This window comes from Bombus pyrosoma, linkage group LG18, assembly GCF_014825855.1.
Source record: "Bombus pyrosoma isolate SC7728 linkage group LG18, ASM1482585v1, whole genome shotgun sequence".
NCBI classification, from domain to species: Eukaryota; Metazoa; Arthropoda; class Insecta; order Hymenoptera; family Apidae; genus Bombus; species Bombus pyrosoma.
In genome coordinates this window covers 780,290-842,241 of record NC_057787.1, presented here as the reverse complement: position 1 = coordinate 842,241, position 61,952 = coordinate 780,290, and the positions used below count along the sequence as shown (strand labels likewise).

Genomic DNA, 61,952 nt, shown 5'->3' with positions numbered 1-61,952 from the left:
ATAGAAAAGAAGAAAAAAACGAGGAACAATGACTTGTGTTTTTGCGCAGAGAAAACAATAACGATCACAGTACATCGCGTGTCGAAGCATCGAACACTCGAAAGAGAAACTTTCGATATCAAAATCCCACTGTCATTGGCGACTCGAGAGTTAAAAAATGCGACATGTGCACAAACCCGGCTACGTGGCTCTTACTTCTCTAGCTACGTTTATTCTTCTCCCTCCGTTTATCCGCTCGTCTTCGACTTACTTTCTACGAATAACCATCACTCGCGTATATTATACTTAATTCTCGAAACAATAAACAATATTTAAGTAACCGTGTAACGGCGCAGGACAATATATATATAGCCGACGAGAATTATTTATAAGGACGAAGAACTTAACAAAACGGAAGTTCGAGAATCGCACGATCGTTTCACCGGGAAGAGATAAGGGGGAGAGGGAAAATTCGCGTTCTCGCGCGCAACGCGAAAACGCGCGAATAGTCGGTGAGACAGCTACCCCCGCCCCCTTGCTCTCTGTTCGAACGTGAAATTCTCGAGGCATCATCGACCCGCTAAGAAACTAACCGGCAGGATACACACGATGTTGTACACTCGCGAGCATACAACTGCGATAAAAAAAATTCCTCGTTAAAAGTAACAGTATTCGACGCACGCGCGAAAAATGGGACAGCTGCCAATAATAGAAACAACACTTAGAGCGTAGACCACCGACACGTTCGTCCAGCCTATCGACTTCCGGAACTAGTTGTAAGCAATGGAAGCCAAAGGAATTATTATGTTTGCGTGCACAACTACGATGTTTTACATTTTAATGAAAATTTTACTTCAGTCTGCGGAAAAAAGTGCTTACATCTAATTCCGAGTCTATGTGCGTAGCGGTGTTGCGTAACACACGCAAACCGATCGTAAGATTCTCTAACGAACACAGTAAAAAGAGAAACTTATACAGAGATAATATATTACAATTAGATGCATTCTTTTCGCTCCTGTCATTCTCGCTTCTTCTTTTCCTTTTGTTTTCGAAAGACGATCGAATCGTATCGTATCGACGGTCGCGCATTTCTATGGCACGCAGATCTCACTCTGATGGTCTATCGCGAAAGTGCTCCTCTGGTGGTTACGAGACGAAATCGACGTCTTTCGAAGTCGCAACGTTTTTATAAATATCTGTACATAATCTCGGAAACGTACAAAAAAAAAAAAAAAAAAAAAAAAAAAAAAAAAAAAAAAAAAAAAAAAAAAAAAAAAAAAAAAAAAAAAAAAAAAAAAAAAAAAGAAAAAAAGAAGAAAATAAAACTCGGCAGTAGTCTCGATCGCTCCTACATTTTCGCTTCGTATTTAACAAAAACAAAACTACGAAAGAACATGTAAACTAAACAGCTCATAAATAAACAATCAGATTTAGTACGTAATAAAGAAAATATAACAAATTCTCCCATCGTTTTATTCTCATCTTTTCGTATTTTCAACTCTATCTGCATCCCGTCGAACGGACTCCGACGTCGTATCCTTTTAAATAGTTCCATCCTTTTTTCATCATTTCTTTTTCATTACCAATCGATACGCGTACAATCGATAATAGTTGAAAATTTAGATTTCTGTCAAATCTGCCACGTTGCCCAACGCATACAGCACGTACATAGTTACAATTCACGCGAATATTCCCTTTCATTCTATTTCTTTCATTCACACGCTTCCGATTGATTATTCTCTCTTTCTCACATATGCAGACATAGGTCGTCCTCCGTCCTTCGAACGACACTCACATCCCCTTTTTCTCTTCCACTCTCTCTCTCTCTCTTCTGCACTTCAACACGCTGTGACATCGTTTCGACCAACGCTCGAGCCACACACCACAGTGTTTCCGTTTCGCACAATTTCCTTAATTCGGATTAGAGAAGTGTTCACACATACGCGCGTGCACGCATCAAATTTCCTTTTTTTACTGCTTTTTTTTTCTTTTTTTTGTTGATCTTCCAACACTCTCGAGAGCACCGCGCGACACGCACGTATTCCATTTCACATTTATCGAATCGTCAAGTCGATTCCAGAAGAGCGACGATGGATCGTGGTTGGTTCGTCATCTTAATAATTCCTGTTCCTTTTTTACGCGAGTTTGGCAAGTCGGGCAAAAGTTGTACTACTAAATAGCGATGCTTTTGTTGTCAACGTTGTTCGTGTTACTCCCTTATTTTTGTTTTACTTGTGTTTTTGTGAATCTACACGTATATATGTTATATATACACATATATAATACATATATAGCAATATAATATGTGTGTATATATGTACATAATATATATATACGCGTATGTATAGACCTAATCGATACAGTTTTAATTCAATATAATACATCTATAATAATGGTAAGAATAGAGCGAGTAATTCGATTAGATGTCAGGAGAGGATAGGGTAAATGATTAAGGAAGTAGGTTGGCGAGGGATGGATGAAAGGATGGAGGTGAGATTAGGGGAGGGTGCGAAAGAGAATAAGGAAGCGTTAGGAAAGTTATATGATATGATTACGCGTCAATTATTTGGAATAATATTCTATAACAATGTAGATGCCATTAGGTAGCTTAAAGATAAGCCGAGAGAAAGCTTCGTATGTGGACGGCGCCCGCACAGTTTTTCTTCTGTTACTCTAAAAATTCACGTCTGACGCGCTGATCCTCTTCGGTTTTTGCCCGAATGATTTGGGAACGCGGGGCCACGTTCTTCTCCGACGCGCTACCTTTCATTAATCTCATAAAATTAACGTCAATTTTCGTAACAAATTGGCGACACTGAGTATATCACCGGGAACATAAAGTACTCGTAACGAAACTTAAAACAGAAGAGGGGGAAAAATAGACAATAATGTAGACGATCAACATGAACGCTTATAAAAGAGAAAACAATGGAAACGATGTAACGTAAACAACTGGCAACACTCAACGAACGATCGGTTGTTTCAAACTGTTCGTCAATGGGAGATTACAATTAGAAACAACGAGAGGACGGCACGCAGTCGAGGCACGTCTCAGCGCGACTTATCCTTTCAGGATGAACGAGCAACACGGTTCAAGGAAAAACGTCAAATGAACGGAATTCGGTTACTAGGGTGCCGAATGGAGCGAGCCGAGCAGAGGAGCGAAAAGCGGAAACGCCTAGGTTCCCAAATCGTTCGTTCGTTCGTTCGTTTAGTCGAAACACTCGACGCTGCTTTCTCGGCGAGAGGCTCGTGTGAATGCGCGTCACACACACACACACACACACACACGCACGCACACGCACACAGCTAAATTTAATTTTTTTCTTCTTTTTTGTTTCTTTCGTTTCGAACCGCACTCACTAACGATTAAAGACTTAATACATACGTACGTATATAACATGGTCGCTACGAATCTCACCGTTGCGATTACTGTACAAACTTCTCAGCTAATTAATAATGATAATTAATTATACTTAGTACGCGTTACGTATATCCCTAATTTGTCGGACGTATCGGCGCCGCCACTTCCGCTAACCACGTTACCTGGCCAGCCGCGTCACTTTAAGTCGTTTTAAAAAACAGACTCTGTACACGCAAACGGTATTAACATTGAAAACAAAACGTAACTATGCTATGTAGTAATAAAAATAATAAAAATAGTGTCGTCGATAATATTATCAATAATAATAATATTAATATTAATAATTCGTAAATAGAGTTACGTGTAAAGCTTTTCTACAAATAGTTACACCGATTCTCGGGACTCGATCGCGTCACGTGCATCTTTTCCCTTCTTTAATGTCCTTTTTTCCTTTTCTTTTCTTTTGCCCCGTAGAAAATTTCTCTCCCCTTTCCGTTAAATTTCTTCAGTTCCCTTTTCCGTTCGTCTTTTCCTTTTTCACGTTCGTATTTCTTTTTACGTATACATTGAGCCGAAGAAGATTCAGGCGCGATCGCGCACCTTCCTTTTATTACTTTCCGTCCGAAAACTGTCGATATAGAACAGAAATGACCTTAAACCGGCATCACGAAATGCATCACGAACAACGTATCACGCCGCTCAAGGTCGCGCGGTTTATATCGCTACCCCATCAAATTCCGTAACTGAGATTACGTGGACCGGAACCGATATACGACTTGCGTGCGTCGACAATTTTTCTTACAGTTCTCTCCGCTTCTACATCGCCACGTGCGTCGATTCCGCTCGATCCTGCTCCGAAGAAGGTATAGTTGCGTCGCCAGAAATCGCAATAATACAACGTTACGCGGGCAGGCGAAATCTTAAGAAATCTAACCGCCGCGTGTCTAACACGGTCGCGCCAACGTCGCACGCGAACAGAAACGAGAATCGTGAGTAAACGGACTTTCCAAGCAACCAAGCGCACGATTCTTCGTTCAAATTTCTTCGAGCGAGCCATGAGCCATTCATCTTTCCGAAAATTCGTCGAAAGTGTTCAACGTATTGTTTGTCGTTGGAAGAAACAGAAAGCAAGAGAAAGAAAAAAAAAAAAGAAACAAAAATTATAGAAATAACATGTAGGAGAGCAAAATATACAACAAACAAGTTCACGATTCACCGAGCAAACTATTCGGTTCCATGAATTCGATTCTAGCATGATCGAATGCGCGTCTCGTCGATTCTCTTAACTATCAACGTCGTCGTCGTCGTCGTCGTCGTCGTCGTCGTCGTCGTCGTCGTCGTCGTCATCGTCGTCGTTGGCTGTGTTCATCGAACTGCGTCAGTATTAATTGGGACCCAGCGGCAACTATATATTTTTCCGAGTATCCCGTTCCCTGGGAACGTTCCATTCCTATCAACTGAACCGTATATCCTACCGTATCTTATTATACTTTATATTCTATGTCGTTCGCGTAAACGTAATATTCTTTTTTCTTCGCTTTTCGTTTATCTTGCTCGTTACACGTTTAAGACATCGTTACAATTACGGTATGCAGAGGTATATTCTCTATGCGGAGGTCTGAGGAAGAAGGTGGCGTGTGGAGGTTGAAGGAGCAAGAAGGGGGACGGGTGGGGATGAAGGTGGATGGAGATAGTTTACATGAGTACATCTCGTGCGTAAACTCGCATGCTCAGCTTAATCGTTACTTTACGTACGGCGATATTTATGTATAATAGTACTTTAGGTAATTAGCGGTATAGTATTAATATGAATACGGTTTTTATCCATTCACTCACCCTCTCTCTCTCTCTCTCTCTCTCTTACTTCCTTTCTCTCCCTCTCTCTTTCGGTCTCTCGCTCGCTCAATATTACTTTTCCTTAGATTTTCCCCCTAAAAACGATGCGATTTCACCTTGATTACGGACGTCTATTTATTCCTTACTTTTTTCACTATATAATAATAGTTGCTCTAGCTGATCTAAAAATTGTTCCTTTCCTCCCTTCGATTTAACAAAATCTTATTTTTTCCTGCTTCTTAATTCTTTTGTTGCGTAGAATTTTTTTTTTTTTTTTTTCATTTCTTCTTTTTCTATCAATCTTTTGCTTTGTATGTATTTTTTACGTACACGTCATACGTATTCTAAATTTCATTTTCGTTATCATACTGCTATCAAAATCTTTCTTTTTTCCTATTTGTTTGCTTGTCTTCCGAGCACGGTAGAACAAATTTTCTTCCCCTTTTGTTCATATACATATATATTTATGTATGTATATATATATATATATATAACGTACTCGTTATTTTTAACAATATATAATAAGGTATTGTGTACACTATGATTTTACATCGTAAATAGATAGTCATTGTGCGATTCGTACAACAGATCCTCCGCCTTACTGGAAAACAAATCTTACGGTTTCTCTTGGTTCCAGTTACGTATATGCGTTTTGTTTCGACGATTCGTCATACGTGTTTCTCAAACGGATTAAAGAAGAAATTCCGCAATTTCTGTCAAAACATTCACAATCAAACGAATCGCTGGAAATCGCGAGCAACGGAAAAAGTTAAACAAACGAAACATTCGACAGGAACATCGAATCGCGAACTTTTTCGAGAAATTTTCGACGCGCAAGTCGGAAAAATCGATAACTTACGGAAGACCAAACGACACCGACGATACGTTCCGCATTGTCTCGCGATAAATAACATTAAAAACCGGTCGGCATCCGAATCGATACTCGTGGAATACGGCGGATGAATATTTTGTACGGATCGACATTAACGGGGAGGAGAAAAAAATAATTAGGTAATAATTTATATAATCTGAAAGATGGGCGTTTCTTTCTCGGTTTCCCTTACTAGTCCTCTTCATCGTTACGAATTCTACGTAAGTAAATAGCAACAACGGCTTCTATATCTATGGAAAAATGTCTACCCTGACACCAAATTACGTATTTAATGTACTAAGAGTGAGATACTCGTCCGGTGATGTGTCTTTGTTTGCGTAAAAATCTCTTGCGTGTTTATTTAGAAGTTTGTCCTCTCTCTCTCTCTGTCTCTCTGTCTCTCTAGTGTACTCCCGTTTTTCTTCTCTCTTTCCCGATTTTCTCGCCCCTTTCCCTTTTCACTACGGCCAATCGTACGTTCGATTATCGTCCGCGGAAGCACGTTGCTGTGCCGTGATGCTGCACGCGAAAGTGTAACACAGAGATACTCGGACACGGAAATAACAAATCGATGTGCGATACAGAAAAGAATTGACCAAGAAAAAAAAAAAAAAAAGAAAAAAGAAGGAAAAAGACGGAAGGAACAGAAGCAAATAATCATCATCTGTTCGTTTTTAACGATTTCGATACTCGAATTAACACGGCTATATATAATATGATCGATATAACTATGATAACACTACGTAAAATTAACAGACAAAAATTAACATGTGTCAACGCGAAATGAGCGAATAACGTTATTAAGAAGGAAGAAGTATGATAAGAAGAAAGAAAAAAAAAACAATCGTAGTTGGAAAATAAATTTCTCTTAGAAGAACGTCGCGTTCGAAATGGTCGCGGGACCGGTCATGGATCGTGACCGCGTGACCCAATTAAACAATGATCCTCGCCAATAGCGTAACGATAAATTATCTTAGATAATATGGAAAACGTGCTGCTTTCATACAAGTTATCTTGTATTAGTAAAAGCGTTAGCGATACCTTGTACGATATCATCTGAGATCTAACTGAAGCGATAAATGAATGTGAATGCTCATCGACGAGTCAGCCCCTCCCGAAATCCACTACTACCTGAAACGTTTCAATTTTTCATTCGAAACACAGTCGTACTGGTCGGGTTTATCGGAATGAACGGGAATCTCGAACGTTTGAAACGTTCGTTCATCGAGATAGTTTAGAACATCGTTATTGACAGATGGGAAAAAATACGCGGAGAAGAATAATCTCGTTTCCTGTCTGATTAATCATCTTTCCCCCATATAGTTTCGTCAGACTTCCTAACATCTTCGTGCAACGCTTCGTCGCTCATCGTGATTTCGTCAAATTTCCTCGTAAAAAAATAAATTTCCGCGCCTCGGGGTTCCTCTGGACTAGTTACCTGGTACGCTAATCGAGAGGAACCGACGGACAATCAGTTTTAGAAAAGAGTGAATTTATCGTTGAAGGAATACCAATCGAAGCAACGACGCGTTCCAACGCCGATCTTTTTCAACGTTTCGCGGGAGAACATGGCCGATCCGGGTCAGAGAAACGTATGAAAAGAATGTATAGAAAGAAAAAAGAGAAACGAAAAACCGGGGGAAACAGCGATCCGCAACGGGTTCGGTTAGAACGGTTAAAGGATATTTGCGTCAGCGAGAGCAGATCTGGCGTAGTCGGCACGGACGTCAGAAATGGCAGAAATATTATCGGGAGCGACGTTAATTTACCTAATTACAACGCGAACTCTCGAAGAGGCAATCACGAGCGTAAACCACGGTTAATTAACTCTGGAAAAGGAGCTCAGCAAATGGCATCGATTTGTACCACTAAATTCCTCTCTCGTGGAAAGAAGTCGGCCAGCGGCACGAAATTGCTCGTGTGCATACAGTCGGTCGAATGCATGCGCCACTAGTTTCGTTATAATCGGTAAGAAGCGCGGTATCCGAAGAGGCTATCTGAGGTATTCAAAGTGCGCAATCGCGCGATAGGTATGTTATGTTTTAACGAGGGCGTCCAGAGTTCTCCGATACGATCCGTTTGCCATCCTTTCCGCCGCTCATTCGCTCGCGCGAGACTAATCGTAACGCGAGTTACCCCGCGTTATCCGTTCATCCCCGCGGAACGAGCTACATCGTCGAATCTGCGCGTATACCGTGAGATTCGATTTTCGCTCATCCTCTCGCCATATCCTTCTATCGGCAATGGAGAAACTCTCCACGGCCAACTAAACTTTGATCGGGATATTTCGGAGAAAGCTGGCAGACATACGTAGACGTTCCGATACGAGACGCGAAGAAAAGATATCGCGATGATCCACGTTGGTAACTGTCGTATGGCGAATGATGGGCAGGTAATTAGAATAATCGATCGAAGTTGAGATAGAGAAATTCGAAAGGTCAGGCCCGCGATCGTCCATGTTCCTTGGCATGGCGGAGTGCAACGAGTTTCGTGTCCCCCCCCCCTTTTTTTTTTCTCTCCGTTTTGATCGTTCAGCGGAATTAGACGAATTCTTCGACAGCCTCGTTTAATTACTCCCTACCACTCCTCCGTCGGTATTAATTGATCGTCTCGTCGGCGCTGCCGCACACGAGATCTTCTGTTATACGGCAGGGCGGCGTTAATCCTTCGGCCTCTCCTCGTTCAAGCTAATTCTAGTTCGTCGGTTTCCGACGCGCGATCGTTGGCTCCTCGTGTACGTCTGTGTGGCAGTTATCGCGCCAACTGATCATCCCCGCTGTTCATCACCCGGCAATCGCGATGACTCGTCGCGCCCGATTAACAATTATTACATTATACGCTCTAGGAATCAGTCGCAGGCTAGGTCCATCCTTTTGGCCCAGCCAAATAAGTACGTAGTGTATTTTTTTTTTTTTATTTAATTTCTTTTTGCTTTTTTTCTTTTTTTTCGAGGGTGTGCTTCTCGCTTCTTTTATACGCTTCGCTTTTCTACTACGCTCCTCTCTCTCTCTCTCTCTCTCTCTTTCTCTCTCTCTCTCTCTGTTTTCTAACGACTACGATTACTCCCTCCGCATCCTATTTCTCCTTCGTTCCTTTCTTCTTCCGTAAAAAACAAAAGAGACAGACAACTTCAAACATCGTTGCGCGCTTTTCTCTCTCGGCTCCCTCGTTTCCTCCGCAACCTTTGCAATCCCCGCGTCTCTGCCTCTTATCGACACCGAGTCTCATCGGAGAGGGGCAATGGCACAACACGGTGCGCTATTGTCGTTACTCCGAGTCGTAATCGTTCGCCTTCGTAAAACCGTCCTCTACTGCGTTTCCTCTCCGTTTCCCTTTCTTTCTCTTTAAACTCGATACGAAAACAAGAGAACAGAGATCACTTGATAAAGTCTTCGTAGTACGCGTACTACGTAAAGTACGCGAGAACACCTTCTTCTCGGTGAAGAGAGCGGGAGGAAAAAGAAGTCCCGAAGAGACAGGCCTTCGTCGTGTCCTAGTCGGTTCACGCCGGAACAGCAAGAAGAGGTGCATTTTTTTCGTGCTTGCCCGCGTTCGTTCGATTTTCTTTTCTCTTCTCTACACGTTTGGCCAACCTCTTATCAGCTGCTTCGCTTCGATGTATGCGTCTAGGCTGCGTCCAGTCTCTTGTTTCTTCTTTAAAAGAAAGACAACCGGCTTAGCAAAGTCTCCTATGTGGGCACCTTACTGACCGCCTTCAGAAGATCGCTCTGCGTCTTGTCCAGACCGCTCACGTGATGTTGCTGCTGATGCTGAAGCGCGGCGTTCTGCTGCTCCTGCTGTATCTTCGCTTGCTTCTCGGCCTGCTGCTTCTTCATCATGTCCTGTTCCTCCCGTTCCCGCCTGGCCTGCTCGTTGATCTCCTTCACCGCCCTCAGCTCCTTCTTCAGCTTCATCCGCCGGTTTTGGAACCAGATCTTGATCTGTCGTTCCGTGAGGCAAAGGGCGTGCGCAATTTCTATTCGTCGCCGTCGCGTCAGGTAATGGTTGAAATGAAATTCCTTTTCCAACTCCAGCGTCTGGAACCGCGTGTACGTCTGTCGACCCCTACGCCTCGGACAACCGTTCGGCCCTGGAAACGTCAAAAACGCAGATTTGCCTAGGTTAGTCTTTTTTATGCAGGAAAATTTGCCTTTTAACCCTTTGCACTACCACGGTCAACTCCTGCCGCGTCGATATGCTTACCCACGCTCGTTCTCCCCTTGGTCGAAGATAAATAAAATGTCGCGCAAGTTAAAAGTCAAATGATTGGCACATAGACAGTGAAAATTTGGAAGAATAAGTTGACCGTTGGCTCGGTACAATGAGCACGCAAGAAGTGCAAAGGGTTGGGTGATTATAAATTATATTCGATAGCTGTACGTTCGAAATTAAAAGCTCCCTTCGCTGACGCACAGAGATCGATCTTGAAGACGAGTTTCGTTTACGAAAGCTGTTACTCTTTTATGGTGCACTGACTCCATTTTCATCATCCGTTATTGATTTATTTATTTATTAAACTCGCTTACGTAATTGCTGAGCGATATGCATTAGCCGGTTATTACATTATTAGTCGATCCATCAACTTCGTAAATGTCATTAGCCGCGAACACCAACTACGTGCAACAAAACTGCTACTAATTTCGCGTTTTTCCGGCCATAGAAATTCGCAATTTTCTTCTTTCGTGACCGTCCGGCGATCGTAAGAAGGGAAAGAAGGCTACCCCGTTTACGAACGAGGCTTTTCGTTACGTAAAGTTCAATTTTTTCTTTCATGGAATGACCTGCGTCTCGCCTGTCGAGTCACAAATCTCAACTCTCTCCTCGCTTTCTCTTTCTGCGTGAAAAAAAAGCAACACGTTCGGATGGCCAGTTTATTGCAGGGGTTGAACGAGGTAAAAAGTAGAAAGTTTTGGGGAAAAAGTCTACGTGTTCATTGTAAATAGGCGGAAAGAAAGATTGAACCCTTTTCTGAAATATCTTCCCGTCCAACTTTCTCTGCACCCGCAGAGTCAAAGTCGTAAAATGGGATACGCTGAGCGCACTGAATTTTTTATGGTGTTTAGGTGGCCATCGAAGCACATGGCCGCGCTAACCAGGTAAAGACTGATGCTTGTCACCTGCCTTTACCTGGTTTCCTATCTGAAAACTTGGCTTACCTAGCCCTTTAAAAACCGATCCCAGACAACGCGCGATCCCAACATCTCCGACATTTCCATCCAAGTAATTGCGTAAACCTTACGTTTGTCTATACCAATTGATATCTGTTCACATTCCATCGCTAAATACTAATAAAGTACTAAGAAATTACGCGAATGGAGATTTAGAAGCTTCAAAGGCACACACCAGTTTGATCGTTCGCGATTTATACAGAAGAGAAGGCAGCATAAGATGGCCGCAAGTTGCACCATAGACGCGGGATAAACTTCTCACGGGCAATTTTCGCAATTGGCTCGAACGTAATTTTACTTTTGGCCGGCGGCGTAGAAGGGTGGGCTCGGCGTTTTCAGTTCGTCGCTGAGAAACCGGTTCTCCGGCGCAATGAACAGTCAGCCATAATACCATCATTCTCGGGAAGACGCTGAGTGGCTATATGATTGCCACGTGATGAAGCAAATACGCGCTACCGACTACTAAAAGATAGCGAGATTTTCTGTTCTTGATGAATTTTGTCGTTGATTCGTGCCGAAATCGTGTCGCAACCGATCACTTAAAAACGAACAATATTCCATGCTTATAAAATCTTTAACGCGATCTTCTCCCGTGTCCCTTTATCTATCTTCGTCTTTCAGAGGAAATTCATTTCACTGCGACTCTGCTCGCGGAGATAAAGAGATAGATGACCTTTGGCGAAATTTGCGCAAACTGTCGCAAATCCCGAGCAAGTATCCTCCCAGTAGCCTTTTAACCGGCGTATTTCTCCATTTTCTAGTTGGCGAACAATGCTTGGAGAACTGGAAGCTTCCGACACACTCTCGGGAAAGAGCAGCCAGTAACACGCGGCATGACCCATCCTGTCATCATCGTTCAAAGGCAGACAAGAAAGAGGAAAAAACGGAAAAGTGGCGAGGGAATGCAGAGAATGCTGATATTGAATTCAGCATGGCCGTTCACAGCAGTGCGGTCCAGGATTCACTGGGTGTGTATGTGCGCTTGTGCACAGCCTCCGGACGAGGTTACACGTATTCGCGAATACCTATCCATGTACTGTGTGGATGCGATAGTAGTGGTTGTGCGTACGGTGCGGCTATGGTAGTGAGATCGGTGTGCGAGGCAACAACAACCCAGCCAACGTGGTTTTTCGGCAAGCTTGTGTGCGTGAGTTTAGCTCACGTAGGAAGAGAGCCCGCGCGGCCGGTGCAGCCACAGCGACAGGGTGGTTGCCGAAGCTCGAAGGGTGGGCCATAGGTTACCTTGGCAACCGGAGGGAAAACCATTCCATCCTGCTGGCGGCATATCATGCCAGGGGCGAGTCAAGCAGCCAGAAAACCCTTCGTTGCATCCTCCCTGTCGGTCCCTCCTCGCCGAGCCCTCGCGTCTCTTCTCTCTCCTCTGTGCTCTACACGCGCCACACGGCTCTCAGAATTCGTTGCTTCCTCTCTTCTCTCGACCACCGGTGAACCCGATTGTCCCCACACACTTCAACCACCATAAATATCTACGGGACCATCGGCCGAGCGCTGGCGCGAGCATTATCAACAATTTCGCTGGATCAAGCTAATGTCCATGCAGAATTTATAGATAACCGTTCTTGCCGCCCCACCGGAGGGAGCTGTCTGGCCAGGATTTCGTCGGACGGGGTTAACAGCTGGGCGTGAAGCTCGTTTGCTCCCGGGAATGCTTAATTTATGTACCTTCTTGCTCCTCTCCTTCCAATATCTTTCAATTTCTCCTGCTCCCTTTGCTTTCGTTCGAGCAAGCGGAATACGCGGCGAGGAAGAGGTAAACGCGTCCGACGTTTCGAACGTAGAGAGCGGAACGAGGCGAGACAACGCTGCAAAGGAAATTGGCCGACGTTAGTTATTTTCAAACGGCGTGGCACCGATAACCCCTGATCGAAGATCGCCGATAACCTCGCACTATGCGATTAATAAAAAAAAGTGACGAAAGAAGCGTGTAATATGCGTCTGCCAGTCTGGCACGATAGATAATCCCCTCTTGCTTCCCCAACACATTACAACCAACATTTTCACTCGTTTTATGACCATTCATTCTCGCGTCCTCTGTTTGTTAATAGCGCGATAAGCCGGTTTACATTTGCAATTGATAATTGATTAATCATAAATCAACAGACTCACAACAAACCTACAGCCTGGCGATACAAACAGAATGAGACACGAAGAAACCAATTTTTTCGCATAATTTCATGCTCGTCGCGAGCTTTTTCCATAAAGAAACGAACTCGTGTGGTTCGTTCTACGTTCGTGTCGAAGCATCGAGACTTCCTGAATTCTATTACGTCGCAATCGCGTGACACGAAACGTGCACGGTGACGGTGATTGACGATGATACCTGTGATTTCTGCCTGTAAATTTCCGTTAATTAACAGCAAGTCTCGAGTGATTCAGGCACAACGGAGTTATAGCTGACAGGCGGTGGTCCATTTCGGCGGAGGGCAGCCGAGTGATACGGCGTGTGCGTGGTACTACAGGACGCAGCCTGTAAACGAGAAGGGCGAAGGCCTGCGCCTAATTGCGGCCATATATTAAGTTTAATACCTGCTTTAGGTCGCCGCACGCGGCTTCACCGTTCGTCGAGTAGACGAGGATATTGCGGAAGTTTGCCTGACTGTGTTCGCCTCACCCTACGATTGCCGCCCCCTCCCCTCTTGCTCGCGTTTCCTACTACCGAGATTCTATCAATGTTCCCCGATCGCACGGTTGTCCTCTTAAGTTCGCGAATTTATACGAAATCCATGGAATCGAACTTTAAACGCTTCGATTACACTCGATCGTTTCTCTCGGGAAAAACTTATCTCTCGTCCACTGAAGAGACGCGAGGTTAATTCGCTGGCTGAAATAGGGCGTTCGAGGGGCGGTGCATGAAACTTGGAACATGTAACCAAGTTTATACGTTCGAGATGGATTCACTAATGGAGGGTTGGTCATTTCGAAGCTTCGCCCCGTTTATTCGGTAGAAAAGTTCGCCCTTTCTCCTTTTTTCATCCTCTTTATCCGCCACTTTATTGTGTTTTGCAGCGTTCTAGAATTTCCAACGACGTTTACCTTCGAATGCCCCGATCGACCGGCGTATTCTTCGATAAAACATCGTCGAATCATTCGTCACGATATCTTCTGATTATCAGCCATTTCAGTAAATGGCAATTATTTTTCACACTCCGACGACGGTCAGACTACAAGGTTTAGTGAAATAAATTTAAAGCTACTTCTCGATATTTTCAAGATTCTCCGAATAGTCGCAGAACTATCAGGTTCGCGGTTCAACATGCGAATCGATAAGAAATACGCTTCGGGTGACATTCTTTCCCCTGGACACACCCCACGTTAACGTGTCATCGTATCCGGCAATCTTCGATTACTTTCCATACTCTTCTCGCCCTATACGATAACCAGAGACGCGATAAATCGTTTCCAGGACGGTTAATGTCAGTATCAGGTTGACCATCATGACCATCAAGGGCCGTATCCGCTGTGATATCGAAATCGCGGAAAATGATCCTCCTGTGCGCGTTCAGCCCGCGATACTTATCAGTCCTTCATATTTTTATTTTATTTCGTGGATGGCGGCAATCGTAGAAACGGTGGTTACGCAAGTCTGCTAAATACCCGTGGGGATACCTCGTCGAGTTTTTGCCGATGTCTTGGCGCAACGACCAAGGGAATTGCGCAACTCCGCGAAAAACGCATGGAAATCGCCACAAATTACGCCGTGCGCCAAGAATTCGCAATCACAAAGAGAAAGGTGCACGCCGCGTGGAAAAAATCATCCGCGTTGCGTTCCTCCGTTTCTGTGTTACTTCTGTGCTATTACCGCAATTCTAAAAGAAAAGAATCTACGGCTGCGTGGAGAACGTTTGTTAACGCGACAAGAACGAAGGGACGTGAATCGGAATCGATAAAAAACCATGCTTAACGCGATTACGATTTACAATCGTGAAACCGTACTGATAATAATGATGATAATAATTTCGAGGGTCTAGCAAAAAGGAGGAAAGCGGCGTCAAGTGGTGCGAACTGTGGTTCATAGCGGAACGAAACGGTGGGCTGCCGTACGTAGCACAATAGCGACGCCAATAGAGGCGCAGGTTATCGTAAATCACGACGAGCGATTAAACGTCAAGCGCGCGCCTCGTACGTTCTGTGTGGTTTTCGCTTCTTCCGAAACGCGGTCGAAAACAATGACGGCGTTGCTTTAACAGCCATTTTGAGTCTGGCCATTCGCCGGACGGCGTTATCGGGCGACGGTGCTTCGTGGTTATCGGTCAACAAGCGCTTTTTCACCGTCCGCCGAATATCACCGTGCAGCCTTTTATATTTCGTTGCGTAAATTACTGCGTACCGCCCCTCTTTCTTTATTCGGACGCCATCGCGGACGCCACTAACGAAACTCGAAATTAGGAATACGAAATGCGACTTGAGGTATTTAAAACACACGTTTCCCGTTTGTTCGACGTAAGCCACGCCGTGGTGCCAAGCAAGGTTCAACAACCATAGGTCCCGTTCGACTTTGACGAGTTTATACTAAGGCCGCACAAAAGTAAAGGTAAATCGATTAATAAATAACGTGGAATATATCGAGCACACTTTACGTCCGCTTCCTTCGAACGGGGATAGAAATAGAACGACGTTTCGTAGGACGGATGAAAGGAGCAATGGAGGAGTTAGGAGGCGTTAGGTGGAAAGAGCCGTGCAGTTTGAAATGGAAACGAGATACAGCCACTGACAGCCGGAATAGCGTCGATCGCCTGGTAAATTCGCGTCTCGAGTTTTATTCGTCGTACGTTTCACTTACCTTGTCGCTTTTATTCGGCATTATTTACGCGACCCTGAGTTATTATTTCACCGAAAACACCGACTGGCCGTGTTCACGGGCGGTAAACACGTCTCGTTCGCCGCAACACCTAACCGTTCCCATATATCTGCGTTCCGTGTGCTCGCTTTTTCCTACGCGCCAACCCCTTTCTTCCTCCTCGTGTGTCCGCTAAAAGCAACCCGCCTCGCGTTAGCCGAGTAAATTCAAGGATGAGTCATAAAGCGCGCATAACTCGCTACGACGCCGCAGAGACCCGATCAAGCCGACTCGGCTAACGAGATCGGGATTCGTTAAAATTTCTGTGGAATTCTTCGTGGCTCGTTCAAAGAAGTAAACGAAGTAAGAACGCGCGCTCGAGTAACCGGATAGCACGGAGATACAGTTGCCAACGAGTTTCAATCGTAATGTAGTTCCGTGTTCGTACGCGGTCGATTCGCGTTTAGAAAAATGTCTACGCCGAACTGCTATTTGCACGGTTAAGTCTTGGAATTTCCTATCGACGAAGGAAAAACAAACAGGGTTATACGTCATTCCAGACGATCGAAACGTATCGATTAGAAGAAATTACACAGACGATGGCCACCGCCGATACAAACGGCGGAATGTCACGCTTAAATTAAACGACCAGATTTAATCGGCCGTCCTTTCGTGTGCCGATTACAATAATCAGCCGCGATCAGCGGTGCGCATAAAATTACCATAAATGAATCCCGCTGGTAACGATCGGTATCTCCTATGTCTGTTCCGACTGTTCTCTCTCTTTCCCTCCTTTACATTCTCTTTCGAGCAGCTGCATAGAGAGAGTTTTTCCTACGCCCGTGTCGACACGGGGTGCTGGGTCGTGTTTTCCGCCAGAATCTGTCGTCACACCTGGATTCCTTTCCAGTTCCACGTACACTTCCAACGCTAGGCGATCTCTTGGCAAGAGTCGAATAAGGGCAACCACGAGGCTACGACCTCGCCGGTAAGGTAAGAAATTCCGGGAAGCTTTAATCGGTCCGTGGAAAGGGACAAGTCACCGCGACCAATCAACGCGAGGCTAACGTCTAGGTTCGCTAGATATTTGCGGGGGATGGCAAATCGGCCACGAAAAGTGCGAGGATTAGCCGGATAAATCGCTTGAGCACGGTGGAGCCTGGAATTGCCACTAAGCAAGAGAAAGAGAGAGAGAGAGAGAGAGAAGAAGATAGAAAGAGTGAGTAAATGGAGGAGTTATCGCGACCATTTTGCTCAGTCTCCGTCTCTCTTTGATACACGTACACGGGCGTCCTTCTCGTTCAGGGAACGACAGAGGAACGAAGCCTTCTGGCTCGTTCGGCCGTTCTCTAGCGGAGGCTGCAGTGACCCGAGAAGGCGATCAAGCGATTCGTGGGTCGTGGCTGGGCCGTATCTTCTCTCCCGTTCCCCCTTCGTTCGGCCTGTCTACATTTTTCACCGGCTCGAGATTTTATTTGCCCGCAGTGCCGCGAAATTAAGCCGTTTTGAGATATTTATGAATGGATCGGGCACCAGCGCTGGACCAGCCGCTCGAACAAAGAGGGACGCCAGCGCCCTCGTCCTCCGCCACCACGCGATTTGCGACTGTTGTCAAACTAGATGCTGCTGCCTTTTCGTTCGCGCGAACCTCCCTCTCCCCCTCTCTCTCTCTCTCTCTCTCTCTTCCTACATCCTTCCGCCCTCTCTTCAGTATTGTCTATGGAATTCCTCGAATGGAGCCGGATAGCAGGCATATCTGCTATATGATGTCACGTATCCGAATACATTAGTCGCTGGTCATACGGTGGCTTTTTTTAGACGGCGAACGAACGAAGACGTGATTAAAAGTTAAAGTCGTCGTGGGCCTCGTTAAAACTTTTGGCAGAGCGGGCCGAGTTTCATCTCGTAGAATGCGATTTTCACTTTCTATATTTTACGGTACGTGCGTCTCTTATCTCCGAATGTCTTCTTTCTTTCTTTATCGCTTTTAAATGTAGTCACTAGTGTTTTTTTTTTTTTTTTTTTATTCAAGGCGCTGCTATAAGAGGTACGAAGATAAGGTTATCAAAGTTCGATGCTCTATTTGTCGGCTGGAAATTTTACGATAACTGAGATCCGTTTCGAGAAAACGACCTCTGTCAACATGTCCAAAGAGAGTTCGCTCCGACCGTTCCAGTAATTCCATTCACTCGTTTGACAAACGATCGCAGCGTAATAATCTGGAAATCTCTGGCAGCGGGACCGTGGCAATAAGAACCGACGTTATTCCAATCGTGCGATCGCTTTACCTAACTACGAAACCCGTCGTCTACGTACCGGTTCCTAGCGTCTCGTGCCCAGGTCGCGATAGTATGAGTAATAGCGTACCAGCCGCGACAGCACACATCCGAGGACTTGGTATCGCGTAGGAGGCGGTAAGGCGATATAATTCTTTCGAGTTTCCTGTCGCGTCGATATTCTCGTCATCGACGGAAAGAAACTTGTGTGCACCAGTTCGATGGGTAGCTATTTATGGCGACAAAAGACAGCGAAGCGAATGCAATCCGAGGAGAAGGATAGACGCGAGGGATCATCCATCCGTCGTCAGCCTAAAAGCAGTCTCGGCTTCGCTGTTCACTTGTAAAAATTATCGATCTCATCGAAATACGTTACACGTACCGGTCGGTTGACTTACGATCTAGACATTCTCGAGGGGAACCAGAGCAAGAAGCGATAGAAACACGCGTTCGACCGCGAGCGGTTGCGACGTGGGTGTCTTTAATCTGTCGGGCAGAAACGAGAGGAAAGGAAAGAAAGAGCAAAAGGTAAATGGCGAAACGATCTCACGGGAGGCTATACGTACAGGTGCTCACGCACTCTTTCGTCACGCGTGAGTGTGCGTTGGTATAGCGTGGCTTCCATCAGGACTAGCAATAGGCTTAAATCCCGATTGGTTGGACAGCTCGTTTCGCTGTGGTGTGCGTGGCGAGCTATGCGTTCCAACACGCGCCTATGTACCGTGTCATGGAAGGGTGTAGAAGAAGAGGGGGGTGGATATATATATGAGGGTATGCCGTTCGTATATATATACAGGGTGGTAATAAAGGATTCCGACAAGGATGGATGGTGAGAGGGGAGAAGTTCGCTCCATTGTTCCCGGTGGAACCCAAACGTCATCTATAAGGGTGCCTCCCATTATCTGCCGTGTATCTGCCTCACGCACACGCATTCAGCCAACCAGAGTGGGGACGCGTTACGCACACAACAGTGAAACCGGCGAGATCGGCTCTCTACCCAGATGCGCGACATGGCGGTGCCTTTCACGGTGTGTGGAATCGTATCTACATGGCGGCTGACTGTGCAGCTATTCCTTCTCTGGCAATAAGCGCTCTAATCTCCCACGAAATTGTAAAGTCACCTTGGGAGTGAAATTTATAAGAGAAGCCCCCGACCCGGTCTGATGGCACGAGCAACGCGCTCGCATTGCACCTCAAAAAAAAAAAAAGTAAAAAAAGAAAAAAAGAAAAAAAAAGAGAAAGACGGGGAAAAAACGCACGCGGTATCTAGTTGTTCCTTCTGTCAGAGGATACGCCTTTCTTTGTCTCGTCTCGCGGACCGACTGTACAAAATATTGCTGTTTACGACACAACGAGAGAAAGATGATCCGTGTTCGCATTCTTTCCCCAAGAGAGAACACAGGTTTCGATTTCGTCGAGAGAAAAAGAAGCGTGGTCCGATAAACGTGAACGACGACAGAGGATGGTGGCAGCGCACGTGAGAAAGAATTTCCATTATTCGACGTCATGAAACCGTGCGAGCGCGATAATTCGAACGCTACAGCGACCCGCGTAAATTGCACCGGTAGCACCGGCGCTCAGTTGGAAACGTTACTGGAAATGGTACAAAGCCGACAAATCGTCCATGTCCCGTGGCAATTGCGATATATCCCCGCCGAATACGACGCGTTATGAACGGTCTACGAGTGCGATTCGTTCGAGTCACTGGCGCACGAACGTCTAATTAGCATACGCGATGCCTCGTTTATTTTTCACTTCAGTTTCATTTCCCATGCTTCATGGAATGAGACATAACGACCTTTTCGATCTTTCGAATGGCGACAATTCGAACAAATTTGATCAAAAACGTAATCCTTCTCATCACATTCGCCGATTCGTTTTACGTTTTAGACAATACAAAGAATAATATTCTCTTGTCCGTTTATCCTTTTTCGTTGTATATCAGCTTAAAAAGGGCGCTTAATTGCGTTTGTTAATTGCGCGACACGCAGCATGCATAATTCTCGTTGTTGGAACGGTATCGCGGTGAAGCGGTTGGCGACCGAATCTCTCAAAAATAAACCAGCCGGCAGCACGCCAATCCTAAAATACACGTAATCTCGTGCGCGCGCTAAATGGAGGGCCTCGATACGATCCTCCGGATTAAATTTTAATTTTACAATAAAGAATGACGTATTAGAATGCTGTTGGCAAACATTCCGTCCCTCGTAAGAGTCGTAAGGGAGGCGTGCGTCCCCCTTTGTACATCCTGGCTGACGCCATCCCTCTCCGCCCCCATAAGAGGCCAGCAGCGCGAACAACCACCCCATAGAACCCCTAAAACTCTAATTACGGCCTTACATTCCCTACCGACCGTCTTCTACCCCTGCTCCTTTTCAACCCCGCTCATATTTTCCAACATTCTTCCTCTCCAGCCGGGTCCTCCTCCTCCTCCTCCTCCTCCTCTTCTTCGCCCTCGTCACTGCTACGCAGCCCTCTCCTGTGCACCATTACATGCAAATGCCACGGCTGTCTCCTTCCGCTAATAAAAGTCGTGGCCGCGCAATTTAGAACATCCGACGTACAGTCGCAACGGCTTCCGAAAGATACTCGAGACGAGACACGGAATAAGTTCGAGGAGCTACCGACACGTCGGCGAAATTATTACTCATTAGCAACACCCCGGAACACGACTGCGATCCCGGTGTTTTATGTTACCTACTGGCCGTGCACCGTTTGAATTGTTGTTTAAAATGCTGCTTAAATTATAGCGAAGCGGGTACGCGTCGTCTTCCAGCGATGCTCGTAAACGTTTTTAGTGCGCGTTGAAAAAAACCAGCTGTCCCCTCGTGCTCCCTTACTGCTGACTAATTTTTCCAGTTGTGCTCGATCGTTTAAAACATTTAAATACCATCTTTTATTCGATAACATTCGTTTCGAAGATCCTGTAACACGATGGAACTCGATATATATTAATTAGACAGAAGCAAAATAAGACAGGAATTGTTCCTTCATTGAAAGAAACAATTGGAACGGATAAGATCTTGGTAGCAGTAAGAGCAGGAGCAGCTATCGTCGCGGTGAGGAACGTTAGGACCCACATAATGTTTAATCAGAGCACGTTGCGGCTTTACGATATTAGTTCCCGTTACGCACCCTCCTTCACCCTTTCCTTCTGTCGATCTTTGCCATTCTTCGCCCCGCCTGTTCAACCAATGGATCGTGGGTGGACCGACCTTTCAGAATCTTCCGAATATTTCCAAAGTTACAACCCCGCAGTGTTTAACCTTCGACAGGAGATGGCTGAAATGTGTTTGCTCGACTCCCTTCCAATCCACACATGGTGACAAGGACGTGTACATTGTACATATTGGCCGAAGGATTATATCGCTTCATCGAATGGAAATTGTGGGTCGATAGAAAGAAGAATGTAGGAGAAGTTGAACGTACCCTGTGTTAAAGGAAACGATATATGCATAAAAGTCGCGAACGCGAATAAGACGAAGATAATTCGAATTGCTCGATGCGAATATTTTCATTCGATCGTTACAAGCTAAATAACTTTTAAACTCGAATCTGGCGTATTTATTTTATGCACATACTCGTGCGGGAGGATCGAGGAGAAACAGTCTGCTGGCCTAGTTCAAGCTCTATCCTATCTACCTACATGTGTTTAACTGCTAATTTAAGGTCTACCAAGTTCATTGTGGCTTATAACGGTGTTATTGAGTTCAAGGCGAACGCCATCTTCGCACTCGCTAAATAGATAATGCCCGCTCTACATGTACCAATAGTGGACCACGGGATTTTGTGGCTCCCTGGAGGACCGACCACGGGGAAGTTCCCTATAAATCTACTAAGAATAATTCGGAGGGTACGGTTTTATTGTGAGCTATTTATCGATCTTCGCGTTGCTGCATTACGGAAAGAAACAAACATCGAACTAGACTCTCGTTTTTCCTCCGTTGAGCCCCATTTTTCGTCAACGTCGAACCTTCCTACTTGCTGATCCGCCCACGTGCCCCCCCCGCGCTGGTCGATAATCAAAATCTCGCAAAAAATCTCTTGTTCGACCCATGTTACCATAGTTACGTTAAATGTTATAAAATTAAACGGACTCTATACCCGTCGTTTTCTACGCCACGAGCTCTTCGATAGTATTCCACATACATGAAATTTAGAAACTCTTTTGAAATCAAAAGATTCGCCGGAAAGTCATTCTCAATCATTTCCACTGCTCAACCAGATAGGCGACCATCCGCTGAAGACCGAGCCTCAACTTAGCTTTAGAACGGCGAACAACCACCTACTAGAATCGTTTCTGAAATTTCGAAATCCGACGCAACGAAATCTGCTCGGGGATCGTGTGCTCCACGATTCTAGTTGACTGCAACCGAGGGCGAAGAAGACTTTGCCAGGCAAACACGCGTATAATAAAAGTCGTAAGATAGGCGAATTCCTTCGGGAGCCGTAGCGTCCGCCGCGCACTCCTCTTCAGTTTACTCGCTTCTAACTCCTGTCTCTCTCTCTTCCTCTCTCTCATCTCTCCTCGCGATTCTTTCGTTCGTGCTCGCACGGATACGCCACGCGGACAAAGGGGAATCCCCCGCGCATGCGCTCTCGTCTCCTGGTTCTAGTAACGATTCCACCCACCCCTGTTATAACTTGTCTCCCCCACCAGCGACCTCTAGCCCCTCGACCGACGACCACCATCAGCCTAACGCAAGCTACGGGAACGGACCTGGTGTACGTATATCTGGACTTTCACACAGACACAACGAACGCAAACGTACACCGTTTCACGATGTGCGTATATGTATGTGTTGGTTTGATGACGCGGGTGATGGGTTTGATCTGATTTTCGATTTCCAACGACCGAAATGTGCAATGTATTCAAAGCATTGAGATACGAGCCATAGCCGTTCAAAGGTTACACTTTTTTCCCCTTAAAACCTAATTTCCTTTCTTTTTTTACCGGCTGTTAGCTTATCTCGCGGCCTCGTGAATGGGAGTGAAGAAACGAGTATCGCTATTTGTTCGAAAATCGTAAGTTATTCGATACGAGGTATTAGTCGAAGATAGCAGAGAGGAAATTAGTGTGCGCCGAGGGCGGCGAGTTCGTAAGGGCGTGATCAGTGACAATTATGCTTCTTGTCGACCGAAGGGCAGCATAAACCGCGATTCGAACTGGATTAAAATATAATTGAATCGCACCAAAGTTATAATTTCCTCGATCGGGAGCTCGTTAAGGGGACTCGCGCTGCGCACGACGAATTAACTAAACGATCCGAATACAACTCCAAAGTATCGAGGGATAAAAAAAGAAGGACAAACGGAAATGACGCATATATTCTGTGCCGATTCGGAGGTTAAAGTGGCGTTTAAAGCGGTGAGGGCAAAGAATTGTCATTTTTAGCGATCTTTAAGCGATGCCATGGCCTTTAATTATGTCCCAATTAACTGGCGTTCGAGATTCCAATCTCCGCCCTCGTCGCGGCTTTTTTTTTCTTTTGTTTTTGCTCGAACCCGTCACTATCGACGCGAAGCACGAAAGCAGTTTCCACGGCCAACGTAGAGAACCAAATATGTCTACAAAGCGCACGACAACGATACGTAGATGGCCTCACACAGAGTCTGTTTTCGTGTACGTGTGCGTGTGCGCGCGCGCGTGTGTGTATCGCACGTGTTTGGTGCATCGAGCTCTTCTCCGCGCTCACACTGCCACCAGAGAAACACCCATACACACATGTACAAGCGCAAGAACACGAAAGTACACGGAAATACACAGAGACAAGAATGTGCACTACGACTACCGGTCGGGTTGTTCACGTACATAAGTATAAAGAGAAGAGGCGTAATATCCTCCAGCGGAGCCGCGGGACGGTACAAAAGCTGGAAATGGAGCCTTTAGTTTTTATCGAGGGATAAAAGTCGTGATAAGCTGTATCAGGGGTGTACCGTGAAAGAGCACGGCGACGTACTCACGCGATATCTAGACCGGATCGGTGCCGGTGTGTTCAAGTGTACGTTGCCCCCTCTTTCTGTAATACGACGGGGGCCACAGTGAGCTTCGAAATTTCGAAGGTTATTGTACGAGATATTCCGTCGTGTCGTTCCACTCTGCAACCAACGCGTCACGAGACTTCCATGAGCGAATCGTGGAAAGCGTAACGATCAGGTTCCAGCGTCGTTGATGGAATGAAATTTCTTAATCGCGCGCGAGTAACGTTTAGTTTAACGAGCAACTTAATTCGCTCGTAATAGCGCTATATGATATTTGTGGCTGGTTTGTCGAAACTGCTTACCGCTATCAATACTATCGCGCATATTAATTGGTATTAGTAATTCGTTTATAGTTCATTAATAGTTGTTTTCCGTTCATCGCGTAGGATTAATTTCCCATCTTTTAAGGAGGTGAAAGATCGAGCCATAACGCGATAATTTCCAATTCGATGACAGTTATCTCGAAGGGCTCCAAGTTGTACGCGCATTCCATCTTCATCGAACGTCAACTGGATGTCCGGGGGAGGATAATGGTTAACCGACCTCGAACAATTAGAACGCCGCCGACTAAATTCCGAGTGGCGTAAATCAAGCCCTGATCGTTACGCGAACGTAAACATCGTAATTCTGATCAGCAGTAAATCTACCTGACATCGAGGTGGAGCATTCCGGAGCAATTCCTTCGTTCGGTATTGGCTATCCGAAGGCATAGATTATACAGGCGAGTAGTCTCCTGGGAGAGGAAGGAGGCTCCAGCTTCGACTCCTCGTATCCTTTTCCCTTTCCCTCGCCATTCTCTCCGAAGAGCAGAGAGCCGTGGTCTTTGCCCCTTCTCTTCGTCCAGGTCTCCTCTCTGTTTCTCTCTCGCCTCTCACGGCTAAAGGTCTATATCGCGCACCGTCAAACCTACCCGAATTGCTCGTCGTCGTGTTATGCAAACGGGCACATTTGTTACGATAGTACTCGCCAGGGGGTCGTTCTCCACCAGCGTGACATGGTATGGCGTGGCGTGGCGTGGCGCACAGCCACGGGAGTAGCACAGCTATCCAACCGCGCCACGCTTTCCTCTCTCTCTCTCTCTCTTAGATCCGACGACTACGTCGTAGTTGAACGTCTGAATCGCATTCTCTAGCCGGTGAGCACGTTTTCTCGCCTGGACAACGTCGTTTCGCGTGTCAGCGCTATGTTCGTGCAACTACGAAAGCGTTCCTCTTCAAGAACGCCAACCACTGTCGCTAACAACAGAGCGCGCAACAATCGACTGCACTCGTTCGCGTTCATCTTTATTAAACTTTGTCGTAAGCAACTGTTCTAGCGGATAAAATAGAATTTCAGTGTGAAACTACGTGTCTGTTTCGCGATGCAAATTTATCAAGATAGGATAGGGATAGAAAAGCAACAGCCGTTTTATGATTTCACATAATGAAAACATGAAAGGCGTTTACACAAAGGGAAACGTCGTCGATTGTTCGACGTTGTGGCATTTAATTAAATAGCGGTTAATTTAATCGACGATCAGGTAGAACCGATTTAAAGGATCGTCGATTTGTCGGTAGACGCCGAGGAATTCTACGGCTATTTAACGATCTTCGCACATTCTTATTCGTCACATATTTCACCGGATCGTTCTATCCTTCCCGTAAAATTTTATCGACCGTGAAAATAACACTCTGTCCGTGTTATATCTACCAAGTGACATTCTCCAAGTTTTAACGACCGTCACGCACCTCCATATCTGTCGGCTGAAACTTACCTCTTTCGATTTGATTTTTTCGAACTGCGTTCTATCGATGCGAGACGTACGTGAAACGACGTGTGCATAAATTTCAACATCGAGAGAAACGATTTCTCCACCGGCTGATGTGTAACAGGATGACGCGTAAGGGGCGATTACGTTTTCACGAGTAGGATTTCGACGCGAGGATCGAGGGGAAAACAGGCAAGATCCTCGTTCTTTCTTTTGTCTACGACCAAATGAAATGTAAAACGGCTCCCATCTTCATTTTCAAGCAAGGAACTTTGCTTCCGGTTGCATTGTGCATTCGAGCGAGCGTGAAACGCCGAGATGTCCCAAGTTTCGGTCGAGAGATGCAATTTTTCTCTTAAACGCCGCGCTAAAGTTGAAAGTTTCGGGCATAGCGATGAAGACAAGTTCGACGCAAACTCGGCTGCTTGCAAGAATAGGATATCCGAGGAAAACTCCAAACGAGATGTTTGTTATAGTGGAACTTTTAGCTAATCGCGGCTACGCTGTCGAGGAAATAAGGCTCGAATTCACTCGAAGAGGCGGGAATTTCCTTTTCTACGTGTATTCGCCGTCGATGAGGACAACTTTTCTCGAATTGGTAATTGGATTTTGAGGAATTATGCAGCCAACAGTTAGCCGAGAACCGTCGTTGTGTAACATTATTCCTAACGAACAGAGAAAATGACTCTCTCTCTCTTTGCAAAGAAGAAAAATCATTACACTTTTGCCAAAATAAAGAAAATCAAGTCGCACGATTGGGATACGTTCCAAGCTCCACTTCTCTTGCGATGCAAAGCGAATGCAACTTGCAATTAAGGCGCTCTCCTTTAAATCGACCGCGAAATTATTTTTCCGGTAATTCGAGCGACGACCTCATGAATTTCCAGACGGCATTGGTATGCAAGACACTGCGAGGATCCAACCTCTAAACCTAAGTTTTCATTAGAACGGTCGTACCCACCGCTATCTCAATCCTCCTTCTCGCTAGGTATAATCGTATTTTAACAAAATCCTGTTAGCAGCTGAGAGCCGGCCAAACGGCCGTGGCGAGCGCACTATTTTACTCTAACTACCTACCATTGTACAATGCCTCAGTCTTTTGTAATTTCGCCAGCGCAAAATGTTACTAACTCGAATATTTAGCAGCGGCCTGCCGGCTCCGCCTAGAATCAAGCCGAATTTCCTGGAATAATTCAACCTGGAAACATTCTCGCCAACCCAAAAATTGCAAAACCTCTACACACACGTTGCAGAACTGGGCGAGAGAAATAACACGGCAGACGAAATATCATTCCTCTCCTTGTTCCCTTGTTATGTGTCTCGCGTATTTTTTCCCCCACGGTACAACTTCAGACGACTTCAAACGAAGGGGAAACGACGACGACGACGACGAAGAAGAAGAAGAAGAAGAAGAAGAAATACACGCTGCTGGAAAAACGAACGAGCCAACTCGCGAGCTATCGAGAAACAGATAGCGCCGCCAGTGTAATTACGATAAATTGTTCCCCCTACGATAATTATCGGTATTCCTGGAATGGGATACGCCGCGAGTCCGTGTTTCTCCGGTTGCTGTTCACCTACAGTCTACAGTTCGATTTTTCCGACCCTTTCTTTCCGCTTGCGCAAATGGCAGCGCTGAATATACGATGGAACACGACACACACCGCCTCGGCTACGGCTCCCCTGCTCATCTGTTCGCTGAACGAGTTTATAAATTAGAACACGCTCGTGTGCGGCTTCTTGCGCCAGTCGAAACCGCAACTTGCATGCTCTCTTATTCATCCGTGTGAGACAAAGGTTCCGATACTATTTGTCTTTTCATAGACTTCGCGGAATTTTAACTAACTCGGTAATTTCAACTTCTCTGTGCACGCAGAGAACGAGAATCTTTTGAGAAATAGATTGTTTTAAATTTAAACACGGCTGTTCTCTCCTATATGACTCGAAGTAGATGTTACATTTCAATAGACGTTGTTAAAATACAGATACTTTTAGTTAGATATATGCTACCTTCGCTTATTCCACGCTTGTTAACAGTAAAGTTATTAAGACAGAAGTAAACATAAAGATAATAAACAGCAGAGTCAATTTAAACAATAATAATTCAACAGGAAATGAAACTCTAATCGATTAAATTGAAAGAAAGATCTGTTTGACGTTTATCTAATCAAATTTCGACGTTAAACTCGTTGTCCCGTTCGTAGAATAAGAATTTGTGTAAAAAAGCTTGCGAAAGCTCTGACAAATACAGCCTGATTGATTCCTGTAACGGATACGAAGCCTTTACACTTTCACTCGGCTGAAAACCACCATGATTTACGAACGTCACCAAGAGGCATCGACTTTTTAGCTCTTTCCTTGTCGTAATAGATTTCCCCGTAAACTTTACTGCTTTTTAAGGGATGGGGAATCGACAAAGGGTGCGGTGAAAGTTTACGTCAGGTTTAGAAAAAAAGCCAGTCCTCCGAATAGAAGTGAAACCGTAAAAAAGGCTAAAGAAAAGGGTCGACCTTGTAAAATTCGAACAGCCCTGGAGAAATTCTCTTATACTTGCTAATAAGCAGCGTCACATGAGCGAACGGAAGATACGAATCGAATGAGAGTCACAGTGTTGCGCCTTCGAGTGCCGACGTTGTTTTGGTTCGCTACGTACGAAGGTAAACAAACTGCGAACGAAATATTAACGCCGTTATTCCCAATCGTCAACGGGAGTTACGTTTATAGTTTTTGTAGCACGACCGATCGATACAAACAGACGAACGTGCTCTGTAGGGCATTCATTATAGCGAGTTATACAGTCGACTAGCGAACGTAGAGTTGAACGGCAGACGACGAACGAGCGACGATTACGACCCGCATATACTACACCTCTGTACAGGTATTTATTTAAAATTATTTTAATATACACTTACTATTACGATTCTATCGCTCGTTTCTTTGATAAACGAACGGGCACAATAATAATGCATCTCGCGTAGAGAATAAAAAGATTCGTTTGTTTTCTGAAAACAATCTAACGCAATTCTTGAAACAATCAGCGCGATACGTGTCACGCGGAGCTTTGTTGCTTTAGTCAGGAAAGGAGAAAGAAAGAGCGAGATAATAGATAAATGCTTGGTAGTAAATACACTTGGTAGTAAATACGTATATTATAGCTGCGCGAACCTCGATATTCGCCATAGGATTCTATTCGATCGCATAACATTCTGACTGGATGTTTCGTAAATCTGTAACGGTTTGTAACGTAGCACGCGACATAATCGTTTGCATATTATCGTTGTGAAAATAAAGCGTATCGCCGTGAAACGTATACGTGTGGTGACCGAGCCGGAGAATTTCAGCGAAGGAAATCAGCAAAGAGGACTCGGAGAACCTCGAAATAAAGCATATCGTATGAATAAGTATGAATGGAAGCAGACGATACGTGTGCTTGTGTACGTGTATTGGCACGTTTGACGTTTAGTTTCTATGGCCTTGAGAAACTAGTAGTCGACAATACGTCGTTATCATTATTATAGGTACACGAGGTATGAAACTTGGCCGATAAACAAAATTACATAAAACACACAAGACCAATTGACTGACAGAATAAATAAGACTAATTGCTATTACATATACATATACATTTTAATAACCATGATTAGAAGCTAATGAGAAAGAAAAGGAAAAGGAAAGCATAGCTAACTCGTGTGCTTACGACGATCCCACAAGGTTTACCTTGAGTAACCGAAAATAACCGTCGAGCAGAGAGGCTCGAGGCTGTTCTGTCGACCTGAGAAAGAGACAGAAGGTATTTTTCCAAGAAGGCTTGAGTGTGAATCTACGGTGACATTTAGAATCGGCCGGTCGTCCCGAGGATTTGACTGGTATGATGGGTTCGGCACGCGACAAAACGGGGTACGCGCCGTCGTATGACCATAAAATAAACGTTTGGGGTGCGCAGGCGGAGGCCAAACCTGGCAGCGCATAAACACTTATATAACAGCAATTAAACTGCTTTTAAGGCCCATAAAACTGCAGTTTCAATAATCTCAGTGACAACACGGTCCTGACCTGGCTCCGACTTCTCTCGGCCTCCGGAAGCGAGGCTTCCCGCCGGAATTCTTGAACGCAATCACCTTCCAAGATTACCCTTAACGTCGCGTACTTCTCCAGCCCTCTACCCTCCACAGAATTTCTTACTTGCGGCAATACGAACGAAAGGGTACCCGAGGGGTCGAGTGAGATAGCTTCGTCGTCGTCCAAAGAGATAAAATTCGTACAAATAAAATATGTATTAATTCTGTACGATATTATACTATTCGAGGGTCCATGATGATATCATCATTTTCAAAGAACAAATGACCGTTCTTTATTCGAAATTTCAAATTGTATCGGTGTTTTTCTAAAACGTATCTACCACTCGATGGACTCTATGGTACAGCGTCGGACGAGGACGGGATAGGTGTAAAATAGGGAAGAGAGAGCGACATGGGAGAGAAAATGGGAGGGAGCGAAGGCGGGTGGAAACGAGCAGAAGCCCAGGTAGGGGAGGTAGGAACGATGAAATGGGATAATACGGACGCTGCAGGACGCGGCAGCCATCATCGAATGCTAATGAGGGGTTGGCGGCTTTTGGGGCGGAAGATTCAGTCCATGCAGTGGCGCACTGTTGCCAGAGAAACGGTCTGATTATAAATTATACATTATCTCGTGCTAGACCTGTGTACACACCGAAATCCAAGTAGACGTCCGCAGGCTACCGAGCCCTCGCATCAAAATGCACACCCGTTTACGGACTAGAGATAGATTAAAGGCTCGTTGAAACGCGGTATTATGGAAAGGTGGCTAACAAAAATTGCGCCAACTCGTCACACCCTCGGATGCTTGTTAAACCTATCGTCTGGAATAATCGCCGATCGATGATATATCTTTTACCGTAATAGATTATTTGTTCGATATAACTCGTTGTCCTTGTATGCAGTGGTCGTTCACTATAAAATATTATCACGACGATACAATGCTATTCGTAGGTTGTCTAGTAGGTTGTGCTTTTATATTTTTGCGACAGGAAGTAAAATAAATGCGCCGTGTTTCCCACAGTGCGCGTCAACGGCTCGACGTTGAGGTAAAAAGAGGAGGAGCGAGCTTGTAATTTAGACGATTTTACTATTGTTGCTCTTCTCCGTTACGGTTACGGGGGTAAACGATTCTTGGAACGACACAGCAGCAGCGAGAGTTAATCAAGGGGTGGAGAAAACACGGCACGGCTGTGGAGTATAGCCCTGAGTAAGCTAACAAGAATGTTTGCTCGCGCACTGTTACCAGCAGATCGAACTGTTTATAAATTATACATTATCTGCTGATTGCTAACCATACACAAAATGCAAGTAGATGTTTACTAACCAACGACGACTCTTATCGTGAAAGCGTCGAACATTCCGCAATAAACAGAATTATGCAACTATCGCATAAGTTTCCCACATTTTTATACCATTTCGAACGCTTCCAACGTCTTCATATAAGATTAACGAACGTAATTAATATTCACTACCTATGCAAGATGACGGTTGGCGATCGTTAAAATAGTAAAGATACAATTGCTCGTGGTTATATAAGTTATTGACTGAAAATTTGGTCGCAGTCCAGGATGAAAGTACGCAACGAACACATACAGAAAAACAGACTGGCGGAATATCCATGGAGCCATCAGCAGGCCGCCGATCCCTGACCTCAAAATGCAGTACGTTCACATACCGCCAGTGAAAGATTAGATATATACGTATCTCCAAGTTAATTCTGTATTATAAAATGGATGCGGTTCTTTCCTAATTTTACGACGCGAAACGCGTGCGTAAGATGTATGTATAACTTGTCGCAATGCGCATTTCTCTCTCCGCGAAGGAAGCTACAACAGCCTCTCTCAGTTTAATCTCCGTCGACCCTCTACCATACACGTTTCAAAGATATTTCCATGTACATAGGTGGAAAAAATATTCGTATTTACGCGGCTACGTAAATTTTGCTGCAGATAGAATTTTAAGGCGAGATGCCATGGTATTCTATCGGTACAGGCTTCGAAGCCACCCAGCCACCAATCCCAATTCTACACTGGAAAGCGTATTACATTCACGTACTGGCGATAGATTATGTCCATAGACACGACGACGGATATTGCAGCGAGTGGAAGAAAAAGAATGACGCCGCTTGAGTTGAATTCAAAGTGCTATTTTTATATTACTTCATAGCGAATGCGACTGAGTATCGCGCAATTTCAAAACTCGCCCTTTCCGACGAATTCCAATTTCGGAAATCCTTTATTCATTATCACGTCGTGAAGCAGCTTTTTCGACGGTGGACGCTTTCCGTTTTAAACGTATCTCTGGATTTATCGAAAACTTGAGAATTTTCGGTGTGAAGAATGCGAACGCGAAAACACGACGTGGCAGATTTTAGCCAACGAATTTATCTTCGTCGTTCCACAGTCCATAAAATAAAGCCGGGGGACGTTAATAAAAACGTCTTGACTAATTTTACAACGCAATCGCTGAGATATCCCGGTGGAGAAGATGGCGGGTCTGTGACTCGCAATTGTCGATGCAAAAGAGATAGGGGAGGAAGAAATACGCCACGGATGGACGATGCATTATGCATCGTGCGTCCCCGGGCTAACGTTGATTCGCGTACATAACTTCAATTACAATTAGTCAAGCATCCTGGAGGTCTCTGTGCAACATTCCCACAGGTATTTCGGCTGACGCACCCCAACTTCCAAATGCATTAACGTCACGTTTCCTTCGCGCTCTCGACGCGCACACAGACGTCTATCGTGGATGGCGCCGGAGAAGCCACGTATTATCTCCTAAAGCAGCAATTCTAAACCTGCTTACAGAATCATGTTTAAAAAACACGAATAGATTGGTCTGGGACGCAACGCCGATACGATGGTGACTCGATGCGAATTCGAGTCCAAGATATATATATATATGTATATGTATATACATGTTGGTTTAAAAATATCGCAAATCGTAATACGATTCAGACAATAATTCTTCAAAAAGGCATTAACGTTCAATGATATTTCACTGTCGAAGATATTATCGAAAGAACAGGTTTATTCCCAGAGTACGATCGGCACGACGGAACATACAAAGGCCAATTGTGCTTCGTTTATATGAATAAATTTGGATGTGATTTACAGGCAGGTAACTGTTCCCATCGTACACTAGCGACTTCCTGTCGTAATCGCAGCCGTATTCCTATTTGAAATTATGATCCACCAAATGTAAACAAAACATCGCGATAAGTCCAATAGGTGAAGTTTTAATTTCACCTAATCGCTATTTACTGCGTCATTGTGAGCCCGTAATAGGCCATATAAAACATAGTCACGGGTATAATTTGCGGCCAACATTATCACGCTGACGACAGGTGTAGTTAGCCGTATACATGTCCTTCTTGCATGCGCAACTAACATAAATGAATAGGGTACGAGTCGGTAGCACGTGCTACCGGCACCAGGATTCGAGTAAACGACCTTTAAGCGGTGCCCTTGACTTTTCTTGACACACTTTGGAGCGCCACACGGACCGCTTGCGTTCTCCAAGGACACTTTTTTTACGTCGCAATGAATCCGCGAACAGCGCCATCTTATAAAGGCGACAACTACGGGAATCATCTGGGAGAGATCAAACGGCAGGAACAGGCGTACGAATTAGCTTTAAAACAACTTATTTCACGGGTATATTGTTAGGGGAAATTGTGAATAAAGTTTAATGGCGCGCGGCCACTGTTTTTTTATCGCTTGAATCTCTTCAAGCTTAAACTTCTACTACGAGAAAGAATCTTTTACGGATTAACTATATATATATGCGAAAATTGATGTATTCGTTCGACCTATTTGCCTTCGATTTAATCCGATTAGCCATCGACAAAAGAAACAACGAGAAGGAATTAGTTGTTCATAAGTCACCTAACTGTCACTTTGCGTTACCGAATAATTTAATTATCCGTTTTGATACGATGGTTTTGAATACGAATCGCGGAATCGATCGTAAAACCGAAAATGTGACCGACAGTTGAAATAGAAGCCATGAAAAACTGGTAATCGTCTTGTATGATTGCGTTTCGTGAATGAAACCGGCTCTTACGTTCGAAAATATGGCTGCCATATGTGGCAACGGCGCACGCTTGAGAACAGATTGGCCCCTGTGTGTTTGGGGTCTTGTTTCATCTCCTTGGTCGTTTCAAGCTGACAATGTCAAAATTCCGCTCAGCATTGGAATTCTTTAAAAAAACTCGTGAAACGTACAAGCTTGGCGTACTATGATAAGTACCGGAGTAGAAATCTCGTCTTCAATATCAACGCTCCGTAAACAAAATTTTTAGCCAAAATGTTTCAGCGAAATAACTACGATAATAACAATGAGATGGTACTCACCGCACACGACTCTGTCGAACGGGCTCATCCAATCTGAAAGCAAAAATAGAAACGTCGTAATTAGTGTCAATCGATCCGATACGGAGATTATCGGGCGCTTCAACCCACCCGTGAAAAGCATGCACACTTCAGATAAACTACCCATACAGGCAGACGAACCATACACACATAGCAAGACCAAAACATTCGTCGAGAAGAGAAGGAAAAAGAGGGACAAAGAATAACAGAGAAACGAAGAGGACGCATTTAAGTAAGCAAAACTTATTCCAAGGGATACGCAATTAGAAAGTAGGAAATTCGCGGCAACTCCAGCACGCAAAGCCTTCGCTGCAACTTCGCCTGCTAGAAAGGAGGATTAGAAACGCGATCGTGAAACGTTCCAGCGCACCAGCCGCTTAATCCCGTTCCCATTCTGTCTGTTCCGTCGATTAAACCGAAATGTCACTAGATTATCCTAAACGTTGATCTCCGTACCCGATTCATGACAATGATCGCAACGTACGGTCCGATCGGTACGACATAACCTCTTATTTCAGCCGGGACATAGCGGTATCTCGCGACACGCGTTGCCTATGAGTACAGTACAACGTCTTCAATTAATCGCTCGATGGACTAATCGCGGACACTAACCATCCCCGGCATAGAATTTATCCCAATAAATCTCTCGGCTGCGTTACATTCGAGTGACTACCGCGAGAGACGGCGTTCCCTTCGTTCTCGGCTCGTAAAGTTATTCTTACGCACTCGTAAACCAGATAAGGACTTTATTGAATCACGAATAGACACTTCTTGCGAACGTTGCCCGATAAAGCTGCGCCATGGAGGATGAAAAAAGAAGACAGTTCTCCGCGACCTTTTTTTTCCCTCTGTTGCTTATGCTCAAAGGCAAATATTGCCGTACAAGAGCCCAATAAAAACCGACGTCGTTATAAATTACATTGAAGCACGTGTTGAGAAAAATCAGACACTGTCTGTACCGTTATGATTTAAACGTCGATTTGATGTTATCAAGTCGATACCATGATCGTTTCACGAATACCGTATGACAATAAGAAAACACGGCAAGAAGCACGCATTAAAACATGCTAGAAAGACTCAGCGGGTATGGCTTACATAAGACAAATTCTTCTCTTGTGCGTGTTTCCAGTACCGTTAGCCGTAGGCAAAATTTTCTCCCTTCGAAAATACGCAATTCACAGACGAACACTGGTTTAAAAATAACCAGAAAACTAGTTGGTATATGATTTATGGTAAACGTTAACACGTTAGGATGTACATTACTTACAAATATAATGAACAAATCCTTTCTTGGCATCTTCTGTTCGGGAAAATGCACGGAAGCGTGTGTAATATGGTGCAAGAGAAACGTTTATTGCACAGTATTGATAGTCAAACGAACTTTGAAAAATAATTTGTACAATTCAATGATTAATGGCTTCATCGAACTACGGTCGTACATGGCGTACGTATCGTGGCGCGCTCTATCAAATTTCGTCGTTGCTGTAATTTAAAGTCTGAACGCTAGGAGGTGTTAATTCGTGCAATGTGTGAATTCTACACGCCATTTGCATCGAGCGTATGACGCAAAATTTTCAAGCAATTGTTCGTTAGAAAAGCATAAACCAGCCGGTTGACAAATGACGAAGTGAATTATATCGATAGTTATTCAAAAACACGGTCAAACGTATATCGTTATTGTGAAATTAAGTGTGGCCATTGTCCGTTGAGAATTCTCTGACGAGATAACATCGATTCACGCGGACGATATCGCACGATCTTTCAAGAAAATATTCTATCTTCAGTGCACAACACAAAGCAAGTGTGCACGTATCACGAAAGCCAATTATATATGTCGGATTGGTTTATTTTCATTGGTGTGCGGCATCGGAACCGAACCTTGAAGAAGCCCCAGCCTCCCTCGTTACATTTTCGATGGAGGACGTGCATCGCCTCGTGTGCAACTCATCTGGACGACCGCGACGACACGAACACGAGAAACAATGCAGACCGGTGAGTTGAATTGCTTTTAAAAATATATACATACACGAATGCTTTTCACGGGCGTCGTTGAGAAAAACACAACGTCGACGACGGATTTGTCCGACCGCCACAAATACGGTAAATGGCGGTAAAATGCCGTCGGCACTTTGTTCGCGCTAATACTGCCTCGAACAAAGGCGCCTATACGAGCTGTACTGCGAATGCATTATACACAACACGGAGAATAGCTGGTCGCTGGAATCGGGCAAAAATTTCAGGTCTACGATGATCGCATTGCAAATACCGCTATCGTCCGATCGACTCTATTGTTTCTGTAAATTGGAAATCGACGAAATTTTTACGTACTGTTTTGTTGCGCCGACAACAACTTAAAGCAATGAGAGGAACAAAATGGAATTCTACGTAAATTAATGAGTCTGTCAAAGAATGGGTTTATGTTCGTGTAACGTTTGAAAAATGCACATGGTGCTATTTTCAAGTTACAAAGTTGTACGAAAGCAATGTGAGCAACGTACCTGACCAGGAATAATGACATGCAAATGTTAAGTGCGCGTTATGGAATAAAATTATTGTCGATTCGTTATTAATATCGGATCTACTGAACACGGAATATCTTAGTTAATTCCGTTCTATGTATCTGCTATGACTTTTTCGACGAGTTATGGTAATAACGTAAATTGGGCCGTTATCGTCAATCGATCAGATATAAATTATGCTCATATTGCTGATAACAGATTGAGTTGATGTTGTAAAAGTACAAAATAAATCATAGGGTCGGAAATAAGTAGGTTAATATGATTAGCTACATGAGAAAGCTACACATATTAATATCTATACCGCTACAATTAGTTTTATGGGATATTTCTATTCTAGTTCAGGTCACGAGCAACGGCTCGAGCATGCTTCTAGCGCATTTTACGAAACATTCGAGGCATAACAATGTTCTAACAACTACATACTCTATAGTGAGTGCCCCCTGCGGAAAGAATGACTATAAACACGTGTAGCGTAGGTCAGTTTCCATCTATCGTTGGAGATTCAACGATTTGTCATTTGCGAATAATCTGTTACAGGCTATTTCTATATTTTTTATGCTCTTTTTATTAACACGAATGTAGAGCAAAAGAACGAACATGAAAAGGATATATGATTTCGCTACGCACAATAATTAAAAAATCAGCAAATATGTATAATTTTGTAGATAAATAAAAGTTACATTTTATAGTTCATGTATTTTCCATGATTCCGACCAACGATAAAACGTTGCTATTATCGATTATACACGAGATGATAAATTTAGATTCGAATCGGGCGTAATTTATTGTTTCGTTAATTTATTACTACGAAATATGGTCGACGCTTTAACTTGCAAATTTCTGCCATTCTCCGTGACTAGCGATAAATACAGACATAAATAAAACGGCAAATTCATTATTTTTTAACGATCATTCTGCTTGTACTTTCATCCAACGGTACGGATACAATTATAGCGTTATCTCTGACGCATTATTAAGAACAACATCCGACGCTCGGTCATTAATGCGTGCAGATAGTCTGTGAAAATCATGTTGAAATAGGCGCCGCGATTATCATTAATTCTGATATTGATTCGGTTCGTTTCTACGGGCAATTTAACGCCATATTAACCACTAGCGATTAAGCTCGAATCGGTGAATCTATCTTGCTTATCGTCGGTTTACATCTTTCGATCGAGAAAGAGGAGACTCTGAACAAAACGTTCATCAACCACTACGATCGTGTGATACACGATACTGATTTGAATACCGACAACTAGTTTTACTATCTGTACATTCTACGCGAACGATCACCGTGAAACGATATTCAAATCCTTAGCAGAAATTCACTCTACTTGCTTATTCGAATACAAGGAAGCTACGTACGTTTTAAAATCATGCTAGACAACAAGCGGCGTGGAAAGGAAGTCAAAGGAATACGTGTTACGTATGAAATAAGAGCAAGACGGAATCACAGAGAAAGACGGAAAAACAATTACAGACTTACCGGTGATTGACATCCATGGATATCGTGGTATGTCCGAGATGCCGGGTTGTCCGGTGGTAGGTTGTTGGCATGATGTCAAAGGATCAACGACAGCCGATGCAGCGGCGGCCTGATGATAGAATTGTGCAGCTGCAGCCATGGAGGCGGACGCAGCGGAAACAGCCGACGAGGCTGACGCGGACGAGACCAGGCTACCAGGTGTAGCGCCGTTCTGATGATGATGACCAAGGGTATAATTTACCATCGGATCGGCGGACGTTGGTGCGACATTTCCGGTAAGACTGGCGGTATAACGGCAAGATTTGTCACCGGCGGTGGCGGCGTCGACAGCCGCGGCCGCGGCCAACGCGGCGCTCGAAGCCGCGGTCGAACCGAAGCCTGGCACCATGCTGGACGTGGCACCGAAGGCCGCTGCCGCTACCGCTTGTTGTTGCTGATGATGATGGTGCGCCGCTGCCGCCGACACGTATGGATACATGCTAGAGGTGGTACGTGCAGCCGGTGACGTAGAGGCTGAACTTCCTGAGTGCTGTGGACTCGAGCCCGTCGGGCTAGGAGAATTGTGCTGTTGCGCGTAATTCACTGCCGCGGCCGCGACTGCAGCCGCGGATAAACTCGATTCTAAACTTGCGGTGGCCGGACTTGTCGTACACGCCTGGATCGTGCCGGGGTTCGCGCTCGAGAACAACTGTTGATGATGGAACTGTTGGTGGTACTTAGGTAGCATACTATCGATTATGAATTTCGAACTCATATCGGCTGTAGCCGGTGCCGATTTCGGACTCGATGCCGAAGACACGCCCGGACACAGAGACCGGGTCCAGTGTCTCAACACCGATACCGTGCCGGCAAATCTGCCAGCGGCTGCTTCATCTTCACGCACACTCTTCCACGCCGATCACCGTTCTTATATCACTAAATAATATAATTTCTCGATGTTGGATCGATCAAAATTTTGTTTGCACTCGACGCACGTACACGATTACTGTTCGATTATTCGTTTTCTCTTTATGTCCCGTCGTTTCTTTCTCACTTTTCGTACTCAATCGTCGTCGTAATAGTTCTTCTTCTTCTTCTCCTCCTCCTCCTCCTCCACCTCCTCCACCTCCTCCTTCTCCTCCTCCGCCTGTCTTTCTACTTTCCCTTGTTTATCCGTTACCTTTGACCCCCACTTTGATCGTCACTTACGCAACTTTACACATTATCACAGAAACGATAGCGGACGCGAGCGTACAAGGATGTATATCGCTAGTAGGCGGATGATCGCGATTACCGGATAGCTCGCGACGGCAGACGGCACACCGGAACGTTTCCAGATCATTCGTTTCCCTCCGTCGCGTGTCCTTTTGAATGACGGTGCAGTCGATCACACACCGGGCCGAACAGCATCCACTGTCCAGGTATGGTTTTCGGGTTGACGTTACGATTCCTTTATGGTAATTACGATTCCTTCCACATCGGGACGACGAGCGACAATAAAGCAGCGGGTCTTTCGTCGGTCGGGCCCACCCAGCTGATCCAACACAGCGGTCCCAGTGAGGAAATTGGGCTGCGACGGCGATCGAGGCGACGGCACGAGGAGAGAGAAGAGAAGAGAAGAGCGTGGCCCCTGTCAGGTGTTAGAAGCCGTTTCTTGCGTACTTCTCGGATAGTCGACGAATCCTTTATGGGCCATGCATGAAGGTACTATAGCCCCCTATCCCGAACGCCGCGTACTACAACCCACGGCCAGCTAAATGTAACCCCTTACAATAATGGCGCCGCTTGTCTCTCCGTTCTGTTCCCCCCTCTCTTCTACGATCCTCGAGCGCGCTGGGGTACCAGCTGGTAAACAGAGCCGACCAATCGCGCCGCTCCCTTATCCGAGGTGGACCAATCGCGGCCCGCCTAGGCGCGCCAAGATGAATGGCTCTCTCTCTCCACGCTGACTCGCCTCTCTCTGATCTTCGCTGCTGCCTATACCTCCAGCTCTCTCTTCGTTTCTTTTCAGCCGCGGATACCTCTCGTTTGCTCTCGCTTCACTACACCACGCTCTCGCGTTTCGTCCATACCACACGTTTCTCTCCGCTTTGCTCTCTTCGGCTCTGTGTGTTCAACACCGCTCTACTCTCTTCTCTGCGTTCTCTCTTGCCAGTGCAGTCCTGCTCACCACGTTGCCTTATACCCAACACTGTTGTGCAGCTTTCGGACGTCGCGCACGATACGTCTCTCTTTCTCTTTTCTCCTCCTCCTCCTTCCTTGTCCTTCCTTTTCTCTACGCTCTCTTCTCTCGTTTTCTTCCTTGCCGCTCCCTCTTTTTCCTGCTTTGCTTTCTAGCCAGCCAGCACTTTTTTCTAGATTAGCCTCGCACGCGTTTATCCATTTTTTCCGTCGTCTGATTCTCCTTCGTTTTTACGCTTGCCACGTCTTTCGCTTCGTCTCGTGCCTCCACAGTTCGCTCGTGTCTCTCCCTCTCTCTCTCTCTCTCTTTCTCTCTCTCTGTCAGCTCGTAAACACGCCACCCACAATTTCTCCAGTTTGAAATTTCGTATCGATCTTTCTAATCGTAGCCGTAACTTTCGGTTTAGCTTGCCTGGGATTCCGTTGGTCCGTCCGACGGTCTCCGCTTTTCCTCCGAGATCTCCACAAATTTTCGCCGCGTTCCTCCCTCGTGTCTTCTCTCTCTTTTCTTATCTATCTCCTTTTATTATCTCGTCCCTTTTGTCTCAAACCAAAGATTTTTTATCTAACTGCTCCCTTCGAACAGTCCACGCCAGGCCTTTTTCGCTCTCAAGGAACACGATTCAAGCTCCACTGATGCTCCGTTCTATCGGATCTACGTATTTTACCACGAAAGAAGATACGCAGACTCTCGGAATCGATCAGTTAACAAGGAATAACGTCGCCGTGTTCACAATCGGTTTCATAGCCACGGTTCTCCGCGCCAGCATCCCGCTTTCCTCTCAGAATGACTTGGATCTAGATGGCGCTCGATTCCCTTACGATTTAGCCGAGACCCGCGGTTCCTCTTCTCTTTCCCGTTCCCGCGAGGAATATGCAAGCGAAACTGGCGCGTTCCGCCAGCGTCGCGTCGTCTGCTCGACTCTTCGAAACCACTGAACTCGTCCCGGTCGGAATAGCGGCGGCATTCCTGCGTTCTCAGAGTGGTGGCGAAGGGTTGGGGCAAGAAGCGACTCGCGGGCCCGGGGGAAGGGGTTACTAGTGAGACTAGTTGCGGCCAGAGCGGGGCCGGGAGGGGTGGACGGTCGCGCGAGGGTGGAAAGATAGTTACAGGGGCGGGAAAAAGTTCTCGATCGCGAGATTTCTGCCGCTGCAGTGGACAGAGGTGCCTATTCGTTACTATCTCGCGTCCGCGAAGCACCTCTCCTTAATTGATCGCCGCCTTTCTTTTTCCGTCTCTGTTTCCGCTCGTGGGACGGCCACCGAGCTTCATTACGCTCGATGGCTCGGTTTAAATATAACGCGGCTTGTTTGTTTTCATGCTGAGACTCAATGCCAAGAGGTAAACGGCTGGTCGTATTGTACGCGGTGTACAACAGTTTCTTGGCCGTTGCCGATGACGCAACGTAAACTTTACGAAGCCTCTTAACTTTTAACCACGTAAAACCGTGTGGTCGATTTTTGATTAACTTTACGATCTGCTTACAAGATTTCGCTACCGCTAATTAATCGACCGATTAATAGGGATGTTACGGTGGTTCGCGCTTCGAGTTAGGTCTGATAAGATCGATTAAAGGCTGGCGTATTAACTTACCTCGGCCGCTGCTATCCGTTCCTGAAACAGAATATAAATAAAAGTGTCATTAGCGAGCCACTTGAGAATTATACATTTTGCGAACAGATAGAAATCTGGACGATTTAGTGTACGGGTATCCCCGGTTTACTCATCCTCGAAATGTAATCTAGCGAATTCGTTCGAATAGCTGATTTATTTCGTCGATTAGAAATTATCCACCATGGAAATCTTTAATTTTGAGTGGCGAACAGAAATGCTTGAGAAATTGGGAAAGGAGGATCGGAAATGAACAGGCGTGGTCCCTCAGGTATCTCGGTCTATGCTTCAGAATATGGATGGCTCGTAGTGCCTCTGAAGCTAATCTATGGAGATGAATGTTCCTCCCCCGGCCACAGTCCTCCATGCATTGAAACCGCTCGATCCTTTAAGACACCGCCTGTTCCAATGATATCCAACATGGCAACTCCAAGTACAAAGGAGAAATGCCTCGGCGCCCTTTGTTGCCGGGACGGCCCGATAGATGGAACGATACAGAAAACGACCTAAACAACAACGGATGGTTATACCCTTTTTTATACATGGGAAACATGTGAACTGGTTTTGATCCGCTCCAGGCTCAGGAGAAAGATTCACGGGAGGGGAAAAAGAAAGGGATAATCTTTTCTCGTTGCGATGCCTTGATAGAGATCTATTTTTCTTGTCGAATATTGAAAACAATTTGCGATTTCACAGTGAAGCAGTAATTATTATGATCGACAATCTCGCTTTTCGTCAAGGTTTTTCTATCCCACGATCCGAATGATCCAAGCTGTTTAAAAACCTATCGACGTACGTTAACCAATCATCCATGGCTCAACGATGACGATATTTAGTTACGCAAGCGAACGATCAAATTCGAAGCAAAGGCTTCGTCAACACAGTGCCTAAATTCGACTAGTATCCGATTATTCGAACGATCACGACTCGATCCGGGAGACACAGAATGCACAGTTTCGTCGGCCACTCCGTCGTGTGCGTAACTGTATACATACAGGGCCCGTGTCCCAACGTGGGATGGTGTATACCTGTCTGGAACACCGCGGGGTGTAAATTGCGACCATGGCACCGACAGCCAGCCAGCTAGACGGATACGAATATACATAGAATCTCGGCATTGGTATGCACGCCTGCAAGAAAGATGCACCATGGATAAAGAGGTTGTCCGGTTCTTTTGGAACTTTTAATGTGACGTGGAATTCCGGACATGGAGTTTCCTTCGGGTTACTGATCGAGGGAAATTCCGAGGGGAAAGAGCACGGCAGCCACGAATGGCACGAAGGCAAAGAGAAATTGGGCGGTGGTCCTTTACTGAATGATCATGTAACTTGGGGTGAACCGGGGTGACGCCCTGACGATTGAAACCAGAGGCACCTAGCGCGCCATCTTCGAGGAGATAAAGAGAATTCCCAAACCGTGTGCCTGGTCGTGTACCGGCATCCTCTGTGCCCGGTCAACGGTCCAGGAATTTAGCCGCGGCGGGGAAAGGTTGAAACCGGGCAATGCAACTCGTCGACTAGCGAAAGAGAAACGTTTAACAACTGAACACGTTGGGTTGTAATTTGTAACACTATACGATGCTGCGAGATGCAACAATGTCAGCTGTTATGTACTCGAGATGTTGGCGATGCAGGCGAATTAAGTCTCGGTGGTCTGACGTTGCGTAAATATGCGATATTTTACCACGTTGCACACGATCGATGGAAATTAATTTTATAAAACTGGTAATCGCGCGGCATTTCTGAAACAATGGTTAGCTTCTTTGGTTAGGTATTTGGCATAGATACAATACGATTTATAATGGTACTTTGCCAGGATTTAGTTCGTAGGGAGCTAGCGAAATAAATTTTATTAATTCCGTGTTACAGAGTATTATACAATGTACATTAGCACACATCGCTTCGTACGTATCTGTTAATAAATTATAGGCTCATGGCAACCGTTTAATATACTTGACTAATTGCGTCCAATGATTAGTTGTTGATTATCGTCCGACTGCTATTAGCGACGACTATTAATGATAAATCAACGTTGAGTAACTTCACGTAACTCCACGTGTCGCGAATCAATTAGAAACTATATGCATAGTTGTTGCGAGTGAATGAAATGGCGATATATTGTAAACATATAGATACGGCGGCCTACTTTTATTCCAATAACATATTATACCCACTATATTAGGCGATATATTGATATTAAACTACTAAAAGATAATGCTTATGGACAAAGTTTGTTCTATTTATTATGCAAATCGTCATAACGACGTATTACGCATCAAGGTCGTGACCCGTTTCACTCGTGACTGTTTTACCGACTCGCTTTGTCTAGCGCTAAACTTGTTTACCTAGCGAGGAGGAATTCGCCAACTTCGTGGGTATTTTACCTACAACCTGATCCCAAACATTTTTTGCAATCTCAAATTTGCTTCTCGTATTTCGCTTGCAATCGCGTGAGTTCTATTTTGTATATAACAAAATTATAGTTTCTGCTTACTTTCTATCGTGCTAGTATATTTGTGTTATCAATAATCTTTGTCTACTCCTTTACTAATAATTCTTCGTCAGCATTTTTCGCCAAAGTAAAGGTGCACTGTACGGCGGATAAGTTTCAAAGTCACATCCAAGTCATAAAAATTGTTTAATATCCATCGTCGTACATTGCACGCCGCATCACGATCTAGAACGTGTCATCGTTACCGATTCTTGACACGATCCGAGACACGCTTAAAAAATTAACACCCGAAAAGGGCACGTTTGCCGTTAACACGTTTTACGAGGACGATCTACTTGGTCGCAGATGTGCAGGGAATTCGACCGTCATCCGGAATCTCTCGTTTCCAGCGATAAAACGAAGCGGCGCAATCGAAGGGCGAGAAAAAGCGCGAGGACGAGCCGATGGAGAAAGATTGGCCCTAAAACGCCGACGAGGCACAGATAAGAGACGATCCCGCGACGTTCCGTCTGCTCGTATCTTGCGGATTACCGATTCCTCCGACTGTGGCACCGCAGGAGCTGGAAAGTTCTTGTCCGGCATTCGTCGAAGACACACGTGGGACAAGCCGCTAAAGTGATCTGCGTGAGTAACTGTTCTTCTTTCATCTTAATATTAATTCTCCTAATTTTTACCACTCGTTTCATTTCTCGCGCATTCTCTGAACAACCGTATTACGTAGTTGGGATTTATCGTCTTTAAATATACAGGTAGTTAGCAGTTGCATAGTAATGGGCGTCGTTCGTGAAAGTGGAATGTATAACTTTAATCGCGCGCTCCGTGTACCTAAGCAGCGATCTATTTTTTGCAAGCGTTTCCATACTCACTCGGTTGTTCCCGCGAACTATAGAAAAATGCAACGTAATTTGTTAAACAAACCTGGCGTTGTAAAACGAGCGCTAAGAGAGTCGAGACTGGAAACATAGTCCGCGTTCACGACGCATGGCCTGTCATTACGAACAATTTTATTGGCGCTTCCGAGAAAGTACGGTGAAACCGTGATGCACGAATACGGTGATTATGGTGCACTCCGGCAATTGGTCGGTCAATTCCTGGAACGCACCGACACCAACGGCTATAATAATTTTCCATGTTCTATCGAAAAATATCGAGCATCGGTTCGCTCGACGGCATAAAAACCAGAGCCTGGTATCGTTGAATAATAACCGCGAAATAAAAGAGAAAAAGAAAAACAGATAAACTTTCACTGGTCAGTTCTTAAATCCCACGAGTCCCGTTAAGTGGAACGAGACGTATCTTTTTATCGAGCGAAGGAATAATTTCAACGGACGATCGTAAACACGTCAAAAGAGATTCGTATCTTTTCGCGTAATTTAATTGTCGCTACTCGGCTGGCACACTTTCTTCTACCCCTATTTAACGCTAGAAAAGTTGAAAATTACGTAAGCCCCGCATCGTTATAGTACCGTTTCCTCGAAACCGACGTTGGATCGATTTGTTCATTCCAATGTTTGTCGGACGTTGCGTTGCTTGATAAACTGCTAACGATAGGCAATCATTTCTTTCTTAATTTAATAAGGATAACAGATTTGACAAGTTACGCGAATACAAATTTCAAATAAACAAAGATGTCCTTTCTGATCGTGATATTTTTTAAATAACCATACACGTTCACCTTGCATCTCAACAACACTGTTTACAAAGTGACCAGCAAGGTCGATGTATCAAATAGCATTTGTAAAACGAGGGTTTCGTTAAAATACAGTTATGGCTACAGACGAAAGTTTATGTCACTGTTTCCATATAAATTGACTTGAAAAACAGAAAAGGGGCAATCTCTATTTCAGAATTCCCGCCAGCATCCGATCGTTCGAACATCGACGCGCACGCGCACTTACCTGCTACCCGAACCAACTTCACTCCGTTGTTCCTACTTTCAAAGGGGTGTTGCAGTAAATAGGCAGGTTTATTTTCCACTAATTTCGGTAAATCAAGATCAACCAGAACCAAATCACCTTTTTTGAACGTACTACAAATGACAAACAGACAACTCTATTTGTCTATAAGTTAAAACGCATAGAGGGTTGGCAATTGCAAATATCGTATTTGAAAATTCCCCTTTGAATTTACAATCGTTCGCGCTATCTTCTTATGGCAAATAAATGTCTGAAAATAACATTTCCCTTTCAAGCTGCTGAATACGAATTACGCGGCTGGGTAACGGAAAATCGACGACCGCGCAGGAACTGGAGTTACCCAATTTGGCCTCTGAGAATCTCCGCTCGTACTCGTCCGATATTCGTGCTAATAAACCTATAGCTTCAGCTCTCTGCCAACAAATACAATTTCAATGTTAAGACTGCCCTCTTATTCCTGCAATTCTCCAATTGCTGAAGTGCACGTACGCGCGCGTGTATCCACTGGCCACTGAAATCGCGGAATTCCGATATGCAGTTGTCTATAAGGCGCACGCGCGTCACACGATCGAAGAATCGGCGCGACCGAATCGGCTGCGGTATTTCGCGACGCGTTCCTCCCGAACGAAACGAAAGAGGATCGCGAAGCGAACGACCTGCCAAACGGTGGGTTGCCAAGCACGTGACAGTCTGACGGACGCGACAGGACGCGCAGTGACGTAATGACGTGGCGGAAGGTCCGGAACGCGGGACGACAAGTGTGCGAGACAGTGACGGTGCCGCGGACGGGGCGGGCCACTTAACGACATTAGCGGAGCGAGCGAGCTCTATAGGGATAGGTAGAGATAGAAAGAGCGGACTTGTGACTCGATGCGTTTTACTGCTGCTTTACGCCGGTTTATTGCGCCATCAAAACATAAAATGTGCCCGGCCGGGAAGCGTGCACACGCGTGGGTACACCCCCACTTTACTTTTACCGCTGACTGCCGGTTAAACCGGCCGACATTTCCCGATTTCTTGCCCCGAACAGCGTCCCAGTTCGTCTCTACCGATCTCATTTTTCCTTCCTACGTTCCCAATCTTCTTTATTCGACTTTGGACACTTCGTGATTTCATCTCGCATTATTGCCCGCTCGCGTTCACACCGCTGTACCCTTGCTTCTCTGACCTTGGTCTTTTCTTTCATCTTAAATCGCACGTTGTGTGTGCAAAATGTTTAGATGTGGATTTGATTTTTCAAATGCTCGCTAGTGTTAAGTGTTCCTGGTAACACCAGGTTCTGTCATTGGATGTCGAACGTGTTTTTGCTGGTAGGTTTTTTGTAAACGTTTCTTGTTTCCTGAAACTTGTTGCCAGAGCAATCTGGTTTATATTTCTGACGCTGTCTCTGTTTCTAACTGTCAATTTTAATGATCTTCATAATACATTCGCCAGCATTGGTTTCTTCATGTTACTACGTAGTAATTCTATGTACTTCTAATTATAATTAATGCTTAATTCTACATGTTTTTATGAAGTTTCTCGTATCGAGCAATTTCCATATTAATTATGCTACTTGCAAATACTTATTTGCCACGTTAATATCCACTTGTTCAGCTATTTTCTCTAACTAAGATCAGTCTATATACATCCACTAATCCGCATAAAGAAACTGATACCATCGTAATCGCGAAATTATGTTCCGACTTGCGCCTCGAGAGGTGGAATCCCTGAGTCGGAGGAAGAGCGCTCGGAACTGGTCTGAGGAAATATTATCTCAGAAAATGGCGATCCCCGACGCTGGTCGGGCATGTTGCGCGCCATTACGGCGTTTTGTCTGGCGGAGAAAAAGAGAAAGGCGGGTGCATTCCCGGTGTTTTGCGTCTCGCCGATGGCACTGGCTGCCGTCGCAACTTTTGGCAACGAGAACGCATTATTGAGAAATTTACAAAGACACATGGCCCGTAAATTGGACGGTCGCGCGTCGCAAATTTTATTAATAGTGGAAGTTGGGTCTGCCACGAGTCTCCTCGCATCGACTTTCTTCTTTCTGGTCTTCCACTTCGTTCTTTCTGTTTCTCAACTTCGCCTCTAGTAACATACGATATCGCCGTTAGGTTGTTATCAGCGTAGCATGTTCCAGAGACCTCGTGTTCCTGCCTTTCCCTAAGAAATGGCCATCCACGACGGCGAAATTTTATTTCAAATTCGACTTTGCAAACCTGTTCGGTTGTGAAATTAAGATAAAGTCGCGTTTGCACCGTTTCGCTTGGGACAAACGTAATGCGGTTTATCCACCTGCGAATGCATGACGAAAGCAACGTTTGCCCGCGGTGTTGCTCCAAAGTGAAACAATGTAAATTCGGCTTAAGCTGGAAGATCGTGCGAGTCGCCGCGTTGAATTTCGTCGAGGTAACTTCGTGAGACTGTAAATCACTGGCCCAAACATCTTTTGATATTCTTGTTACTTTACATGGGTCTATTAAATCATAGGCGTGTCAAATGCCAGCGTGAAATTTGTTGGTTCGTGCCGTGCTGTTGCTATACCTGTTTCCGTAGTCCAAATTAGTTAGTCGATTGACTACTCGGATTTACATTATTGATCACGACAGTCAGGATTCTTGCCAATGCTTTCGCAATTCAAACACCCGATTGGAATAGGTAATGAAAAGAATTTATACGCTATCGAACACGCGTGAATGGATTAGCGTAGTAATTACGAATTAATGTTGCTTAGTTGCCTCATCCATTTCAAGGTTGCCTGTTATACAAACTTTGTCCCTCCATGTCGAAATTGCTGCGTTAGGATATCGAATCGATTCGCGACGTGATGAAAGCTCGGCCAGGCGCGTCGCAAACGCAAGGACCAATAGTATCCCTTGCCAGTAGGGTTGCCGGAATTTGCCAAAAGCTCGAAACATTGGGCGATATGGTAGCGTCATCTGCCGAGGGGTGGTCGAACGTTAGGCTCTCCCTTGTTTCGCACGTGTTGCCAACCCCTCTGCAGAACCGACCGATCGGACAAGAACTGATTGGCGAACCCTCCCTTACCCCTATGCCCCGGATGCTTCCATGGGGTTTTCAGGATACCGTCAGAGATACATAGTTCCTGAAAATCACGCCAGAGCGGATGCGCAAGGCCGACAACAAAACTCTGCTCCGTTGCATAGTAATAAACACTTTTCTCAAATAACTAAACGTCGTACATGTATCATCAAATTATAGTATTGTCGAATATAGCGATATTGATACGATCTCGTTCATCAATTAGTAATCATTATAACGATATGCAGTGATAAACAAAAAGATAAGATTGTATTACTTAGTAGATAAACGTTTAAAAGTCTATCGGTCAACAATTTGGAGAAGAAATTGTAAGGTTAAGAGTATGTTCCAAGTAGATTCGAGTAATATGGTCTATTCGATGTAATCTCGCAACTCTTTTGTGTCCGATTTGCTCGTCCAGCTTTTATTTAATTAACATTCTGCGATACAAGATGAATATCTCCATCGAGAAAATACTTCGTGTTCGGAAAACGTGTATTTTAAAGGGACACGTACCATGCATGATTTATTTAAAATCTCGAGGTGGAGCGGCGAGCAGACAAGACATAGGAAGTAGCGGATTGGCGGACGTGACGAGAGGAAGCGTAACTCGTGACATCTATCGTTGCGAAACCGAAACGCCGTAGAATCGGTATGCGGCTCGCTCAACAATGCAGGTCGATGCACACTGACACGACAATCACGAAAACGTTCATAAAATTTTAACTGCTTAATAAAAACGTTACGAGCTACTGTCTCACGCAAGGAATTACCGTTGAAAGTCGACCCAGCTTTCATAGCACATGGGCGAGAGCCGTTCAAAATCCGCGCGTATCATTTTCAAGGATCCTTTTTGTGCCGCGATCGCGAACAAAGCATAGCCGCTGCTATTCGGGATGCATTTAGCGAATATTCTTTTGTCAGCGATATTACATCGTTTAAACCAGATATCCGTACGGTTTCGCTCTTTTTTCATTAATCGACGATTAAGAACTATAGGCAACAAGGTGTAAATTTCGAGTTAATAATTTTCTAATCAAAGAATTTGACTTTTCAAATTTGGACGTCAGGTTGTAAACTTTAACATTCGAGTTTCCAAAGTTCTTTTGACAATCCTCGAACAAAGGATGCAAGTTTCGAGATCTCTAATTTTCCAATTTCAAATTTCCAAATGTCTAGGTTTCCAGTGCGTAAAATTCCAAATCTTCAAACGTGAATCTTCGAACCTGCAGATTCGAACTTTCAAATCTACACTTTTAATTCTCATATTCGAACGTTTAAGCCTTGAAACCTGCATTTTGAAGTTCATCTTTTTAGAAAGGGACGTTCCCTTATGGAAAATAGGCGCAACATTAGCGGCTAGTGCAAGCTGGGACGAGAGCTTGTACGTTTACGACGACGAGTTCGAGGGTGACGTTGAATGGAAAGAAGCCGTCCGAGCCATGCAAGGGTTGCGTGGTTGGCCTTGGAGGGTCGTTTGCACTGTTCTTGACCGCACGTAGCGGTCAGCGTAGATCGTGGTCCTTCGAGGAATGCATGAATCTCGTCGGCTATACGCGCATTATGCTCATTGTGCGCATGGAGCAGTGGTTTTCCCCCGTTTCCAACATTTTAACCTCGTGTTTCCTTTCTCTCCAATACAATTTCTTACTCCTTCAACTTACCTCAACTTACTTCAATAACCATCTTCCATACGAATAAACCCGATCGACCTTCCAGCACAATTGTCTTTTGCACTTCTATCGAACCACAAACACGATTTAACCTTTCAAACCTAATCGAACCATCGATTTCCCCCGTTTCATCCTAAATTTCTCAGCAAAGAAACGCGATCGATCGATTCCGATTTTCGGTCTACGCAACTTGCCAGGTAGACTGGCGATATTGGTACGAACACGATTCGTCCTCCCGGACAAATTATCCTTTGTCTGTCGATTCAAACAACGATAAACGCAGCTTAATGTAAAACTGACGGTCATTTTCAGTCGAACCACGAAACGAACATTTCTAATGTTCGTATGTTCGTAATGTTGTAAGACACCCGGTCTGTAAATTTAGGAATAAAGATCGGTCGATGCCGGATCTTGGAATTTCACAAGCTGCAAAATAGACTTACAACAAGCAGGCAGAGAAAATGGATGGAGGAAAGAGGCGTCGGAACGCGCTATGTGGAGAAAAAGAATGCGTGGAACGGAGGTTCGGCAAGGCGAAGCGTGCATTCGTCGTGCCGTTATCGCGGTAAAGTTACGGCCGATCGATAAGGTTAAGAACCCCCGACGGATTTACGATGTCGGTCGAAGAGGATGATCGGCCGCGATTGCACGGCCTTGTGTCGTAAAGCGGCGATGACGCGGCCCTACTTGCGCGCATGCACGCATATGGAAGCCAGCGGCCGGCACACGGCATATGGAGTCGCCTCTCGCGATAACGACTCCTTGGAAATCTTGCCGATTTACGAGTGGAAAAGCCTCTGTCCGATTCGAACGTCTAGCCGCTGTTCTACCTCTGACTTTTCACCGTGTCTTATATCGTTTCGCTGGAAAAGTTGCACTTGAAAGGCGGATAGAAATTCTTCTTTCATGTTTCTCGTGATCATAACCGTGGAAATGTGTGAAAGTTTGTTTTCAAAGTCAGGTTGTTTTTTTTTTTTTTTTTTTTCTTTTTATTACGCGATCCTCTCTTTTTAGCGGATCCTCTGGGGTTTACGATGGAAACGACGAATTCAAGGTCGCAGCGATGCAATCTCCTGAAAATTCCACGGAGATCCCAAGAACGTTTACTCGCTTTGGGAAAGGGTTTCAAGGTTACTTTTAAGGTAAGTCGTCGAATTTTTAGCCGCTGTATACTTTGCCGGATTCGCGCGACTTGGCTCGACCGTTAAAAAGGTAAAAGCAGTCACGCGTTGACACCATTTTCTGCGTCGAATAAGCATAATGTGCTAATGATCCGGCTTGTTATTATCCTTAATTACGCAAAAGTAATCCTTCGTCCGTTTCATAAGCGAAACTTCGAGTACCGAGAAACGTTTTACGAGTCGTTACGAACACTCTGGGTTGCTATAAAAATTTATTCACAAGAAAAATATAAGCAGCGTTTTACGTCACTTGTTGCTTTCCCTCCTCTATTGCGTCTACGTAATTAATGCGCATCTTAAACTGCGACGAATTCGCTTCACCGAGCCTTTCGAATTTCGATCGATGCTTATCGAATAATTTAATAACCACACGCAGAAAAGTATCTGTCGCGAATGGCAAACAATTCTCTGCCGCGTTAAACATACGATTTCGTTCCATTTGTACGTGCTCGATCGTACGAGCGTTTTAAAAGAAGGAGAACGGTGAGAGCAACGGTGGAAAAGGAAGAAAGAGGAAAAAGCGAAGGTAAAGGGAGGAAGTAGGAAAAAAGGGAGGAGGAACGCGAGGTAACTGAGACGGAAGGTTGTTAGGAAAATTGAAAGCTTATCTATCGGTGATCGCGGCGGTGCACGCAGTCGACAGAGATTGTAGAGGAAAAATTCAGTCGCGATACATGAAAACGCGCAACGAGATCGAGAAGATCGCGGCTAAGCGATCGATGCCGTAATATCGCCAGAATGAAAATTATCCCACAAACGTTACGAACATTTGTATGACAATTAAGGCTGAATTGCTTCCTTACTTCCCTGCCTTTTTCTCGCGTTCCAATTACCGATTTCGCCAGGTAGAAAGAAAGGTCCGATCCAGACGAGCTGAAAACGCGGACGCGTACGCTAATGACAGGTAACCACGATATACGAAGCACACGTTATGAGCGAAACGTGGAAGCTATAGAATCGTACGGGAATTTTATTCGGTTAATGATTTTCAGTTGTTACGACGCGAACCTGAAAAATATCCTCTGTAATAAACATTCTCTGTACAGATATATGGGTACTTAGGGTATTTCTATAATAGTGCATAGCTATAATTTACATAGATTACATAATACATTAAACAAAATATTTTCATAAAAATAAGCAATTACGTAAATACTTGTAAAGATGGAATGGAAGACGTTTGAAATGTACGAAGATGGGTAAAAATATGGAATCGTATCATATCGGGTATTTCCCCGTTTGTTGACTTTTATTGCGAATGTATCTCGCTAATACTGCCGTTTTAATGTACAACACTGGACATTTTGATAAAACATATCGCATAAACGATATTCCAGTGCGTTTGGTTCAGCGATGTTATGTGAAATGAAATCGGACGAGCAGTTCATAAGAATCGGCACGTTGCACTGAAAGCGATTCGTAGGAAGCGGACGTGGTTGACACAAAAGCGGACAAGTCGGAGGGAAGAAAGCGACTAGTGGATTTGCCATGATTCCAGAGAACGTTCAAGATCCAACGGCGCGAAACCGCATCTCGTGGCAAGAGGAAGGGAAAAAGAAGTCCACGATGCAATTCACCGCGCGGCAAGTATAAATTAGAGGGTCGTAAATCGAAGTTTCCGGAAATATTCCGAATATCAGGCGAATCTACGTGGCGGGAGCATTACGCGACCGCATTCGACGGAATAATAATGCGTAAACACGATGTAATAGCGCTTTATGGGAATCGTAATGCGATTTTACGGTGATCAGAGAGCGTTCGTCACCGAGAAGCTCGTCGTTCTTCGAAAGCTGGCTCGTTCGTTGACCATCGCGAATCAACGACGTGACACTCCGACATCGCGGTGCTGCGCCACCTTTGAACATGGACAGTCGGAAGATAAAAATACTCGCGCACTTCTGCCTGTTTCGCGTCGTCTTTCGATCGGAAGTGGTCGACACCTACACCAAAGTTGAAAACCAAACGCTACAAGAGCGTCGTAAGACGATGTAAACTAACAAACGAACGAACTGCATCTACGCGAACAAAGAAAACTAGGAAGAATCCTAAGAGACGCTAGGAGGAACCTTCTCCGAATAGCAGAAGGACAATCGCGCGAGAATTCTAGCAACCGATCGACCTAATCTCCGGCAACCGATAAAAAGGAAAACGGCCTGAATGCGAGGCTCGTAGGTTGCGCGTGAATTGAGCCGCCGCGGCGCGATGGAACGGTGGCAATCGCGCGGGTGACGAAGCGAGAAGAGGCAGCCGCCAGTGGTGGCGTTGAATCGAACGAGGTCCGTGCGATCGGCAACGAAAGAAACCAACAGAGAGCGAACGACGAGGAGAAGGTGACGGAGGCTGGTACGACAGCAGGGGTAGAGCAGTTCGGAAAAGGATATAAAAGGAAATATATGGTAATGTGACCGGGGGTGGCAGCCTCTTTCCACGGGGGTTGCGGAACGAAGATAGGGGTTCGGATCGCTCGCCGGGGGTTGGGCGTGGTGGCTAACGCACCCTCCGCCCTGCTTCCTACCCTTCCTCCGTAGCTCTTCGTGCTTCCGTCGTCGTCGTCTGCCTCCCCTCCTCCTCACCTCCCTTCGCCCCTCGCCCGGCGAACCCCTCCGCCGCGTTTCTCTCTCTAGATTCTCTTCGGCGAGCGGAACGAAGCTGTGCCAGCACGCCGGTCGATACTTTGGGGCCGCGTGCCCGACTAGCGTCGCGACGCTGGAATTCCGCGCTCGTCATGGCCGCCCTTAGTGCCCGCGTACCGACGTCTGGCTGCGCCCTTCGAATCAACGTCGTCTTTCCTTCACGAATCCTCCGTCACACCGGTGAGTCTGTTATCATAGATTCTTTTTTCCACTAAAGTAGAACGACGCGGTCGGAGTGCTTTCGCAAGGTACGCGTATGCGCAGGTTGAGAATCGACGATTTAACGTCGTCGGTGATGGATCGCTCGAGGTTTAAATCGATCTCTCCTAGCAAGTTTTATCGGTTCGATGATGGTACGTGGTTTTGTGGAAGATGGTTCGGCTATGTTGAGAAATTCCGATTCAAACATGGCCGCGGAAAGTTCGACGTTAAAGGGGATGAATGTGTTTGGTAGGTGCAGCAGTGGGGGGTTTTAGGTCATTGATAGTAGAGGACGTGCGTATTTGGTAATTGATCTGTACGTGGTTCGGAATCGAAGAACAGGAACGTTTCAAAGCTTTTGTACAGTTCGATATTTACGTAGTTGGCGTGTGCCAGAGATACGTATATCGTTGATTCGCGAGAAAACAAATTTTTAACGATCTTTTACTATCCCAGATATTTAAACGTTACAAACATCTTCGTCCCCGTAGGATTGAAACGATCTTTAAAACGTTGAAACGCTTTAGAACTCTCGTTTGTTTAACTTTTACATAGTCGCGTTCATACACAGGTAGATTTACGTATTTGTATTATTTGTAATTTCTCATCGAATTAAAAGTTCTCGATTTTTCTCTATATTCCACTCTGAGATCACGAAAAGATAGCGAATTAACATGGTTACGAATCTTTCCGGCTCTGTGCACTTTCGAAACAGATACGAAGTTCCAGCAGAGAGGAAAATAACGTTATGAATATGAATGAGTGAGCTTATGTTCGTTTCGTTGCTGGTCTTAATACCGTGGTCGTCGGTAGATCGACTTCGATGCGTTCGAAACCTTCAATTACGTCCAACTGCTTTCTCCTTCGAAATATTCGCAACGTTACATCCCCGTTACGAATATAGCACGATTAGGTCGATGAAGCTTTGAACTAATTAACTGCTACATATTTTACTCCACTTTCCCGATTATACTCGACGCAACGATATTTTCAAAAATTCTATTTACCCCGGATATCACTTGCCCATAACAGAAGCTAAGTTCCCAAGAGATTATCGATCGTTGTTTGAATTTAACTCGGCCATTATCGAGTGTAAAATTTACCTGATATTCTTGTAATCGCTTAAAAAGCTGAATATTGCAAGCAGGTCGCTGTATTAAACCAACCTCGCTATTATCAAGTACAAAATTTACTTATCTCCGTCCTCATCGCGCTCACACGCCTGATTCTTCGATCAAGTCAAATAAAAAAGATTAAAATTTCGAGAATCGAAGACTAAAACTTTTCAAGGAAAGACGATACGCAACGGCATGTTTGAAAAGGGATAAGTCGGAGAAGACGAAACGCCTTTTGAGAGTAAAGCGTCGTCGAGTCGACGCATTGAAAATCTGGACGCGCGACGCGACGCCGAGCAGCGTGGATAGAGGGCGAAGGAAAGGCGCGTACCAGAAGGAGGAGTCAAGTTGTTTATTTGATGGTGCCGTAAAAGGCCTCTTTATGTTTATCTCCCATTTAAAACGCTCGCATAAAACCGGCGACCGCGTACACAAACTATCAGCCGGCCATAAATCATGCCGCGAAACGGAGTACGTTGGAAAGTCACCTCGATTCGCGTTGCACGCGCGCGGAACATCGTTTCCCGGCGTCTCGCGAGATCGCCGTCGGCCGAACATCCAATTCTTTCTGCCCTCTGGCCCTTTTCCCCAAGGCTTTGCTTTATGTTGGCAACAAACGAGAGTCGAAAAGACCAGTTTGCGGGGCACGATTTTATGGAAAATCTCGAGGGAGGGATATTTTGAAAAAGATGCAAAAGTTGGACAGCAGAAACCTGACGAACGGTAGGTGAATTTCAAATATCGCTTTGGGAAACTGGTTTTTGTTGTTAAAAACTTTTCCAAGTGATAACAGAAGCGGCAACATAGGAGAATAGATACGCGCTGGATGGACGCGTGTTTACACGAGATCGTGATTGATATGCAAAAGATTCGGATTACATAGAGTTCGCAAAGATATATTTCACGCGGCGTTTCCCCCGAAAGAAAATATTTACGTAGATAACAGAGTACCTAGAGTATTTCAAGATTGCCAGACTAACGCGATGCAGCTCGAATAAATTTCTACCGAACCACTCAAAAGAGAAAAAAAAAAAAAAGGAAAGAGAGGAAGGATAAACCAACAGATATCTTTTACGGCGTGTTTGCAATACTCCACCGATTCGCGATTATCCGATCATTTTACACTCGCGTTTACATTTACGACCCGTACGCCAATTACCGTAAATGTGAAATTCTAATCTGGCCGCTTATCAACTTGTTTATCGTAGATATTCGAAAATGATGCAGCCTAGCCAACAACTCGCGCACACGTTTTTCCCACGCAAACCGTTCGCCATCGTCTGTTCTTTCCGACTGCCTTCACGGATGTTTCCTTTTTTCCTTTTTTCAACTCGTTCGCCGACAGTGCGTCAGGTAAAAAGAAGTCCGTGGTATTCGGGTAAGCAAAGGTACCGAGTGACCTTGTTGCGAGCGTAGCTACCCCTTCTACACGACTTTACAGAGTGGAAGATACGCGCTAACAAGGTTAAATTACGATCGTGTTCTGCGCTCATGCAAATTGGAACGAATAATTTCGAGCAGGATCGCGAGAGGGAAATTCGCCGTTCCACCACTCGGATAAAGTCGTTTCTACGACGGCGCGACGTTGCGTAATTTAATCTTTATATACAGGCCTCTTCTCTAGACCAGCGTGGGGATGAACTTTGGAAAAAGCTATTCCTCCTTCTTTTTTTCTTCCACCTTTTTTTCTCTTTTTTTAGTCAACTGCCATAGGAAGCTACCTGCGCGATATTTTCGAGAGAATAGTAGCGTTCCCGCGACGAACCCCGACGAAAATTGCCGTTCGCCTGTCGATATCGTAACTTGTCGCGAATTCCGCAACGAGTTCCCTCGAATCATCGCGCGGTTCCAACCTCGCGTTTATTCCGGCCGGCGGCAGCTTATCTTTTCCAGAAAACGCGCCTCTCAAGGATCGAATCAGAATTATCCCGCCATCGATTCGACACTTTGCTGCTCGCGACTATTTTATTAACTTTCGGTAGCTTCGACATGGAAATAATCGACTCCGACAGTTTTAATTTTACTGCGCCACTTCTCGCGAACAGAAATCGCTCTACTCCAACTTTGTAAGCTTTCAATCCCATAACATTGCAGCAGCAGCTACGGCGGCTACAAAAGGTATCGACATCTATTTTTCTTCCGACGAGGTGTTCCTTTATTAGGTCCCATAGATATGTTTCTCATCTTCATATTATTGCGTTAACTAAATGAGTGGTTCGGACGCTACGTTAAATCTATTCCATAAATTAAAAGCGATGATGTTGCGTGCACCGTTTACTTACTCATTTATTTATGTCATTTTCCGATAAATGAACTTTGCGATGTATGTGATTTGTTTCTGATGAACTGAACATTAATCGCGCAATTCGGCGATGAAACGAAGGAAAAGTAGAGTTAATCGATGTAGATTGTAGAAAAATTATACTTGGATCTAACTAATTACCATTCAGTATGTAATGGTACGTGAATACTTCGTGTGTAACAACCGTATATTACCATTCCACGAAACTTGTTAAAAATAGTCCCGTTCAATATCGTTCCTTTGCCTCCTAAATCCATACAGCATCTTTAAATCACTATTGCAACCTGGACAATAGAATAAGCCAGAGAAAAAAGAAAGAAAGAACCCTCGCGGTGCATAGACAGTGGCCAAGGTCGTGGGTGTCGATGCCGTCAACGTTCACGTAACACTAAAAAAAGGGTTGTTTTGTGCGTTTTATTGCGGGGTCGCGTGAAGGCCGAGTCACCACCGTGTCAAACTGCAACCCTTGCTTCCGTACACTTTGTCCATAGGCCTGTTCCTCGACCTTGGATCGTTAAGAGTTAAGAGGGAAACCTTGGCCGAGCATTTCGGATTATCTCGAAGCTGTTTTTTTTTCCCCTCAGGTAGTAATCGAGGGTGGGGAAGGGGGATGAAACGGAAGGAAGAGGGAAAAAACAGGCACGTCGCGTTTATTACGTATTTTTAAGAGGCGAACGCAAGGTGACGGTCCCTTCGGGTAACTACCGAGCATCTATCCACCTAATTCCTCCCGAGACCTTGGTTCCTCGTAAAGGGGTAATCAGCCCTCGTCGAGCCGGACTTCGACCGCGATGCCTGTCGTCCTCTCTTCCGTAGCGCGGCTCTCAGTGTGTCTCTGTGACAGGGTTTAGGCCGGTATGTGTGTCGTCACGCCGCGCTTCTGTCACTCTGTCGACGAAGTTTGTCTACGAAACACGCGGACGTCATGTCGGTGTCGACCGAATTCCCAGCTATCTTTGTCCCATCGTTTCATAAGCTAAACGTATTACGTTCGCGCGCGTTGTGCTCTCCGTGTTTCGGTCCGAAGTTCCACATCGTACGAATGTGTATATAATATATCATAGACCGACGTTGCCTCGAATGTAACATACCGTGTAAGATGCCCGATATCTGTGTAAAATACGGCTGTAACTATGTAAAGTACGGTTAGCGCATAGTCGCATACGTAAAGTGTAACAGAAGGCAAGTTGCAAGTCCGTAGGGATAGTGTTTTTGTTTAAGTTGGTGAAAGTGACAGGATCGTGCGAAGAGGATATTAGAGGAAAAAGGATTATAGTCGCAACTATCAACTTCGTTGCCTTCGCTCAACGTGTACTGGAAGAGTGGTCGGAAAGCTCGATTTAATTAAAACGTACACAGTGGTGGACCGTTGGGGAAGTTGAAGCAACGGCAAGAAGAAGCTTGGAGACAGCTGCGAGTCGTAATTATTTCTAGTCCCACATCCGACACAAGCGTGACATGCTTGTCGAGGCCTGGCTCAGCCCATCGTCGAGGGGTCACGCTCCAAGAGCTCGCAACTCGGATGTACTATCTAGTTTAGTTTATATGTTTCTTTGCTCGCGTGTGCACGTGGAAACTTCACTCACAGCGCTTCTGTAGCTCCGTGGACAGAGTTTGTCCTGCGAACGTGGCCCGCCGCCGTCGCCGCCGCTTTCCACCGCTCAAGCCGTTGGTTCTTCGTTGCGCGAAACGATCATCGTTCGATCGCGTATTGCTTCGCATCACAGTGCAGTGCGTCGATGCTGTGATCTCGAGGAGGAATCGATCGAGATCGATCGCCAGGAATATCGCAGGTTTTCATCCTGGTGAGTGCATTTTCCTCTGTAGTATTTTCTATTTCCTCGGTAAATTCCTCGCTGTATCATATGCGCAACTGGCGCGCTGTTTGGGATTTTGTACGACAAAAAGCAAAGACAACTTTACGTGGCTCGATACGATAGCCGCTATAAATCGCGAACACATCGCTTTGAAAACATTTTTTCAGAGTTTGAACGCGATTTATTTGTACAGTGACGCTTCCTCCTACGCGTCAACGTCATCAGCTAGCACATTCTTCAGCGATTTATTTTTAGATCGAATTTCGTACAACCACATCTTGGTGTTTCACGTTGTATCGGTAGCGATATCAGCCGGTGACCTTGAGCAATAATTCCGAGCCTCGATGATACTTTGAAATCTCTCTATCTGCGTTTCTTTTCTATGTTTTTACCGTTTGCTTTCGTCTTCTGACTTTTCCCATTCCAATAACGGATCTTCGATTACTCGAAATTCCTTTTCTATCGACTGGTAGTCGTCCGGCGACGATTCTTCTTCTGCCAATATCCTGCTCCAACGGCGGAGATACAAGGACATAACCGTATCCAGGCACGAAGAAAGAAGAAAAGCGGTGGAACAAAAGTTCTAATACGCTTTATCGAGTTCGCTGTTGGAGAAGAGTTGCGAAAGAAAAGGATAAAACGTGCGTCACGTTACTGCCCGTTATCGCCATTATCGCGCCGATCCGAGCGGTGCATTCGGCCGAACGGTACGACGCTCTTAATTAATTTTGCAATATCTCAAGGCGAGCTAAGCATCGACCTGGTTTTACGACCGTCCCTGACCATCAAACTTTTCCCTTTAAAAAATAACGATTCCCCGGGCAATTAGCGTTAATGGTTATCGGTAATGCGTACAGGATCGTTCCATCACTTTCGTTTAATATCGGCGGCACGATATTTTTTCGCCGCTACACCCTCGATAAATTAACGTTAACTTAACGACACCGAGTACATTGTATTAAAACCGTAAAATATGCACTCGACTGCGAGGATTTCTCATTCGGCGCGAGTTAAGCGCGTCGAATCTTCAGCGAAACGGTTTTCCTTTTTTTTCATAAGGTCGCGACGATTCAGACCGTGAAAACGTATAAGCCGATCCGAAATTTAGAATCGACATAAAACTATAAAAAGCAGTCGATTGTTCTAACGCTTACCGTTACGTTTCTTTACACGCTGCGATAATTTGTCGAATTTATGTAGGGATATCCGACTTTTGTCGTTTATGGTAAGGCAACAACTATATGGTCCACGGTTTGTGGCATAATGTCTACTACAACGCATCAGCGTGAAGTAGCCGAGGCAAAAGAACGAGAATAGACGATGAAGCTTTAGAATAGACAATATGAAGCAGCATTAAAATTTACGGCCGATAGAATGTTACTTTAAAGTTCATTTTTATCATGG

General features: G+C 45.0%; 1 protein-coding gene across 2 annotated transcripts; it reads right to left on the bottom strand.

Moving 5' to 3' along the window:
* Window positions 1-1,259: 1,259 nt before the first annotated feature.
* LOC122577198 (homeobox protein abdominal-A homolog) lies at window positions 1,260-39,509 on the bottom strand. 2 transcript variants are annotated; one of them, XM_043748345.1, is made up of 3 exons: window positions 38,464-39,509; window positions 34,441-34,473; window positions 1,260-10,167 (listed from the first exon to the last, which is right to left on the bottom strand). In XM_043748345.1, exons 1-3 carry the CDS (start codon window positions 39,215-39,217, stop codon window positions 9,740-9,742), a joined length of 1,215 nt encoding a protein of 404 aa, XP_043604280.1. In that variant the 5' UTR covers window positions 39,218-39,509; the 3' UTR covers window positions 1,260-9,739. The 2 variants fall into 2 exon arrangements, with proteins under 2 accessions (XP_043604280.1, XP_043604281.1); XM_043748346.1 differs by having other exon boundaries at window positions 1,260-10,140.
* Window positions 39,510-61,952: the final 22,443 nt, after the last annotated feature.

What these genes read in the sequence shown, in the direction of transcription:
- LOC122577198 (XM_043748345.1), bottom strand. Translation starts at nt 39,217, where the DNA reads ATGAGTTCGAAATTCATAATCGATAGTATGCTACCTAAGTACCACCAA. An exon ending in TCCATGGATGTCAATCACCG is followed by an intron (nt 34,474 to 38,463) that starts GTAAGTCTGTAA and finishes TTTTGCTTTCAG; the next exon opens with ATTGGATGAGCCCGTTCGAC. An exon ending in GTTCGACAGAGTCGTGTGCG is followed by an intron (nt 10,168 to 34,440) that starts GTGAGTACCATC and finishes AGACTAACCTAG; the next exon opens with GCAAATCTGCGTTTTTGACG.